The sequence below is a fragment of the Salarias fasciatus genome, chromosome 14 (assembly GCF_902148845.1).
Source record: "Salarias fasciatus chromosome 14, fSalaFa1.1, whole genome shotgun sequence".
NCBI classification, from domain to species: Eukaryota; Metazoa; Chordata; class Actinopteri; order Blenniiformes; family Blenniidae; genus Salarias; species Salarias fasciatus.
This window is the reverse complement of record NC_043758.1, coordinates 37756340-37826092: the sequence shown is the minus strand read 5'-3', so window position 1 is coordinate 37826092 and position 69753 is coordinate 37756340. Positions and strand designations below refer to the sequence as shown.

The 69753-nt window shown below is 47.4% G+C and overlaps 4 protein-coding genes across 7 annotated transcripts; 2 read left to right on the top strand and 2 right to left on the bottom strand.

The window, feature by feature from the left end:
* The first annotated feature begins 437 nt into the window (after window positions 1-437).
* Window positions 438-14004, top strand: LOC115399951 (zinc finger protein OZF-like). 2 transcript variants are annotated; one of them, XM_030107612.1, is made up of 3 exons: window positions 438-708; window positions 4267-4563; window positions 12437-14004. In XM_030107612.1, the coding sequence occupies exons 1-3, from the start codon at window positions 537-539 to the stop codon at window positions 13867-13869; spliced, it is 1902 nt and encodes a 633-aa protein (XP_029963472.1). In that variant the 5' UTR covers window positions 438-536; the 3' UTR covers window positions 13870-14004. The 2 variants fall into 2 exon arrangements, with proteins under 2 accessions (XP_029963472.1, XP_029963473.1); XM_030107613.1 differs by lacking the exon at window positions 4267-4563.
* Window positions 14005-24056: 10052 nt separating this feature from the next.
* Window positions 24057-33925, bottom strand: LOC115399956 (integrin-linked protein kinase). The gene is made up of 13 exons (XM_030107621.1): window positions 33798-33925; window positions 32276-32512; window positions 27339-27504; window positions 26912-27007; window positions 26729-26825; window positions 26565-26648; window positions 26318-26403; window positions 26115-26224; window positions 25756-25883; window positions 25450-25571; window positions 25265-25364; window positions 24821-24951; window positions 24057-24726 (listed from the first exon to the last, which is right to left on the bottom strand). Exons 2-13 carry the CDS (start codon window positions 32362-32364, stop codon window positions 24577-24579), a joined length of 1359 nt encoding a protein of 452 aa, XP_029963481.1. The 5' UTR covers window positions 32365-32512; window positions 33798-33925; the 3' UTR covers window positions 24057-24576.
* Window positions 33926-35266: 1341 nt separating this feature from the next.
* On the top strand, window positions 35267-39096 carry rrp8 (ribosomal RNA processing 8). The gene is made up of 8 exons (XM_030107620.1): window positions 35267-35711; window positions 35837-35942; window positions 36132-36381; window positions 36533-37346; window positions 37733-37862; window positions 37939-38045; window positions 38364-38460; window positions 38772-39096. Exons 2-8 carry the CDS (start codon window positions 35850-35852, stop codon window positions 38883-38885), a joined length of 1605 nt encoding a protein of 534 aa, XP_029963480.1. The 5' UTR covers window positions 35267-35711; window positions 35837-35849; the 3' UTR covers window positions 38886-39096.
* Window positions 39097-39540: 444 nt separating this feature from the next.
* LOC115399947 (uncharacterized) lies at window positions 39541-51955 on the bottom strand. Of its 3 annotated transcripts, none has more exons than XM_030107606.1 (14): window positions 51829-51955; window positions 48420-48749; window positions 48030-48338; window positions 45787-46062; window positions 45542-45695; window positions 44416-44585; window positions 44041-44322; window positions 43634-43930; window positions 43266-43550; window positions 43018-43180; window positions 42286-42446; window positions 41657-41732; window positions 39978-40011; window positions 39541-39872 (listed from the first exon to the last, which is right to left on the bottom strand). In XM_030107606.1, exons 1-14 carry the CDS (start codon window positions 51938-51940, stop codon window positions 39729-39731), a joined length of 2793 nt encoding a protein of 930 aa, XP_029963466.1. In that variant the 5' UTR covers window positions 51941-51955; the 3' UTR covers window positions 39541-39728. The 3 variants fall into 3 exon arrangements, with proteins under 3 accessions (XP_029963466.1, XP_029963467.1, XP_029963468.1); XM_030107607.1 differs by having other exon boundaries at window positions 39978-40008; XM_030107608.1 differs by lacking the exon at window positions 51829-51955 and adding an exon at window positions 50997-51324.
* Window positions 51956-69753: the final 17798 nt, after the last annotated feature.

Genomic DNA, 69753 nt, shown 5'->3' with positions numbered 1-69753 from the left:
CGTCAAACTGACAAGGCTTAGGCAAGGGCACTGTGGATTAGCTAGTGGGTTGGTGTTAGGAGGGAAACATCCTGATGGGAAATGTGATCACTGTGAATCCTCAGTCAGTGAGTCATGTCATAATGAAATGTCCAGCTTACACAGAACAGAAGAAAATATTGTTTATAAATTTGGAAAAGTTGGGACTAAAAACATATTCACTTACAACAATACTGGGTGAGGAACTGAGTGAGAGGGAGATTGCACGGGGAGTAGTTCACTTTCTTTTGACAACGGGTCTGTACAGCAGGATAGTAGGCCCCAGCAGATGAAGCTGCAATAGCGCAAAACCGCCTGTGTGTGGCAGCAATGCACCGAGTTGTGCCTAGTCTGCCGGAAAAAGAAGAAGAGGAAGTTGCTCTGAACTGGATCAGTTCTTCTCCTCCTGATGAGGTTTGACGAGTCCGTGAGTTCACAAGTCCAGAGAAGGAGGAGTGTCGAGAAACGGCCTGAGTGTTTGTGTCTCCAGAGGAAACATTTCATCTCCTGCAGGAACAATGACTCCAGTTGAGGCTTTGAGAGAGTTTATTCAGCAGCGACTCACTGCTGCTGCTGGAGAAATCTTCACCGCGTTTCAACAAACTCTCCTCCACTACGAGAAGGAGATGAATGTTCAGGACAGACTGCTGGAAATCACAGGAGAACTTCCAGTCCCGTTCTCCAGAGCAGGTATGTTAAAGTGTGGATGAACACTGAGTCTGACTGCTGGAGGCTCGTTCCATTTCTTCTGAAGCAGCAGACAGAAATGAGGCTGCAGCTGCTCTTCTTGACTGCTGTAAAGCCATCCCTCTGTGGAAAAAAAAAGTAAGTGCTGCGATGCGCACTTTATAGTAGGCGTTACGGTAACAGCGCGGGCAAGCACATGTCACTGTATAAAGGACTTATATCTTATATATATATATATATATATATATATATATATATATATATATATATATATATATATATATATATATATATGTATGTATATATATATATATATGTATGTATTTATATATATATATATATATATATATATATATATATATATATATATATATAAAACAAAAATCCCTCTGATATCCACAGACCATTTCACCTCAGCATGACAGTAGACCATCCCAGAGTGTCACTCAGCTAATCTCAGACCAATCTGATGTGGCATTTCAAAATAAGACCCCTCCGAAAATAGAATTTCTTGGATTATATTTACCCTAAATTAAAAAAAATATATATTTATAAAAAAATCCCTGTAATATCCACAAACCATTTCACTTTCAGCTGATGGTAGGCCAGCCCAGGATGCCACTCACAAATTTTCAGAACAATCTGATGTGGCATTTCAAAATGAGAGCCCCATAAATAACATAACTTTTGATGTGTTGTCAACACAACTTCAAATTTTAAAATGTGTCAAACAAAAGAAAAGTCAAAGTCTCCCACGCTAACTGCGTAGGGCGGCACCTATCTCCGAGTCGTAACCCCAGGCCACACAGCTACTGTGAGTAGTAGTGGAAGCTACAGTGGGGGGGTTAGACCTCTGGTAGCTCTGCGTGTTCGACTCCCATTCTATATATGCTGAGCACCTGGCTAGAAGGCAGTAGGTACCATTTTTAAGGTTTTTGGTATGACCTCCCGGTTGTGAGGCGGATGCTCTACCACTAGGCCATCACTCCGGTACAAATACCAAACCGATTTTACATTTCAGGTCCACATCCTTTGGAGGTCCTTCAGGCACGTCAAGCAGCAATCACACAAAAGCAGGAGAGATAGGATGGATGGATGGATGGAGAACCACCACAAAACCTTTTGTACTGCAGCTAACACTGAGTGTAAAACATATAAAACAGTAACTTTATCTGAAACACAGAATATTACAAAAGTAATCATAAAAATTGTAGCGTTGCCAGGTGATTGCAACAATGCATCCTGATTCAAGAGCACAAGAGGCATTTCCACTGCTGTGTCCTGGCTTTTTGCAGCTGCCCTCTGTGCACTGTTCACAGAACCATGTCCCTTTATACATTTTCTTTCTTTTGCCATACAGATCGAATGGGACACCAGTGACAGATGGTTCCGCTACAATTTTTATGATTACTTTTGTAATCTTCTGTGTTTCAGATAAAGTTACTGTTTGTTTACTGGTGTTTGACACATGTTAAAATTTGAAGTTGTGTTGACAACACATCAAAAGTTATGTTATTTATGGGGCTCTCATTTTGAAATGCCACATCAGATTGTTCTGAAAATTTGTGAGTGGCATCCTGGGCTGGCCTACCATCAGCTGAAAGTGAAATGGTTTGTGGATATCAGAGGAATTTTTTTATATATATTTTTTTAAATTTAGGGTAAATATAATCCAAGAAATTCTATTTTTGGAGGGCTCTTATTTTGAAATGCCACATCAGATTGGTCTGAGATTAGCTGAGTGACATCCTGGGATGGCCTACTGTCAGGCTGAGTTGAAATGGTTTGTGGATATCAGGGATTTTTTTATATATAAGTCCTTTATACATGTGGTTGTCTGCGCTGTTACCGTAATGCCTAGTATAAGCGCACACTGTGGCACTTAGTTTTTGTCACAGGAGTGATTTTAGCTTCAGCGTCAAACAACATGTGTATCAGAAACGCTGTTTGCAAACAGAAGCAGTGATTTATTGAGCCTCAGTCTGAGCTAACATGCTAACTTGACTGTGGTTTCTGCAGCTTTTACGGTGAATGTTTAGAATAGAGACATTAGCAGGTCTGCCGATGGGGGACAGACCGCTGGAGAAGGTGAGGTCTGGGATTTAGCCTGCTCCAGACCAGGATCAGGTCCAGGATTTAGCCTGCTCCAGACCAGGATCAGGTCCAGGATTTAGCCTGCTCCAGACCAGGATCAGGTCCAGGATTTAGCCTGCTCCAGACCAGGATCAGGTCCAGGATTTAGCCTGCTCCAGACCAGGATCAGGTCCAGGATTTATTCAGTCTCATCCCTTTTTCCAGTCAGAAGTTCCCACAAGCAGAAACCAATTTTCATTCTGTTGCTCTCTACACATTGTTATCACATTCAAACATTCAGCAAGATCCACTGCCAGTATTTAAACTTTCGTGATATCAGTAAATTCAGTCATTTTAGATTATGATCTTTTCCTTAGATAAGTCATATGCAGACTCTCTCTCTCTCTCTCTCTCTCTCTCTCTCTCTCTCTCTCTCTCTCTCTCTCTCTCTCTCTCTCTCTCTCTCTTTCTCTCTTTCTCTCTCTCGTGTGTGTGTGTGTGTGTCAGTCAATATGAGATATTGCTTGCTGGTAACCAGACTGTAGTTAATTAATAAATACATCAATCAAAATTTGATGAATGAATTGGGTTTTTTTTTATTTTGACTTAAAACCAGTGTGTTGTGAGTCAGCCTATAGGTGAAGGTCATACAGTGACCTTTGAACTTCCCACTTCTTTCTGCTGACTGCTTCACTGACTGACAGTCATAAAACAGGGAGGCTTTTTGACCAAATGTCCACATATTGGAACTGACTGAAGCCTTTGGTTAACAGAGGAAACCAGAGGAACAGGAGAGGTGGGGGTGGGGGGTCGTTAGTCGGGGGAGGGGTGCGGTGAGGGGTTGGGGCTGGATCTTCAGAGGAGACTGGAGAGGTCCAGCCTCCTCTAATGCTTCCATGAGAACTCAGAATCAACCGATCATCAACCAGGCTGATCATCGGGCCGATATTCTGCATTTGGTGCGTTGGTTTTGGCCCTGAGAAAACCACATGGGTCTATCTGTCATGAGAGCTTCCTGTTCCGGTGGAGAGAAGGACGCCACTCTGGTTGTTGTGATGATTCTGTGTGTTCTCATCCTGGCTCGGTCTTTTGTGCAGCCAAATCAGCCTGAAGCCTCTTGTTTTGGACTGGATGAGCCTGGATCAGTCCTGTGCCTCAGTAAAGCTTTCAGCTGGCCTGGACATTACAGTAACTCTGACAGAATAATGATGTGTTCAGGTGTTGCTGGGAAAAAAAAAACATTTCTGAACCAGATCAAACTGTAAACTTCCCACTAACGTTTGAGAGCTGAGAGAAGCCAATGTAGCATCCAGACAGCTTCCTCATTTCTTCTTCAAACCTCACAGCTGCTGTCAGGTTTCTATAAAGGAGCAGTTTAATTAGTTTTAAATGTCTCTGTTTTAAGTGCAGCCTGTCCTGTCTCATCCATCCCTCACTGTAAAACATTCACATCCGTCTCATCAGGGACTTTGTCTTGTTTCCCTCCAGAGAGTCCACAGCAACACATTAGTAACCAGAAGACCAGTTCCAGTGGTGAGCAGGAGGAACATGAAGCTCCACACATTAAAGAGGAGGAGGATCTTGTTGAGATGAGCGTTACTGATGGTGGAAGTGAGGATTCCCACCACTCTGTGAGAGACTCCACCACCCGGAGACTCACTGCTGCTGCTGTGGAAATCTTCAACCTGTTTCAACAAACTATTGTCCAGTACCAGGAGAAGATTGATCGCCGACACAGACTGCTGGACGTCATCTTCCAGCCTGAAATCAAGTTACACAGAATCGGTATGTTAAAGTGAGAATGAACAATGAGTGTGACTGCTGGAGGATCTCCACTGTTGTGGCTCTTTGGTTGTTGATCTGACCACAAAAAAGTCACTGTTAACTCGCCCCACACCACAGGAACATGGGACACAGTGTTATTTCCACACATCCGACAACTGGGTCTTTGCTGGCTTTCATCTTCAGGGGAGACTGGGGCCAAATTTGGCCTGATCATCCTGTAGTAGCCTTTAAAGGTGCTTTAAGGAGTTTGCACATTTTATGCGAAACAGCGCCCCCTGCAGGCCGTGGGCGTAATGCAGCTTAGTGAAAAACTCGTCCCTGTGGCTCGCGTGCACGGAAGAGGGGGACTCCGTCTTCGCTCGTTTAGTAGCGCTCAAGTAAGATTTAAAGGGGCTGTATCATGCAAAACTCACTTTTTGTATGTTGTTATATAGTTATGTACTCACCAAAAACACCCCCAAAGCATTTTTTTCCTTCGTGCCTGTATGTTTGAGCTTTCCTCGTTGTTGTGCTGCTCAGAGAGGCAGCCCCTCCCGCACCCGTGAAAACGCTCTGTTTTCCCACGCTCACGTCACATGGAGAAGATGGCTCCCCTGAGCCCCCCTCCCACAGGCCCTCGGCTATCAGCGTTGCTGCTTTTTTCTAACTCTGATTACGGAGATAAACTTTAACCATCGTCTGAAAGCAACAGTCAAGCAAGAGCAAGAGTCTGAAGGGTCTGCGCTTGGTGAGTTTCTAACAGGAAAAGACGTTTTCGCTTGTATTTCCGTGTAGAGAAGCTAGAGCTAAAGAGCTAAAGCTAACCCTTAGAGACGCTAACGAAGCGCTGATTGGCTGAAGTACGCTGTCAGTCAAAGTCCACAGGGGGAGAGGCGGGATTTCCAGTGAAACAGAGCGTTTTCTCTTCCGGGTTTCAGAATTAGCCCCAGAAAATCTTTTATTTCACACAAAATGACTTCTTCTTTGCGCCAAAAATAAACTATTACCATGTTAATGCCATTTCTAGGGTTTGGACTAGCTAAAAAAGCATGATACAGCCCCTTTAAGTTTCTTTTACCTGGTGGGGTCTGTGCTGGAGCTGTGGCAGTGCTAGAAGCCAGTCTTTTCTTACTTTCTGGAAGATCCTGCTCAGTTGTTGCTCACTAAGCATCTGGCAGAGTAATGGCGGACAAAACGAAACCTAACCAGCTGGAGCGTTCATTATGTCATTCCTTTCAAATTCTCCCCAAAAAAATGCTGGAGCCGGACCGGCACTGCAACTTTCAAGTGACAATTTAGCGCTGTTAGAGGTACTTGTAATGAATATGTCAGGGCACATTGTACACATCATTAAAAATGTGTAACATATTTATGGTGGAAAATAAGTATTTTTAAGGCTGTAAAACTCCTTAATGCACCTTTAAGCACACTTTGGTGTGGAAGTGTAATAACAGCAGCAGCACCGTATTCCACTTTAGGAAACAAATGCAGTGCACAGTGCAGTGAACCCAAAGTAGTAATGAGTTGCTGCGGGACGGTTTAAGCTCCCATTAATCCACTTCCATCCACATTAGATTTTTTTATTACAGTTTTTCTCTGTTGGTTTGGCTCATTTCTTGAAACAGAAATTTCATCCTCAAAGCAACATGGACAAACCTCCAAAGTCCTCTGCAACTGCTCACAACAGAACAGCTTTTCCCATCCGTTTCATCCAGTTGCTGATGTGTTCGTACATGTCTCAGTGTCTCAGAACATCTTAAAGTAAGGATAGATTTAGCTCCATTTCCAAATGAATAGACATAAACTGATGGATTGATTCTCAGTTTAATGGTTGTTGGTGAGGAGGGGGAATAGGAGGGTGAGGAGGGCTACATGTGGCGAGCGGAAAAAGGACGCTTCCCTGCAACACTTAAATCTCTCTGCATTGACCTTATTTTGCTCACCTCTGTTTTAGTGAGAACAATGAGTCTGTGTCTTTGATGCACACAGGCGGTTGATGCGGGGCTGCACTGTGGAAAGGAATAAACGCAAATCATCCTCTACCTGCAGCCGTGACCGGTACTTGTTTTTAATCATTGTCAATGCGGAAAACCCGCACTCACACAAGTATGTGGAGGTGCAGGGGATGAGCGCATTCACAGCCTCTTTGGTGAGGTGGGGGAACTCGGTCTCCACAGACAGCCAGAAGTGTGCAAGTGACACCATGCTCATCTTTTGTTTCAAGTCCATATTAGAGTTCAGCTCGACAAGGGCCTCCTCCTCTTGCATGGTCAGTCCGTCACGGGGTGTCACTGGGAAAGAAAACGGATTTCTCACCCACTGATTTGCCAAGGTCTCCTCTCCAAAATAGTCTCCAAACTGCTCACGCAACCCCTTCAAATGTGCAATGACCACTTGTTTCACACAGTCCAGTTGCAGTCCTGTCTTCTTCACAACATCCTCCAAGGTTGGGAACATTTTCACCGAACCCCTTTCAATACGAGCACACCACAGATCTAACTTTTTTCTGTATGCAGACTTTATCATTTGTAAAAATATACGACACTCGTTGCCTCGCAGGTGTTCAGTGTGTTTATCCGGTCGAAGATATCAGACAGATATGCCAGCATTGCAACCCACTTACCATCCTCCATATGCTTCACCAGTGGGGAGTTGATTTCGGCGAGGAACATGAGGACTTCCTCGCGCAGATCACACAAGTGGGTGAGGACCTTGCCCCGCGACAGCCACCGGACCTCGGAGTGCAGGAGCAGCTGATGGAATTGAGCGCCCATCTCATTGCAGCAGGCGGAGAAGAGACGGGCATTCATGGCACGTGATTTAATTAGGTTGGCAATTTTTACTGCCTCATCCAGGACCGCGCACAGCTCTTCGGGCATCTTCTTGGTCGCCAAAGCCTGGCGATGAATGATGCAGTGTGACCAAACAGCGGCGGGCGCCACCGCCTACACCTGTTTCACCAGACCGCTGTGGCGGCCTGTCATTGCCCTCGCACCATCGGTACATATTCCACAACAGCGGATCCAATCAATATGATTTTCCTGCATGAAGTGATTCAAAGCCTTGAAAATTTCTGCAGCTGTAGCTGTAGTTGGCAGAGGATGGCAAAATAAAAACTCCTGGACATCGAGCTCTTCAATAAAGCGTACGTACACCATGAGCTGGGCACAGTTAGCAACATCAGTGGACTCGTCCAGTTGAATGGAGAAGAAAGGGCTCTCAGAGCATCCAGCACCTGTAGCTTCACATCAGCTGCCATGTCAGAGATGCGGCGCTGGATGGTGTTGTAAGACAACGGGATGGAATCCAGCTTGGCAGCAGCAGCTTCACCCGTGAGCACCGAACACATATCTTTGGCAGCAGGGAGGAGCAATGTCTCGCCAATGTTGTGGGGTTTCCCCGCTTTTGCAACGCGCAACGCTACGCGGTGTGATCCGCGATGCTTCCGTTGCCTTGGTATTCACAGTGTCAAACGCTTCAATTACTTTCTTCTGTGACCGCAATTCATTAAGTTTCCTATCAAAAAACTCGCGGCTTGGTGGTTAAAGTTTGATGCTTCGTTTCAATGTGACGCCGGAGTTTACATGGCCGTATGCTGTCATTAGCTAGCACCTCCTTGCAGATGACACACTGCGGCAGTGGAACATCATCAGAACCAATATATGAAAAGCCAAACTTTAAATAATCAGGGTCATACTTCTTCCTTTTTCTGCTCGTCCCAGACTCTGTGCCCTCTCTCCCTTTCACTTGAGTACCTAAAAATTGATCCGTCTTGCCTTTTGTCGCTTGACACTTTTTTCTTCTTCTCAGTTTTATTTTATCTCTGGCCGCGCCTCCCCTGAAGCCCTCTGGCGCCCCCCAGGGGAGGCGCGCCTCACACTTTGAAAACCGCTAGTCTAGAAGAGTCCATTTGATCTTTTTTACCTGGTGGAGGCCCAGCATGGCCACAATCCAGCAGTCTTGTGAAGAGAATGTACTGACTCTGCTTGGCAGGGTAGAGGATTAGATTGCTCTTTTTTCGAGGGCATGTCAAACTCAGGAGAAGATAGACAGATATAAAGATCGCAAACAAACATGTTGATGGCCAAATCTGAGGTCTTTTGATGTTTTCAGAAAGCTTTTGGGGCAAACCATGGACTGTATATAGAAGTGGACGGGACATGTGGCTGAAAACATGAAGTCTACCCGGAAGTGTCAAAAACTTGCAATATCACAGTGTCCACCAGGGGCTGGCTCCAAAAAGGCTGTGACTCCATAGACTCCCATTCAAAATGAAACATCAATGAAACTGGATCGGCTGAGTTTCTATAGTTCAGAATTGTTTTTCATTGCATTTCATCATCTGGAAAAGAGATCAGCTGGTCCATCTGAAAATATATAATTACTGAATTTTATATAGAGCGTTCAAGTTTTCATAGTGAGGGGGCGTGGCTACTTGATTGACAGGTCTGCTCTGGAATGCTTGACAGATCCTTCTAGCGGCTTTCAGCAGGTTTATGTTAAGGAGTCTGACATTAAGATTATGTTCTCATCTAATTATTATTTTCCACAGTGACTCAGTTTGTTGACTAGTTTTAGTTAGTTGTTCATTCATTGTAACCAGGACTAGTTCCTGGATTAACTACTCAAAAAGACCCTCAAAGCGTTCATAGCGGCCAAGCGTTCATAGTGACGTCGCTTTTTGATCCTTCGATGTCGGCTCTTCCTATCATTGTGAAGCAGAATTCACCAAGCGTTGGATTGTTCACCCACTAATATGGAACGTGCGCTGGGATTAGACCGTCGTGTGACAGGTTAGTTTTACCCTACTGATGATGTGTTGTTGCAATAGTAATCCTAGTAACTAGCAATAGTAATTACTATTGCGGCAAACACACAGGACCTGCCAAACAGTGTGTCTGCTCCTCAGCGGCCATCTTAGACGTGTCTAGGCGGTAGTGTGACGAGAGCTACGGAAGCCGCAGTGGTATAGTGTGTGTGTTTTTTCGACTGACGATGCTCAATGCTAATGCTGCATTTGCCAAAGAGAAAAATCATTCAAAGTTATCGTCCACAACATCTTCATCCGACAGATATTTGTCCATTTTACACTACACTGGGGAAAAAAAGCACCGTGTGTAGCCTCAGGTTGCCCCGGAAACAATGAGCCGTACTGCACATGCGTGCGGCAGCCGTAAACAAAGCTTTCAGTTCAGAGGTCAACAAAACCACCAAAACGTTTATCTCTGTAATATGCTTGATAGGAGTCCAGAGGCGTTTGGCAGCGTGAGGATGTTTATTCCAAGAGCAGGGATCAGAAACATGCGTTAGCATCGACAGTGGGAAAAAAACACACACACAAAACACTGCGGCGTCCGTAGCTCTCGTCACACCACCGCCTAGACATATAGACATAGATATCTAGATGTAGGTGTCTAGATACGGGTGGATACCAAGTAGTAAATTCAAATCGAACATATATCTGCATATATGACACATCTCGTGACACCGGGCTGTCATGGAGGAGAGGCGTGAGCGGGCCATGATGAAATATTGGTGAAACTAATGAGTTTTTAGAGGATTAAAGCCGTTTTGCTAGCAGCGCTATACATGCCCCATCTGCTAACAGTATAGGGATGTGCGCCGCTCGATTTTGGATCTAACTTTCTCCCGAAGCAATGTTGGGATCAGAAAAGCCTTCTGGGTGAGTATATTGTTGTACTTCATTCCATAAACAACGTGAAAACTGTTTAAACCGAACTTATCCTTTAACTTTTCCTTGTATGGTTGGGCTTTGTATTTTTCTACTTTTCTTTCTACGTTTTTTGCTGCTGCGACCCTGCAATTTCCCCATGCGGGACAAATAAAGGACTTTTAATTTAGTTTCCTTCTCCTTTTTCGTCTCCACGTAGTTTTTCTGAATTGTGCAGTCGTGTACGGCAGCTATTTTGTTGGCGGTGAGAACCGCAAAGTCCCACGCATTTTTTCCCAGAGCAAAATTGGTTTAGGTACCAGCTTTGGCGCAGGGGAGCCGCTGCACAATGTGTGGGGCTCGTTTTGTGCGCAGCGAGCTTTATAGGCAAAGCCCCAGAGCTTTTGGAAGTGAACTGTGGCGTTATGCTGAACTGTAAGACTGTTTTGCCAAATGATTTTAGAGTTTTTAAAATTTAATTTCTGTATCACGCAATGAGGAAAAACTGAAACTGAAAAAAAGGGTCCCCAGGCAAACTGTAGGATTTATCCATTCGTACTTGCACTTATGAATGTGTATAAATTTAAGTTCAACTCTGACAAGGCGTTCACACAAAACCTAGTGGTAGAAAAATTAAACTACAAATAGAAACATGAAGAGAGTCACAGCGGCTGCAAACGCAGCATCTGTCTCTGTGTGCTGAAGTTAAAAATACTCCAATATTGAAAATACGAGGGGGGACCCAAAAGAAACAGGTCTGTGGTTATAAAAGAAAACTAAGAATGATTTCAGACTTTTGGCTGTTAGATGTCGCTATAGCATAGCCTGAAGCATAACTGTGACAAATTTCACCTCCCAAAGACACACAGGCAGCTCACACGCAGTGTTTATGTTATTACAGTCCCGCCCCCTTCTTCGAAAAATCCCAAAATGGTCCCGCGCCTCTTAACCACGGAGCAGAAACAGGCTCGCGAGGACATGTGCCAGGAGCTGAAAAGGCAGCTGGAGGACGATGGAGGCTGTTTGGGAAGAAAATCACTGCTGCGGTGCTCCGGGAGGCGGTCAGGCTGAAGCGCCGGCGCTGTGGGAGAGGGGGGACTGTTTTACGCACAGTTCCCGATGAAAAACGGCATGGCCCTGCTGCCCCATCCGCCGGATTCCCTCGATTTAGCCCCGTGCGACTTCTGTCTCTTCCCAAGAATGAACAAGGAACTGAAGGGCGGAGATTTGATGACGTGGAAGAGGTGCAAAAAAAATCAAAGAAAGCTCTTAAAGGGACCATTACACAGGAGCATGCTGACTGCAATGAGCAATGGAAATCCCAGCTGCAGCGCTGGATTCAAGCCGAAGGAGAGGACTTTGAAGGTGACAGTTTTGATTAAATGTGAAAATAAAATAAAAAAATAAGAAGTTATAACCACAGTCCAGTTTTTTTTTTTTTTTTTTGGATCCCCCCTCGTACTTAATTTATAATTTCATCTGAACAGAAACAGACATTTGTTTGTGGCTGTAAAAGAAGCTGTGACAGCTGGTTAAAATGTACGTTCAGTACTCAGGGAAGTTTTCTTGAACAGTGTGGAAGTTTTCACAGTGCAGCTGATCTGTTTGCTGGGAGCTCGGAGCGGCTTCTCAGGAGGTCAGTGCGCTGATCGACTGATTCTGTCTGAGGATTCTACTGGGCTCTGTGGGTTCAATGACACACTGGCAAAACCCTGGTAAGAATCCCAAATTTAGGGCCTGTTCTATGCAAAGATTTATAAATGAGGTCCCAAGTTTCCAAGTCTCTCATGCTGTGGTCTGTTGGATGGGAAGTCCTTCATCCAGCTGCAGAGGTGCATGATGGAACTAAGACGGCTTGGTTCCCTCACTGGCCTGAACAATAAAGTTGTGGACATTGATGTTTATTGAAGAGGCGTTTCCTGAGAACATTTAAAAGCAGGAAGTCTCGTCATCCCTCCGTCTCAGGTAGCGTGGTAAACAGTTAACAGAATGTTGAGTGAACATGAGAAAATGTGAGTGAATACACCACCCAGAAAAAGTTCGTCCATGAAATGATTCATTCAGTAGCTAAAGGTGCTCATCCAGCAATAATATAAGGACTTCATGCTGTTTTTAACATTTGAATTAAAGTTTTCAGTTTTACCACCTCAGTCCCAGTTTTTTTTAAGCTACTGTAGAAGTAATGAAACTAATCTTTTATATTGTCCTTTTTTGTCCCTGCAGAGCTCCAACAGCACCGTGACTGTAGAGAGGAGCAGGAAACAAACTACTGTCTAGAAAAGGAGGAAGCAGAACCTTTAGAGATCAAAGAGGAACCAGAAGAACCAGAACCTCCACAGATCAAAGAGGAACCAGAAGATCCAGGACCTCCACTGATAAAACAAGAACCAGAAGAACCAGGACTTCTACAGTCTCCAGAGGACCAGGAGGAACCAGGGCCTCCAGAGATTGAGGAGCGCGAGGATCTCGGTAGCAGCCAGACTGGAGCGCTTCCTGTTGTGATGTTTGAAAGTGAAACCTTGAAGGTTCCTTCTGTTGAGGAGCAGAGTGGCCTGAGTGAACCAGAAGAAGAACCAGACACTGAGCAGCTCCTCTCTCAGGACTCTGAAGTCCACCATGAGAACAAACTGACTGACTGTCCAGTTTCAGAGAAGCAGGCTGAATGTGAGGAAACATGTGGTGAACCTGTCCGTAAAAAACCAAAACTATGTCAGAAGGTGACAACGGTCACTGATAAGAAGAAAACTTGTGACACATGTGGAAAAAGCTTCAGTCAACAGAGTCATTTGTTGGTCCATATGAGGATCCACACAGGTGAGAAGCCGTATTCTTGTGAAACATGTGGGAAAAGTTTCAGTCGACAGAGCATTTTGTTGAAGCACATGAGAACTCACACAGGTGAGAAGCCTTATTCTTGTGACACGTGTGGAAAAAGCTTCTGTGAGAAGAGTAATCTGTTGCGCCATATGAGGTTTCACACAAATGAGAAGCCGTATTCTTGTGAAACATGTGGGAAAAGTTTCATTTTGCGGTGTACTTTGTTGCGCCACATGAGAGTTCACACAGGTGAGAAACCTTATTCTTGTGACACATGTGGAAAAAGCTTCAGTGAGAAGAGTAATTTGTTGAGCCACATGAGAACTCACACAGGTGAGAAGCCACATTCTTGTGGAACATGTGGAAAAAGTTTCGGTCAACAGAGTAATTTGTTGTGCCACACAAGGATTCACACAGCTGAGAAGCCGTACTCTTGTGAAACATGTGGAAAAAGCTTCAGTGAGAAGAGTAATTTGTTGAGCCACATGAGAACTCACACAGGTGGGAAGCCATATTCTTGTGAAACATGTGGAAAAAGTTTCAGTCAACAGAGTCATTTGTTGTGCCACACAAGGATTCACACAGGTGAGAAGCCATATTCTTGCGGAACATGTGGAAAAAGTTTCAGTCAACAGAGTCATTTGTTAGGCCACACAAGGATTCACACAGGTGAGAAGCCGTATTCCTGTGAAACATGTGGAAAAAGTTTCAGAAATCAGAGTCCTTTGTTGGTCCACATGAGGACTCACACAGGTGAGAAGCCGTATTTTTGTGAAACATGTGGGAAGAGATTTCCTCATCGTAGTTCACTGCTGCACCACCTTAAACGTCACAAATAGATGAAGCCATGAAGGACTCTCTTGTAGAGCTCATTCTGGAAGTTCAACTTGATCCCCGAACCACAAGAGAGCATCCAGTTTAAAGGAAATGTTCCACATTCAAACGCTGTTGAGACCAGATCCACCTTCAGGAATGTTTTTTTTTTTTTTTAATGATATGTCACAAAAATGTGAAATTTTAAGAACGGTAAATAAAATGTTGCTTTATAGTGAACATGGCTGAGTGGTAGAGGTCGACCGATATATCGGGTCGATATTTGGACATTTTTTGCCATCGGCCATCAGCCGTATTTTCTTTTAAAAAGCCGATTTTTGATCTGTTGTATAAAATGATGCAATTTTTGATCAGGCACATGTGCGGGCAGCTAAAGCTGCCCCTCAAGAAAGGACCCCTGTGGCACGCTGCTGCGTTCATTTACGTCAGAGCGGAGTGTGCCCGGTGGAATCCAGGCTGTGGAAAAAGCCTGGTCCTGTTGCATCTGCAATGAATAATGGATTTGTTGAACATTTCAACGTTTTTGTGGCTCTATGGCTCCAGTCTGCAGCGTATCAGTGTTTACTGCAGGAAAAAAGTGTGGCCGGGGAGCGCATGGTGCCGCGGTGCTAACGCTGCTAACGTTGCTAACACTGCTGTGTTCAACTGTTGGAGAATTTTTTTTTTTTCTTCTTTTTCTCCGTTGTCCAGGCGCTGCACAATTTAGCTTGGGCAGGGCACCCAGGCTGAAAAGGTCCGGCGGAAACCCTGCATATTGTTAACTTCAAATGCTACTTTGTGATAAGTTTTAGCAGTAAGAGATTAGCGTGGTCTGAGCTGACTTGACTTGTGCGTGTTCAACCGTGTTGGTGAAAACACATCACTACTGTAGTTAACAACAGAACAAAGTAAATAGGAGGAAATGGCGAGAGTAAAAACAAAAAGTAAATAATCAATCATGGGGCTTTTTCTGAAACATGTATTAGCCACCCGCAAATTCCTCCACATAATGCATGACCAGAGTTGTTTTTATTTGTGTGTATGTTTTTTTTTTTTTTTTTACAGCCTTGTTTCTGACTGCTTTTGTTCAAATTATATTAAAGTTTAAATTTCTTTTTTGACACTTTAAGAAGAGTGTGAATGTTTACTACTGCTTGTTACATTGTGTGTTTACTCAGACAAAATATTTCATTGTTTTGAAAGCTGAATAAATGTTCAGAGGACTGGACACGACTTGTAATAGATTTCTTTTAGTTGCTCAGAAATTGCTGTTTCACAAAAATGTGATATATATACACACACACACACACACACACACACACACACACACACACACATATATATATATATATACATACATACGTTTATTAAAAAATCGGCCTAAATGTCAAATTGGAAAAATCGGCTATGCGTATCGGCATCGGCTGCCCAAATTTGGAAAAAATCGGCATCGGCCCCCAAAAAACCCATATCGGTCTCGACCTCTACTGAGTAGTAATTTAACTTCTTATTTTTTTATGCTTCATGAGGAAAAAAAACCTATTTGCTTCTATGCAACACATGAATGCTCACAAAATATCTCAAAACTTGTGTGGAATGTAATCTGTGCAACAAGTCTTAAAACTGATTACATTCACCATCATATGTCATCCATTTGTCTAAACCAAAGGTTCAGTTGAAACAATCAAGATGTTTTGGTGTTCATCCAACTCTGTAATACTTAAACAGGAGAAGGTTCCAATGAATACACACCAGGATGTCAGTTAACATGATGTCACATCACACATTACTTGTCATCTATTCCTCAAATCCAAATTATTCTGCCAGGAATTTGGTCTAAATCAGCATTAGGATAGCTCCATTCCTGCTGGTGAAAATTATTGCAATGTGTTCCCACAAACACACAAACCCATTTTAATGAGAGTCAAAATTTGTCAAATTGAAATGTTTGAAATTTTATTTGCTGAGACTTTCCATTAAACAATTTTACCATTGTATTGACTCTGATCTAATAAAGCGTTTTCTTGTGGATTTGATGACCCCTTCGAAAATGAGATGGTTTGTCCGCTTGAGAAATAAGTCATTCCAATTCACAGGACATGATGTGAACCTACTGTAGTTCTATTTCATCCCTACTGACCGCCAGAGGTGGTGCTGAAAGCACTGGAATGTTCCCTTTGCGCATGCGTAGTTCGACTATGTATACCAACAATCATCACTTGTGACCCCCGGGTAACCCCGGAACAATATAAATTTTTATTATTATTTTCTTCTCGCTTTGGTTCAAGGCTTGAAGAGTTGGGACGTGCCTTTTTTTGGCATTTTATTGCTTGGTTGCTGGGAGCCTTGAGACCCTGTTGGTCGGAGCTGCGGACGCCCTCCAAAGACTGCAACAGTGCTAACCTGTTCCATCTATGCTGCGGCGACCGCGTCTCCTCGGTGAGGAGGATCTGTGCAATCGCTGTTATGATAAGGTTGCTGTTTCTGTCTTTCTTGACATAAGAGGATATTGGAGGACTAGCTGGAGAGCTCTCCTCTGCCGCGCGCACGCCACTCCCACTCCGTGAGCATGTGGGGCTGTGCTGCGAGTGTCAGGGAGCGGCGCTGAGCGTCACGCCGTGACTGAGTTGTCGGCCGTTGCGGCATGTGTTGCCTGCTTGCTTGGGACACCGGCTCTCTAGCACGGCTGTTTCCGACGGGCAGCGCCGCTGTCGGCAGTGGGAGTGGGTGCCGCGAGGCAGCCGCTTCCCTCTCCCGTGTGTGGTCGGCGAGGCAGTTAGCTTCCCCTGTGTGATTTGCTACTGTTGTGCAGGTCGTGCAGGCGGCATATGCCTCCTTCCCTCGGTTTTCCGCACTGATAGGCACTTGTCAGTTGTGTGTGGCTGTGCAGGTGGTGTATGTCCCCTTCCCTCGGCTGCTGCACTGTTGTTTTTTGACCCGCTTCGTGCGCTCGAGCTGCGCTGCGTTAAAGCCGGGCAGGGCCGCCTGGCTGTTCCCCCCTCTGGCTGGGGGTTTGTGTGCTTCGTGCCTGGTGATCACGGTGGGTTGCGCAGGTGGCGTATGCCCTCTTCTCACAACCCATTGTCTTGCCACGTGGCTTCAGGTGAGGGAAAAGCCGAGTGCCTTGTGATGGATGGCTCTCACCGTTGTGTGGCCTGCGGGGTCCCCCTGCAGGCGGATGATGGCCAGGACCTCTGTCCGCAGTGCCTTGGCCCTGCTCACATCAGGGAGGCACTCGGACAACCCCTGTATGAACTGCATCTACATGCCTTATGCCCAGCGAGCTGCTCGTCTGGCAAAGGTGTCTGCGGCAGCTGGCATAAGCCAGGAGTCCTCCTCGCCGGGGCCACTGCCTGCCCCTCAGCCACGGCGGCCTAAACATCGCGGGGAGACCTCGATGGAGACCCGACCGCCGGGGAAGAGACCGAAGTCCGGGCAGCAGCTAGCCACAGCTGCACTGGGAGTTGGAGGAGATGAGGACTCTCCTGCATGAGCGTGCACCTGAGCGCCTTCTTTAGACGCAGGCGCCCTCCATCTGCGTTCGTGGTCCCGCTCTCTGAGGACTTCCTGAGGGAATTGCACTCCTGCTGGAGGGATAGCATCGCCCCCTCCAGAGTGTCTGTGGATGGTCGAGCCTTGGCGGCCATGCACGACGCGGCGGTGGACGGCTTGGAGCGGATGCCTGATGTTGAGCCGGGCATGGCGGCTCTCATCATGTCGGCAGAGAAGTCCCTCCGGTCTGAGGTGCGGTGCCCCCATCCTCAGTGCCGGATCACGGACGACCTCCTCACAAGGGCCGACAGTGCTGCGCGTGCTGGGCTGATTGGAAATTCCGTGGCCCACCTCATGCTTGCGCTCTCGGCCTTCCTGCAGGGAGGCATCACTGATGCTGCCGCTGTTAGCTTCTCTGATGTGCCGCTGCAGGCTCTACCTTTGGCGCGACGCCAGGTGTGGCTGGCCCAGTCCCGCTTGTCGGAGGCCTCTTGTCTGGCTCTCCGGGGATTGGCAGTGGAGCCCGGAAAGCTCTTTGGCTCAGCCGCCGTGGAGGTGTTGGAGAGGTTGGCACAGGTGCATGAGACCAGGCGACAGTTGGTTTGGCATCAGTAGGGACCGTGCCCCCTGCGGGGCTTCTGGGGGTCTCTCCGGCCATTCCCGTTATCGTCCACCTCCGGGACAGGCATCTCGGCGCACCCGGCGTGTGGGCCCCAGTGGTCACCCCTCTGGCGCCCCTAGGGGCCGGAGGGCCAGGGACTGATGTCCGGGGGCCAGTCGTCTGGACTTTTTCTCATCAGCAGCTTCGCCTCTGGGTGGCTACGGCCGCAGATCCCTGGATGGTGTCCGTCCTGACCCAGGGGTACAAGCTGCAGTTCTGACGCCGGCCCCCCACTTTTCGCCAGGTCACCATGACCTTCATCAGGAACTCAACTCAGGCGCTTGCTTTGGACCAGGAGCTGATCTCCTTCCTGGCCAAAGGGGCAGTCAAGGCTGTGGAGCCCCTGGTGGACCCAGGGGGGTTCTATTCAACGTATTTCCTCGTGCCCAAGAAAACTGGGGGTTTTCGCCCCATATTGGACTTGAGAGGCCTCAACCGCTGCTTATGGGCACTGCCGTTTCGCATGTTGACGTTGAAGGAGATCCTGTGGACCGTCTCTCAGGGGGACTGGTTAACATCAGTTGATCTGCAGGATGCCTACTTTCATTTCCCCATGCACCTCAGCACTGGCGGTTCCTTCGGTTCGCCTTCAGGGGCCGCCACTGGCAGTGTCGGGTGCTTCCTTTCAGGCTTTCCCTCTCGCCTCGGGTTTTTACACGGGTCGTGAAGGCGGCCCTGTTTCCCTTACAGGCACGGACAGGCGTTGCTCCCATACATAGACGACTGGCTGATTTGTGCACAATCGCGGGCGCAGGTGGTTCTGTCCACTGCCCGACTTCTTGCCCACGTGGAGCAGTTGGGCCTCAGGGTCAACCGCTCAAAGTCTGGTCTGGTTCCTGTCCAGAGAATAGTCTTCCTTGGGGTGACTCTGGACGCTACGGTCATGAGGGCTTGGCCGTCCTCTCGCAGGGTGGATGACGTTCTCGGCGTCCTCGGCCTGTTCCGGAGGTGTGTCGTCATGCGTTACGACACCTCTCTGTGGCTGCTGGGGAAGCTGACTTCCCTCACGACAGTTGTCCCTCTGGGCCTGCTGTCATTGCGCCCCCTGCAGAGGTGGTTGAACGGCGTCCACCTAGACGCCCGGTGGCATTGCCACCGGAGGCTCAGGGTGTTGTGGCGCCTTGTCGCCCTGGCCCCGTGGAGAGACAGGGCTTGGTTGTCACGGGGCGTCCCGCTGGACCCGGCCCCTGCCAGCCACGAGACCGTCACCTCAGATGCCAGTCTCATGGAATGGGTTGCGGTCTGGCACCACAGGACGGTGCGAGGTTGGTGATCTGCCCGGGATGGCGTGGACCACATCAACGTGCTGGAGCTGCGAGCTGTACACCTGGCCCTCAGGCACTTCCTGCCCTACCTGAGGGGGCGGCACGAGGTTGTGTGGTCTGACAACACCTCGGCGGCGTTCTACATCAACCACCAGGGCGGGACCAGGTCTGCCCACCTGCTAGAGGTTTCTCTGTGGCTGCTCTGCTAGGTGGCCCCCTGCCCAGCCTGCGGGCGGTGTACCTAGCAATCAGCTGGCGGACCCTCTCTCTCCCACTCTGGAAGCATTTTGGCAGGGACGAGGTCGATCTCTTTGCCTCCACAGAGGCGTTCCACAGAGGCGTTCCATTGCCCACTTTGGTTCTCCTGGGGAGAGCCCCCCGGGCCCCTGGACCAGAATGCTCTGGCGCACTCTTGGCCGCGGGCCCTGCTATATGCTTTTCCACCGTTCCCCTTAATCTGGTCTACACTCCTCAGGGTGCTGCGGGAGGGACACATGCTGCTCCTGGTGGCCCCCTTCTGGCCGGGCCGGACTTGGTTCCCCCTGCTCCACAGGCTGTCCCGCAGCGACCCATGGCGCCTTCCCTACATCTTTACATTCCCTACGTCTCTGCCTTTGTGCTTGGCTTCTGTGGGGGCCGAGCCGCTGCTGAGCGGCTGTTCAGGACTGGTCTGGCGCACCATTCTCAATGCTAGGGCACCGTCTACCCGGCTGCTGTATGGCAGCAGGTGGCGGTTGTTTGCACTGTGATGTAACAGCCGGGGGGAGGACCCGGTACTTTTCCCGGTCCTGGTGGTTCTGGACTTTCTAATGTCCCTCTTGGACAGAGCCACTCCCCGTCCACCCTGAGGGTGTATGTGGCAGCGATTTCTGCTGCCCGTGCACCGGTCTCAGGCAGCACGGTTGGGGGCCACACTCTGGTGTCGGCCTTCCTCCGGGGGGCTTTGCAGCTTCGGCCCCCTAGAGCCCCATGAGCACCAGCCCGGGAGCTACATCTGGTGCTGGAGTCTTTGTGCCTGCCTCCCTTTGAGCCTTTGGCAACGGCGGAGCTGCAGTGGGTGTCCCGCAAGCAGGCACGTGCCGTGAGCTCCAGGGTTAGGTAGGCAGACAGTCGCACATTGCGACGGACACACCAATGACAATTTACATGTGTAGGCAGGTAAGTGCCAGCTTACTCTAACAAAATCAAGATCGTATAACACCATTAAAAAAGCTTAAACAATGACTTAAAGCTCGTGTCCGGAGTTTTGAAAGAGAGAGGTTTTTTCCGCCCTCCCTCGGCTTTCATGAGCGACCAAGCCACGCCCCTTTAATAATGTATGTGCATTATCCGTCAGGTGAAAATGAGAGCCTCCGAGTCCTCCAGCATCCTCCATGTTTAGCTGTTTACGGTGGATGTTCAGCAGAACAGTGGATATATCCGAGGTAAGCGCGGCGGCTGCTGCGTAGCCAACTCCTCTGCCTGGGCGAGCGGCCGTGCTCTCTGGCTGCGTGCACATGTTGAGTGACAGCATGACAAAGCGGAAGCTCGAAATCTATTGGCTGAAGCTGACCGGCGCTTTTTCAGATAACATGGGGGTCTATGAGACGAAGGCGGAGCTCATAAATAAATTTTTATATTGCTTTATGCTAATATTGTATTTTAGTATCGAACCAGACTGACACATTGAAGCTCTGTTAAAAAATGATACATACATTGGAAACAAACGGAAACTCCGGACACGAGCTTTAATAGCAGTCCCAAGACTCTCCCAATTAACTTTATATCTCATGACCACACAGCGCATTCCTTGTTTGTGATCGAGATGCAAAATGAGTGAGAAAATGACAATCCGGACGCGGAGCTGTCTGCGGTGCTGAAACGTCTCTCTCTCTACAGGGCCCACACCCCAACATACATTTAATGAAAGAACACCTGAAAGCGACAACCAAAAACAACAAATAGGCTGCAAAAAGCTCAACTGCACATATGTGTCGCTCCTCTTGCCCCTAATTCATGCCATTCACACAGTTATCACAGTTAACAGATTTAGCATGAAGTGATTCTCCACTGCCCTCCTCCGCTGACTGGATTCCACAAGTGAATTTGGTTCGCAGCAGGGTGAAGCTAGTTCGCAGGTGCGCTAACCGTTAGCGGCTAACGTAACTTCATTCAGAGAGAAACCACATTTTCAGTAACATTGCTTAAAAAAAAATAAACTCGCTTACTTGCCTTTATGAAAATGTCGAGAGCAAACAACCATGTTGGCAGATGGCAGTAGAAAGTGATGCTCTTTCATGTCACGCTGCGACCCCCGCCGTCTGACGCCTCTTCCTTATTTCCTCAGTCTGCTCCCCGTAATTTCTTCTCCAGGTGGGAAACTGGAAAAAACGGAGCTTGCCTTCTGTCCTGCTCCCATTCCGTCGATGCGACTTATTATGGCAGCCTATCACGCGACACGATCGTCCCATTTCTGAGAAATAATGCCGCACTCAAAGACGTGAATGACAGAGTGAGACCGTGGCCTGGGAAATGGCGATTCAATCCCACAATGCAACAGAGTGACGTCACCTGAAAAGGACCGATTCACTAATTCTCCGTGAACGTACGTAGAGCATTGGCATAGCAGAGTAACGTAAAAAAGGCAGCGTAGCGGTCTGCCTTTTTGCGTACATGATTTTTAGATGGTGAAACTGACTGCGCCTGCGCGAACACAAAATCATTGCGACAATATGACAGATAAAGGCAGAGCAGCGCTGTGCCTTCAGGAGAGGGCGTGGCCTTCACTGTAATACAGCGCAAGGGGAACTTACTTGTGCAGCTTCTCTGCTTGGCCAGGAGGAGTCTGTGTTGAGTCATTTTTACTGAGCTGTGAAAAGCACTAAATGCTGTCACTTTCAAACCGAAAGGTACTATATATAGTACTATATCAGAAATTAAAATTTGAAAAATTATATATAAAATAATAATAATAAAGCAATTGAAAAAAATTTGAAAAACTAATTATACTGCCCGCAAGATGGTGTTTCTGCTGGCCATTGCTACAGCGAAGCGTGTGGGGGAGCTGCACTGTCTGTCCACACGACGTGCCTCAGGTGGGACCCGGATGGGGCGGGTGTCACGCTTTGGCCAAACGCCACCTTCCTACCTAAGGTGTTGTCAAGACGAGCCGGCCAGCCCATTTGGTTTGCTCGATACGACCTCCCCTCGGACGATCCGGGGGGTCGGTCGGAACTCCTATGCCCAGTCAGGGCATAGCAGCGATGCTATATGGCAGCTACGGCGGAGGTGTGGACGTCAGACCAGTTGTTTGTCTGCTACGGTGGCCGTCTTAAGGGCTCTGCGCTGTCCAACCAGCGCCTGTCCACTGGGTGGTGGACACCATACGTCACGCTTATCAGGCCGCGGGCCGGCCTGTGCCCCAGGGGGTGCGCTGCCACTCCACCAGGGCAGTGTCTACATCGTGGGCCGCCCTGAACGGGGTGCCCCTGGAGGAACTGTGTGCTGCCGCATCCATGACGACCCCTTGCACCTTCTCAAGGTTTTACAGGCTGGATGTTGTGCCGCCACATCCGCTGCGAGTGGTGCTGGACCAAGCAGAGGCGTCTCAGTAAGGTGGGTGCCTGGCTTCCTCGTGACTGAGTTGGCATTCGTCATTCCAGTGCTTTCAGCACCACCTCTGGCGGTCAAAAGGGATGAAATAGAACGAGAGTTACATATGTAACTACGGTTCTATGAATCCTGGATGACCGCCAGAGCGCTCTGTCACTCGGAATCCTCGTAGTGCGCGAGAAGATTCCGTAGGAGCCGAATCCGGGTCAAAAACCGGAATTTATTCGGTTCCGGGGTTACCCGGGGGTCACGAGTACCGATTGTTAGTATACATACTCGAACGACGCATGTGCGAAGGGAGCATTCCAATGCTTTCAGCACCGCCTCTGACGGTCATCCGGGATTCATAGAACCGTAGTTACATACGTAACTCATTTTCTCCGCCAAGATGATACAGCCAAACTGCACAAATGTGGCACCAAATGAATCTGGACTTTGTCGTGAAGCATGTTGCTATAAAAAAAAATATAATTGTAACGTTTTATTTCCATATTCTGACGTCTCACGAGTTATTTTTGATCACAGTTTAACTACAATAATACTATTATAACTAATATAGTTGAGGTAGCACAGACATCCCCGCCCCCCAAATAAAATCTACACATTCAAGTTGTCCATATGTTTCATTTTTAATATACTTATATATAAATACATTTGTATAAGTCATTCTTGATTTGGGCTTCAACCTGTGATTGGGCACAAGCAAATAAGCTGGTGGAGGCACAAGTAATGCAGGTTAAAGAAACAACCCATGAAATAGAGAAATCCAAAATAAATGAGACAGAACCCCAAAACAACTAGTTAAAACTGTACCTGTGATTTTAAAAAATAAAATAAATTACAGTGTGAGCTGCAGTATTCTTTCCTGGAACTACAAGGACAACAAGAATTCACATTCAAACATCTTCATGGAGAATGATTACGCTCTCAGCACAGCTTCCAGGACTGAAGTGTCTTTTAAACTGGAGGGACAGTATTGAAAAGGACATTAAATGCACCCACCTGAGCTCACTGCATTAACACAGGTAACAGGAGACATGACAGTCTTCAAACACAGCTTTCAAAAAAACGGCACCAAGACTGAGGCTTCCTGCATTAATAAAAGGCTTGTTTGGACAGTTTTAATTAAAACACCAACTAAAAAGAAAGTCAGGGACCACAGACAATCAGGGTACCACTCCTTTGAATTTTCTTGAGTCATGTGTCATGCTTATCCAGTTGCCAAGAGTTTGTTGCTTCAACAAACAAGCTGTGTGTGTTTTTTTTTTTGCATGACAAGCTTCGTCAAATGTCAAAGAGTGATTTGAACTGATGAGCCCGCTGAAATAAGTCTTGGCGCCCTGAAAGAAGGCAGCAGACTGTCATGCTGTTTGTTTTGTACCTCGTCCACATGATTACAGCTCAGAAGGTGAGGAGTCAAGACTCAGCTCCAGCAGATGAGCAGCGCACACAGCAACAGACCGTAACAAAGACATGATATCACATGGAGAAAACCGTAAAAAAAAAAGAAAGACTGCTGCTGGACTCTGATCTCAGAAGCAGACGTTACAGTGGCGTTTAATGCGGCGGTACAGTGAAGAGTTTAAGGCAATACTGGTAAGCACCACACCACCATATCAGAGTCCTATTTGGGGCAAAATATCCAGGCATTCATCAGTTCAATAGAAAAAATAAAAGAGCAGAAGGTGGTTGTTGGGTTTTTTTGTGGATTTTTTTTGTTTTTTTCACTTGTCCTGCATTTTTTCTAGAATTGGCACAATCATGTCAAACTTGGGCCTTTTGGCCGGGTCTTCGTTCATGCAGATCTTCATGAGTTTGCAAATATGGGGTGAGATGCCAGGGGGGATAGTGGGCCTCAGACCCTCCAGGGCGATCTGAAATGAAAACACAAATCATAATCAGTGCTGTTTGTGTATCTCAACAATCACAAGCTTTCATTCCAGGCTTGCATTCAGCATTCAGCCGAACCTTCATGCCGATCTCCATGTTGGAAAGGTCTGCAAACGGCACCTCTCTGGTCACCAGCTCCCACAGCAGGATGGCAAAGCTCCACATGTCTGCGGAGCGACGGTTGATCTCCTCTGGCTTCTTCTGGAGGGCTGCAGAATGAACACACACACACACACATCCAGTGAAGGTGAGGCGGTCGGATTCACAGACAGACCAGCCGTGGATGCAGAGTAGCTGCTTTTCCTGAGTGTGCTCCATTCCACTGCTCACCGCCCACTGCTCATGGATAACCACTATGGACTTAGTTTCCATGGTAACTGCTGGTGATAGATCCCATGCTTAAGTACTGCATCGTCATTTCTCGGCGGGTTACAGCTCCGCCTCGCTGCGTCTCCAGAGGAAGTCAGGTGAGGAGTACATTTGGCCGGGGGACGGACTGCGGATCACATGAGCGATACCTACCCTCCGGCGCTACCCACGCAGGCGAGTACATCCTCCCAGGACACTGGAAGGAGAACTTGACGTCTGCCATGCTGATCCTCGCCGTCATGTCCTCATCGATCTGTGGGGGAAGAGGAGCGATGGAGACGTCACTGGAACATCTCTCTTTCTCCTCTCGGCCAAAAGTTAAATCACGTTTCTCTTACCATTACACTCTTGCTGTTCAAATAGTGGCGGGGGATCATCGGTTCCAGTGTGTGTAAGAAGGCCATTCCACAGGCAATGTCTAGAGCGAACTTGACTGCCTGCGTCTGGTCCACCACAAAGTCTAGAAGGAAGGGGAACAAGTGACAGTTCCATTTTTCATTTCACCAAAGCGTGAAGCTGCTGCAGCAGACAGAAGTGACGGAAACACAACGGCAGGTGTGCGGTGCAGTAAAGCCACAAATTCCTGCAGATGGCCAGGGCTGGGTGGCGGGTTTGGACTCTGCGCCCAGAGCAAAAGTACTCACTGGTGCCTTCATGCAGCACGTTGTAGAGGGAGCCATAAGGCATCCAGTGTGTGATGATGATGGGGTGACGGGAGGGAGGAGACTGACATGCTCCCAACATGGGCAGGACATTCGGGTGGGAAAATATCCTGGGATGAAGCCCAAGAGGGAGGGACAGTGGAGAGAGAGACAGACAGACAGACGGAGAGAGGCAAACCCACAACAGATTTGACATGAACAGACGCCTTGTGTGAGATGTAACACACTGTTTAAAGTAAAACATTACACAAAGACTGGCTCCACGTGATGCAAACAGACAAATGTGAGACCACGAAACTGAAAACCAGAGAGGCTGTGAAAAGGTGGGAGAGAATAATAACCTGAGTTTGGGATACTCCTCATTGAAGTCTCTGCTTTTCCTTGTGGTCCAGTCACGGACTTTTAACACCTTCACAACTATTTCGTTCCCTTGCCAACGACCCTGCCAAAGCTGTGGATGAGAAGCAAAAACAACAACGTGAGCGTCCAGCGTCCACTGGCCTCATGAACACCGAGCAGGCGATGACAGGAAAAGATGGAATACCTCTCCTGACTGGTTTTCATTTATCTTAGCAAGAAGGGAAAGCTGTTTGTAGTCGATTCCTGCGTGTTTGTTCAACGTTCCGTTACCTAAAGACACAAAATAGAGACAAACCCAAGTCACAAAACCTCTGCTATTAATGTGGATTTGTGTGGAAAACACAGAAGGAAAGGAGTTGTGGATTTTTCCATTCAAAGCAGCACATTAACTGGAGGGCCGCTGAACTGGCTCACATGTCGGTGGTACTCACGAGGTCGGGTTCTGGTGGTGCCTTTCCAAAATGTGTCCTTGAAGGGAATTTTAGCCAGGTTCTGTCCCAGTTTCTCAGCTTTTTCTGGACGGTGGAGGAAAAAGAAGGTGAGCACCCAGAAACGGTCAGCGGGTCACGGTGAGGTTCATGAGCAGCGGCGCTACCTCTGAGGAATTCCCGGAGATGAGGTTTGGCTTTGTCCAGCGGAGTCTCCCCGTATTTGTTACAGATGCTCACCTGAGCCCCGTTCGTCACGAGATCCTGAGGAAATGACACTCGGCCTGAAAACACTTGAATCCAAGCGGAGAGAAAATGTCAGGCTGACTCCACCAGGGGGACGCACTCACCTCAGCCACTTGGTCCTGGCCCCAGAAGCAGGCGTAATGCAGAGGCGTGTTCCCGTGCTCATTGGCTGCGTTGGTGTCTGCTTTGCACTGGATCAGCTGAGAGAAGCAGAGACAAAGTGAAGCTGCTGCAGACCAGTGTGGACGCATGCCAGAGGGACTGAGACATGCCTAATATTAAACATCATGGCCGCCCTGCAGCTATTCTGAACCAGACAGCCTGCAGCAGAGGCTTCAGTGTGGTAACAGGACAGTGGACGACACTGATGTCCGCATCGCCGTTACGTTTCTGGAGAACAGGAACACACTTCAACACCAGCCGTCCCTTCTTTTTTCTTTTGTGCGACATGAACTTGCTGCTGACTCACTGTAGATTTGTTTTATTAATTTAGAAAACGAACAGACGCCCAGGAGTCATCCTTTACTGTACCTTTCCCACGATTTCCCGGTGCCCGTGGCTGGCGGCCAGATGCAGAGGCGTGTCGTCTCCCCGGTTCATGACGTTGATGCGAGCTCCTCTCATGATGAGCATGTCCACCACGCTGGAGCGGCCCTCCCGGCAAGCCCAGTGCAGCGGGCTGAAGCCATGGTCGTCCCTTTAGTGGCAGACAGAACACACCCGCCGTCAGCAAAAGGTTTACAAAAAACATCCGCCATCCACACCGCTGCACCTCCTCATCCAGAAAGAGAAGCACAATGTGGCCGGTGAACTGGTCGCTGTCGTTACGCTGCAGGAACTGAAGTAAGAGTAGCTGTTCCACATTCACCAGCTGCAAACAGATGAACGCAAACTGTCCAAAACACAACTTTTGCTTTGATGGCGTCAATATAATCATGCATCAGCTTCACTGGAAAAAAACAAAAAACAAACAAAGCCCCAGGGCAAATGTAATAAGTTTGAATCTACTCAGAGAACAATCACTTTCAAAAGCACGACTGCCAGAATACAGGAGTTTCCCACATTAAGCCCCCGACTGCCAGTAAATCTGAAGGCACACCGCTAACCACTGTGGGTCTTTATGGGTAAGCTGCACGATTCCACTGACAGCTTCACAAAACGGAGGAAAAGACCCGTCAGTACAACTAAACATGAACTGAAGAATGAAAGCGTTCATGCACATATTTCCAGTCAACAGCAGCTTGGAGTGAAGTGCTTTAGTCCAGGCAGTGTGTTGCTGTTGAGGGAGTAAATAATGAGGAATGTGCTTGTTTTGTCATTTCCGCTCTTTAAAAAAAACAGAAGTTGGTGGAGCCTCTGGTGCTCATCACTCCTCTGAGTTCTGCTGACAGCCACACATGCAGGACAGTGTCGTCAGTGACGTGACGGAGACACGGGGGAAAAAATAGATAAGAGAAGGAGAGAGAAGAGCTGAGTGACTGAAAGTCAATCAGGAAAAGGTTGAGTAAAAAACAAACAAACAGCAGGCAGCGGTGAGGACAGTCCTTATAAGGCCCAGAGAGACTTCCTCGAGCAGCTCACCAACGCCAGCTGCTGAGAGCGATTGTGTCATTCTTCATTTCTCTGCTGTCCTCCCCCCTCCTCCCCCCTCCTGTGAGCCCCTCTGTTTGGACCACAGTCCTCCGGTTAATAAAGTTACGCACTCGTAGGCAGACGGCAGAATAATGGGCTGTGAGGACTGAGAGAGCGTTGTGCGCCACGCTGAAGTCCTCCTCATCAATGCAACGGCACCGGCGGCCCCACAGAGACCCTCAGTCCAGCGACACACACATCTATCTGTGTGGCGAGCCGCTTCCAGACCAGACCCACTCCGGAGTGCAATTTCCTCCCAGACCAAAAGGCCAAACCCCAGAACTAATTAGCTTAAGTTTATGAGCGCAAAACTCCCCACAGAGTCACTTTTATGATCTGACTGGCTTTCAGCTGTCTGTGGGAGGGAGCAAGTCTATCATATAAAGTTCATATTTATTCTCCTAGAAAGCCAAGGAGACATCTGGTTTGGTCTTGCGGCGGTAGCTGTGTTCACACATGCAGCTATCCAACACCGAGAGCTGCAAACAAATCATCAAATCACAGATCATGAAAGCAATTTCACAGGGAGCCAAATGAAAAGCTGAAGCAGTTCAGTGCAGACGGCTGGTTCTGCCAGGGCAAAAGAAGGATCGCAGTAACACAGCTCGCTGATTCGATTACCGTCTGAGAACAAAACAAAACAACCAGCTGAGAGCTTCTCTGTCAACTGTTACACACATCAAAAATGCAGTTTAACTGTTTCTACAGACAATTCAGCAGCTGCCAGTCAGCAGACGAAAATGAGGTTAGTGCCACGACGGCAGCTCTAAAGAGCGTCACAGTACAACCGACCAATCACAGGGCAGATCTAAACGCATGTCAGGAGGTTTTCAGGAAGAGCCTCTAAGCACCATTAAAAACAGCAACACTGGAGAATTGGGGAGTTATCTTAGAAAAGCAGAAGACTCCTGATCACCCATACAGAGAGTCCAGTCAGTCTGCTGATAAAAGGGTCAAAAGATGTTTATTTCCCCCTTGTGCATAATTTTATCTTAAAAATAAAAAATAAAAAATGAAACTTAACACAAAACTGGCGGTCTTTAAAAGATCACGTCATTAAATGGTAATGATCTAATATTCATTAGTTAAAAAAATTTCAACTCAAAAAGCCTCCAATCCAGATCAAACTGTGGTAAATGTGCGTTGAGGCCGCCTGAGCCGAGGCGCCGCGCGCCGCTGTCACTGTGGATTCCTATTCCAGGCTACTTTTTATAGGATGGATGGATTTTCCCTTTAAGACAACTTCATCCACCAAACCCAGAGGCACTCGAGTGCCAGGTTTTCTCCCCCACCCCTCGCTCTGACTGTGGTCATTTATTTCAGGCTCTTCCACCTGCCAACAGAGCTCAGTGTGGCAGACTGAAGAGCCGGAGGAAGAGCTCCTGTCTGCACCCCGACTTCCCCGACAGGAGCTTCAGCTGAGGCTCCCACACACATCAGAGGGAAAATATGGTTCAACTGCTGTTTTTACTAGGAAAAACCCCCCCAGTCAGTCATATAATGGAAATATTAGGAAACAAATATCACGAGAGCACATGAGAGGACCAGAGCTGCTACAGCCGAGTGGAGTTTAGTGGAAATATCACCCACCTGTACACTGACAAAAATGATGATCAGTATTATTCTAACAACAACAACAACAACAAAAAAAAAAAAAAGAGAGTAAAGTTAATGAATGAATAAATGAGTTCCAAAATGTTGAAGGAAGTGCTGATGGGAAATGAGTGGAACTATCTGATACCGCTAAGACCGGCATACCGGAAACTACTGAGTGGAGTGGAGTGTGTGTGTGTGTGTGTGTGTGTGTGTGTGTGTGTGTGTGTGTGTGTGTGTGTGTGTGTGTGGGGGGGGGGGGGGGGGGGGGGGGGGGTGCCTTGGTTTAGCTGTGCATTCCTCTTTTGAAAAATTCACTACACACACACAAAGATTGGCTGTGTCTTCCAGCCCTGCCTCGTCCCCCGGGTGGGAGACACGTCCCTCGAGGCCTCCCATGCCTTGCTCCCTGTGAGGACGCTCGGCATTCCTCGGCCATTCTTCGTCTGCCAGCGACATCAGTGTAAACACACCGTCATTCGCTGAGCACAGGAAATATTCATGAGACCATCTGATAAACCGGGGAGGAGCCCAGAGAGGGGAGAAGTTCCGCAGCGAGAGCCGAGCAGGAATAAAAGCACTTCACCCACCGGGGGACGTTTATCAAGCGGAAAAGGGAACTTGACATATAATTAGCTAATGGGCGGGTCACATGTGGGCGCAAGTATCCACAGAGGCTCAGAGCAATCACAGCCTCACGAGGAGACGTTTTCAACAAATGCAAGAAAGAAAAAAAGCTTCCGTTGCTATGGCTGTCATAAATCACAAATATTTCTTCTTCTACAGAACAAAGTCATCTGAATCTGACCGTTAAAAAGGAACTCAACCAACCATGTGGTATTGATCCAATGTTACGACGCAGTCTGTCTACTGACGGATTGTGATTGTCTGCCTGAAGTGCAGCGCTACCGGCCCGCTCGGTCCCACAAATATCTTTAAATGTCGATAAGCGCCGGCCTCGGCTCCTGAAGACGGGACAGCGAGCTGCTTCTCTCTTACCCTGCTTCTTAAAGTGGTAGAAAAGAAAGGCCGGCGGCACGCCGCCGAGGAGCGCAACGCTGCTGCCGTTCATCTGCATCATGTCCACAGATTTACCTGCACTCAAACAAAACTGACCAGTGACTGCTCCAAAAAAAGACACCGCGGTTTAAAGGTAGAATAATTCCAGTTGTTTGTGACCCGGTACACTGTCCCACACAAAGTTCTCCAACTCCAGTGAATTTAAAGCGCTGCACGTGACCAAGGGAAACAATCTGTCACCAATCTAATACTTTGACGATAATTACAGGGAAAGTTGAATCACAGCTACTAAGAAAAGCTTTCATGATGATGTCTAGAAGCCTAAAAACAAACCGGGGTCTGTTTTTCTATGGTGGTTAAACTGGAAAGGGGCCAAATTCGCAACAGAATTTAACAGTAAATCAAAACAGAAAACTATCACTGTGTTAACTGTCCCTATAAAATCTGTGTGGATGTCAGCGTGTTTAACCTTCTCACCAGAAAAGCACCAAAACACAGAGGGAAGCGAGCTGCTCCAAGCTCAACAGTCAGTATCATTAGAAGAAATTAATTCCGTCTTTCCGTGTTTGCTCTGAAAACAAATTCCGGTAGTATGAATCTGGGACAGAAACAGACAGAAAAGACACGATTCGTGGGTGGCCCTGAAAGACTGGACCAGCGAGCTCTGCCAAGTCGGCTGATAGAAGAAGAAACTGCTGAAGATTTCCAACCACTACATCAGAATCTGTATAAATGTGTGTGTTATATCTTGCAACTACATCCCACATGACAATCCACAGTCATGACATTCAGCAGGACACACTGCACCACCGCAGCACACTTCCTGTCCAACACTACGCTCCCGAATTGTTTGGTTGGCATTCTGGACGTAAACACTCGCCCACACGGAAATGAGTTCAATCTGGGGCCAGCGCCGCTCCGGGGAGGGCCGGGGCGGCGTGGCAGCCCGCACCGCTGAGGGGCTTCAGGAGCGCAACCCTTAAAGGAAGCTGTACAACTTCTTCAAGATTCTGATCTCCGCTCTCTGGCATCACAGGCTCGTGCTGAGGCACGCCTGGAGCTTCAGGGAATCTCTGGCTAGATAAGTGAAGGCAGGAGGGAGAATCCCCTTCATGTCACAAATATAAGAACACACGGACTTTTGAAACCACGAACCACAGCGATTTGTACAATAAAGAAAATGACAACATTCAATTCACAAACACCAGCAAACTGGGGCTCACCCTTGATTGAGGTCGTTCTCCGTGTTGTCCAGCCACAGGCGCACGGCCACGGCGTTGCCTTCCCGGCACTGCGTGAAGATGTCGTCCATTTCGGCTGGAGTGCTGATTCTTCCTCAAGGCGCACTCCTGGGAGCTAATGCAGAGCTAACGTATGAGAGAACGGAGAGGCGACCCACAGGGATCCGGCGAGTCCTGGCCAGCATCGGTCCCTCGTCTGGGACGGAATGGCACTCAACCCTGGGACAGAAAAAGTCACAGAAAGGGAAGCTGCAGTGTAAAAGCCTGCTCTGTATATTCCATTCAGTCCTGTGATGAAAATAAGAGAGTAGGAACGAGGAAGCCTGGTGTTGAGTAATCTCGTCTATCTTAGTAACACTGGGTGGGAAGGCCATTTACAGCACTGTGACTCACAACACCCGGCTCTGACTGTTACTCTGGAGGATCAACAGCTCGATCCAGTGTCACAAAACACTGTACTTAATGTATTACTGAGCAGAATACAGATTAAACACAAAAATGTGTGTGGATGATGTAAGTGCACATACTTGTCTTTAAGTCTTTAAGTTTCTTGTTTGGCTCATGTAGTAACTTTCCATGAATTCAAACATCTTCTGAATTTGAGATTTTCTTTCCCATGCATCATTTCTTGACTAAACACCAGGCTAATTCAGGAGCCATGCAATGATACTGTGTAAGTTTATGAAGTGCAGATATCTGAAATAACGCCGACAGCTGTTGAAACGGGCACACCTCTGAAAGCATACTTCAGTATAGTGATCGTGAATTATTAATAAAGTATTACTTAGAGTAACTGTAAATACCTGGCTCCAGTTTTCAGCCTCTGCTCCTCTCTTTGCACCGTCACACTATACAGTATTCATGTTTTGAGGAATCAAACATAATCCTGTTACTCAAGAACCTCCATGAGCAATAACCACATCCTTACCACTGGTCGTGAGTGTGATCTGCAGTAACAGACTGCCTCTTAAGAGACACTATGGAGAACATGCAACAAGAAGGAGCATATTTACAACCAAGTTCTGTCAAAGAGTAACCACAAGCTATGAATGACAGCAGACTGACACAAGCCTGGCAGATGTGGAATCAACTGACTACAGGACCACACGAAGAGGAGGATATATCGCGTCCTAGCTGACGACGGCAGCTCTCCTGATACCCTCCAAAAGATTGGAGAGGTTCGTGTCCAGATTAACACCAGCAGCTGCCTGACGAGCTGCTCCGGCGGAAAACCCTCAGACTCAGTCAGCCGGCTGCTCCTTCCACTCCCCCAACCACCCAGGCTGCTTTCACGCCTCTCGATAAAACCCGTGAGGTGAGTTTCAGTAGAAACCAACATCCTGCGGCTAGCTAAACGAGCTGAGGGTAGACCTCCTGCTAACAAGCTAACTGCTGCCGCCGCCGCGGGCTGCGTCCGCCTCCCTCCGTCTCTCTCACCGCAGACTCAAAGCCCCCGCGCTGCACGCGGGACTGGTGGGAGCTAAAGTTAGCTGGATTGACCTACCTGTTGTTTGCGGGCCTGCTGCGGGGGAGCGTGGAGAAAGAGCCGGAGTTTGTGGCCTCGTAACGTTATCTACCGCCGCGGACGTCCACACCCTCCGAGCGCCGCCGCCGCCGCCTCACACTACGTGGAGGAGCGGCGAGGAGAGCGCCCCCTGGGGGCCGCCGCGGGAACTGCAGCAGGGAGAGGAAAGCACCGCCCCGGGTCATGTTTTTTATTCTGACCGCTGGTTTGTTATTGTTTTCCATTGATACATTATTAGGACTGGCTTCAAGTGAATAGACAGCCATTTCTTACAGGATGATTCTCAAAAATAAAATGTATAATTTCTACCTTTTCATTTGATGCGTTTTAGTGAAAATGGAATAATCAATAAACACAAATAAGACACCAGTAAATTACAGTTTCTTCATGTTTTACAGCAAAAGAAAAGAGAGATGTGAATCAAATCTCAAAACGTGCAGTAAATTCATATTTTTACATAAAAGTCAAATAAAAAACCCAATAATCCCCACGTTATACAAAACTTTAAATACAAATAAAAATTCGTAATAATTAAATAATATTTTTTCTTTGAATTTTCCTGGTGCTTGTGCAATGAATTTTTTTCCCTTTACGTTGCTGTGAATACCTGTGTTTCTCTTTAAGTGTGCTCTCTTTCTCTCCGGAAATGTTTCTTTCTTTTAAGAGGGAGTTTTGTAAACAAAAAACAATGCCACTTTAAAACCGATACATTGCTGCTAACTTGTCAGTCAGGAAAATTTTGGTTGAGTAATTGATTGAAAGCTTTCTTTCAAACATGTAAAAAAAATTGAACAATCCAAAAAAGAAGGAAAAAACAGTGATCTAATTGGACAACATGAAAACGTTCTTCATGACATTATCATTTAATTTGCATAGTTGCTTATTTGTATATCTAGGTCAAAGTAGATGATGATATCATTTAAAACTGAAACATTGTTGCCAACTCCTCAGTTAGGAAAGTTGTAAATGACGTCATCATATGGAAAGAACCAACCCAGATGAGCCAAGAGCATCATGTGACGTGATAGAGATACAGCCAGAACCCTGGTCATTCAAAGGCAGCTTTTAAATGAAGTATCCATCTATCTCTCCATTGAAATGCATCTATTGTGTTATACTATTGTTTTATAAATGTAGAAAATCAAATCAAATCAAATGTGATTGGTGTCTTGTCTTTTATTATCACACAGCAACAATTGAATAATTTTGATTAGCATTTTACTGTTTAGAATGTATTCTGTCAAGTGCCCATTTTTTTCATCAATCATATTTTCGATTTTGTAATAAATAATTGAACATGCATCTTAAAAGTCCCATTACATATCGAATACATATTATAGGATTAAAACTTTAATAAGACAGAAATGATAAAATTAGTAACCTACTAAACTCAAGATGTTTTAAGGCCTGATTTAAAAGAAACGAGTGTGTCAGCAGTCCTCAGGTGTTCAGGAAGTTTGTTGGTGAGGAACATGGGAGCAAAAAGCTGCTTCACCTTGTTTGTTCTAAATGTGGGACCTTCAGAGGTCTGGATGTTTCATATTCCATTAGTAAAGCTGAGATATATGTAGACCCAGGGCTATTCAAAGCTTTTGAGATAAGAAACAAGATTTTGAAATTGATCCTTTTGACCCACAGGTGCCAGCACTATTATTATTATTATTATTAGTAGTAGTAGTAGTAGTAGTAGTATGAGCTATTGTTACGTTTGTGGAAAAAAAAACTACATTTCCCAGAAACCTTGTCTTTTGCTACGTCATCACCACGCGCCTGTAGTCCTGTTTTGCTTCCTGTGCGCACATGTCACATGAACCAACGTGGCTTTGGTTTGTAAAAGGCTTCTCTGCGTCTATTATAACTATTTTATTACGATATTGAAGAACGCGAGAGCAGGTGAGCTTTGTTTTTATCGACAGAACCGTTTTCAGTGGGACTGTTTCGGGTTAAATCAGCAGGTTGTTCTCAGCCTGGTTTTCTCCGCCGCGGTGGTTTAAGTTGTTGTCTCTCGTCTCTTTCAGTTCTCGGTGAAACATGTTTAATGAGGAGGCAGACTGGAGTGATGGAGAGGACGCTCCGGTAACGAGTCCCCCCGCCCTGACGACGAACAGCAGCAGGAAAGTGAAGGTAGCCCCCCCCGCTGCTGCTGCTCTCTCCTACTGAACGAGTCTGGAGTTTGCATGTTCTCCCCATGTGTGCTTGGGTTTCACCAGGGAGAGCCGTCCCTGGAGATGATGAGTTGATGTGCATCTGCATGGTCTCTCGTTGAAGAACTCGTCACAGAAACTATTTAATCTTCTCTGGATCTGTCCCAAGGTCGTGGGTAAGAAGAGTTTGCTGCGGACGCTGCAGACGCTGGGATCAGTCCCGGCGTGGGAGAGCGAGGAGCGGGTGCAGACCAGCGACAGTGAGGGTGAAGCCAGGCCGCCGCCCGGCAAGAAGAAGAAAAAGAGAAAGAAGAAGAGGAGGCGTGCAGGAACCTCTGGAGAGCAGCAGGAGAATGGAGAGGAATCCGCCAAAGAGGAGAAACCTGCCATCAAAAAGATGAAGGAAGGTAGAAATTCTGGTGAGTTTAGCCGTTTTAATTAATTTAATCAAATAAGTTCAATCATTCATCTTTTAGACAGATTTATTGGAATCAGTTGAAAGTGGTGTGGATGTGCTCTGACTTCACTGCCTCTGAAATGTGACTTAAACCACCGTCTGTCTTCCTGAAGGGGCTTCGAAGGCGGAACGTTTACCTGCAAAGGAGGCAAAGGGTGAAAACCTCACAGAGTCCGACCAGCCGGATGCAAAGCAGCCACAGAACTCAGACCGGCTGAACAGGCAACAGTGGAAAAACAAAATGAAGAACAAGAGGAAATGTAAAAACAAGTACCGCCAGGATAAGCCAGAGGACGGAGCAAATCCAGCTGCAGACACTCAGGAGCTGAAGAAAGCAGTGGAAATGGATCCAAACAGCAATAGTTTGAAAACTGTTGAGGCAACGACCCGAAAGACGAGAAGGAAAGAACTCCAACAACAGAAACGAGACAAGGCCGAGAAGCAGCTGCTTGTAAAAGAGGACAAAACACAAAGCAAAGTGGGAAAAAGTCAGAGTGAAATCCGTGCTGCTGAAACCGACCAGAACGAGTCCAAGGTGGAGAACGCCGACGTCGACAAGCAGAACACTCTGAGCCCCCAGCAGAGGAGGGAGCAGAGCGCCAGACGAGAGAGGCTGAGGAAGCTCCTTCAGAGCCAGACGGCGGACCGACCCCAGAGTCCCGTGGCAGAGCCGCGAGACGAGCCGGCGGAGCCCGAGGCGGCGCCGAGCCCGGCCGACGCCTTCAGGTCCCGCATGGAGCAGCGGCTGGAGTCGGCCCGCTTCCGCTACATCAACGAAGTCCTGTACAGCACGACCAGCGGCGAGGCCAGGCGCATGTTCAGCCAGGACCCACAGGCCTTCTGGGTCTACCACAAAGGATACACGGCGCAGGTGCAGCGGTGGCCCGCCAACCCCGTGGACGGCATCATCGCCTACATCAAGAGACAGTGAGCAGCCGTCCACACCGGTCCACACGTGCATGATTAGATGTTTTTTAAATGCATGAAATGTAGAACTCGGTTACGTATTTAATCAAAACAAGACGTGGAGCAACGTGCTGCAGGTGTCTGCTGAGTAGCTCCGTGTTTGGCCACAAGGTGGCGCAGTGAGGGACTTCAGTAGGTCTGGACACTCTCAGACTGCATTGGGAATCTCACAACTGTGAAGCAGGTCTCTGCTGAGGCTTCCTGACAGCCGGGCCGACGATGCTGCACTGCGGGTGTTAAATGAGGCTCCTGCCGCTCCAGCTTGTTTACATCTGCCGGTTGTAGAAGGAGGAGCAGCTGTTTTCTCCCCTTTAAGGTCCATTGTGGGACGGCTGTGTCTGTTTCAGGTCTCCCTCTCTGGTGGTTGCAGACTTCGGTTGCGGTGACTGTAAAATCGCGCGGAGCGTGAAGAACAGAGTGCACAGCTTCGACCTGGCGGCGACCTGCGAGCTGGTCACCGTCTGCGACATGGCGCACGTGAGCGTTTCTCCGCCCGGACATCAGAGCCCGTGCTCTTTACCACTGCGGTGACGTCCTCGTTCTGTCCGAACAGGTCCCGCTGGAGGACGGCTCTGTGGACATCGCCGTCTTCTGTCTCTCTCTCATGGGCACCAACCTGGCCGAGTTTGTGGCGGAGGCCAACCGGGTCTTAAAGATGGGGTAAACGGCGTTTTAATGATCCACAACAGGCCACATGCGGCTCCAGAGCCATTCTCAGAAAGGACTCTTTAACTCTTGACAGAATGAAGGTTGAAGAAGCCGTATAAGTACAATAAGAAGAAATGGGAGAAAAATGATAAGAGTTTAACTGCCAAACTAATTAAAAAGAACCAAAATGGTTCAGCTAAAATGTCAAAAGTGTCTCGAAACCCTCAGAAAAGTCCCTCTTGGCCATAAAGGTTGTCCAGCTCTGTTACAGAAAATGCGTTTTGAGGATGAATCTTACGCCTCATGTCAAACTCTTCTGTGTTGCTGCAGCGGCGTCCTTAAGGTCGCGGAGGTGGCGAGTCGATTCGACAACGTGCGCAGCTTCCTCACTGCGCTGTCGCGTCTGGGATTCAAGATGCAGTCAAAGGTGAGGGAGCAGCCGGAACGCCCCGCCGGCGCTAAAGGTTAATTGTGTTTGTGTCGCCTGCTGGGCTCTGAATGAAGCACAACTCGGACTTTCACTGCAGATGTCATTATCGCTCATCGAGGCTTGTTTCCTCACATTGCACGTCATATGTGTCTCTTTCATAACTTCTACAACATGCTGCATGCAGGAAACCACTGTTGGGTCAGTGTGCTGGTTAATTGAGTGTATTCAAGGTTCAGCTGCTCAGGAGTTCAGTGTTTCTGTCTGAGCGGTGATACTGACGAGCGCCTGTCCCTCCTTTGATTCTGCAGAACACAGAAAACACTCATTTCTACTCGTTTGACTTTGAGAAGACGGGAAACGTTCCAGAAAACGTGAAGAAAGTTGGCCTGCAGTTGAAGCCTTGTTTGTACAAGAAGAGATGAAGACGTTCGTGTCCTTCAGTACATCGCTGGGCTGATTTTGAAGATGGACACAGAAAGATCGTTGCAGTTTTATTTTCCGTGTTGATGCAGCGTTTTCACGTGTCGTTATCAGAATCCAGCTGTGCAGTCATTGATATGAAATGTAAATGATGCCGTGTTGTTCTTGATAAATGCAATAGAAAGCCTTTATGAAGATAAAAGTTGTTTTTTAAATCAAGCTCTGTCATGTTCATGTTTTTATATTATTGCTAGCCTTCAGATTTGTTCATACTAGAACTTAAAAACTGCTGGTAAACCAAAATAAATTGCATCTCTGTTTTTGCTGGTTGTGCGACCAAAGGAGCTGAAAGAAAAGTTTGGCATTTTGCAGAAGATTGAAACCGATGCCGCTCAGCTGGATATAAGTTATTTTCCACATGAGGTGTAGCTGCTGCACCGAGCTGCATGCAGATGAGCCGCAGTTTGCTCTCCCCATACCGGGGTTATATACTGTATGTGAATTTATTCATAGCTTTTCTGCTGCAGTCACGACAGATGGTCCCCACTAATTCAACTGAGCAAAGACAATACAAGGGCAGCTGGGATGTAAAGTCGCTTCATCAGAAAAAATATGTTCCCGCTTTTATATGAAGATGTACACACTGGAAAACTAAAGCGAAGTTATAAAGAAATGACTTTATTGAAGACAAAAAAGGTATGAGCGATTCAGATTCAGACAAGGGAGAAAGTGCTTTTAGCATCATTAATGCTGGTTTCTTTAAAGCTTCTGTCAGTTTCTCTTAAAAGTCACAGTCACATAAAAATGCAATTTGAACGGCTTTGCAGTAAAACACTCTTTAGTCTTTACACCCTGCTCTTGACGTCGATGACGATGGAGTAGCTGATCAGATGAGCCTGCTCGTTGCCGTCCTTTCCCGCCGCTGCCGGTTTCTTCACCTCTGGAGAGCCGGGTTCATGCATCAGACACGCAAAAGCTGAGAGAGACTCCTGAGTCACAGAGATGAGTGGGACGAATGTCAAGAAGGATGGAGGACAGGCAGGAAGAGGCCTCCCAGGTTGAGTTTTTAATGAGATTAACAGATTAAAGTGTACCTTTCGCTGTGAGTGTTTTCTGCTGCTCCTTCTGCTGTGGAAAAACAAAAACAAAGGGTTTAATTTAGCGAGTCTCTATCCTTTTCTATCAGGTAGGCCCGACAATCCTCCGGTAACAGCTGCACTTTATACCGACGATACATTACAGTTCAGGTGTGAGGTTATGTGTGCACCGTTATGTGGTTTTACTGTGAATCAAAGTTGAATGCACAGTGAAGTGATTCTGAGAACAACATGATCCGTATCACAAAAGACAGGAAAACAAATGTAACTGATGTATGTAGATAACAAATGAAATGTTATTCTTTATGATGTTATGTCAGAAAAGAGACACATTTTTACTGAAACTGACCACAAGTCTTTACACATGTATCAGACGTCCCTGTGCTTCTGCCACCTGTCCTTTCCAGTGTTTTTTTTTTTTTTTGCAGTACTGAATATGGACACCAGATGGCACTGTGACATAGGACAGTGAATGCTCTGGTCAGGTCAAAGCCTTGTCCACCTCAGGAGTGTGTGTTGGCCGGGTCATCGATCCCGGCTGGGTGTGTACCGTGTTCCAGCAGGCTCCCAGAATAACTCCGTCCCCGGGGAGCTGAGACGTCCACGGGGGGGGGGACTGACCTTCCCGAAGTAGCCCGGCAGGACGTCCCCACCACAGAACTCCTGGCCAAAAGACTTTGAGGGGAGGTTTAACCGACCTGAAGACCAGTTTCTCTCACACTGGGGCTGATCTGATCCTGCCAGGTCAGACCAGGTGGGAGTCAGTTCACCGAACCAGGTGGATTTCTTTCCCCATATTTTAAAAAGCCACATCAGAGTTTGGAATTCCCTTTCAGGTCGGGATTTGTCAGTTGCACTCTGTGTTGAGTTTGCACAGCCTGGCGGGAATCAAACCGGGAGTTTTATCACTGTGAGTCAGAAGTGCAAACCACTCATCAGGAGCAGGAACGATTTTTAGCTGTTGTTTCCATCAGTCCAGTCCTCCACAGTAACAGCTCGTCCCTTATCTTCTCATCACATCGTCTGTTCTTCCCGTTCACACTTTCCCAAACATCCGGGGCCTCAGTTTTCTTCCTCTGCGTTAAAACAAGGCAGCGATCATCGATACGCTGACAGAGCTGAGAAGACGTTAGACTGAGACTTCTTTAAGAAATATCTGGCACACCGTGTGGAAACTGGAACCTTCAGCAGACGCAGGCACTCAGACGCCCCACGACAGTTGTAAAAGAAGACTTTTCTCCAACAGAAACAAGAATGGAAGGTGAAGTCTGAACTGCAACTTGAATTTCATTATCTATAAAAACTTCGGAAACGCGCGGACTGCCTGAACCGTCGTCCGGCTCTTCTGGCAGTGGTGATGAAGGAGCGGCGCTCAGCGGCAGACTGCAGGACCTGCCAGAAGCAACACCGCTGAAAGCCCGAGCAGGAAGCCGGAGGAGAAATCTGTTTTTCTCTCCGACTACAGATGTGTACCTGCCGGCGCTCGGGGCTGCGGTGGCAGCGGCACCTGTCTGTCTGCCTCAGCCGCCGCGCTTCCTGTTTGTGAATATCTGGTGGCACTTTGGGTTCCGGGGAGCCGAGGAAACGATCTGCACTTCCTGTTTGTGTCGCCTGCCGCTGGCAGCGGTGCCCTCGTTTGCCCGCCGGGCTGCAACCTGTGGAAGTGCTGAACTCACCGGCACACGCAGAGGACGACCGCCAGGACGAGGACGAGGGCCGAGGCCGACGAGATGCAGATCAGGGTCAGCAGAACTGCGGCAGGCAGAGAGCGTCCACACAGTCATCAGACAAGCAATTCATGTGTTTCCTGAACTCAGCTGGTCTCCTGCTGCTTCTCCTCAGTGTCGTCCATTCTGTAATTCTCCCTGAAGAACAGGTGCTGTGAATGACGGCAGTAAACGGCTCTTCCCCGGTGGAGTGTGTGTGGTGGAGTGTGTGCAGTGGAACGCTCAGCGTTAATACAGACAGGTTAACTCAACAGGACCATGTGACTGAAAACTTATTGACGTTACTTCAGCTGCATTTAATGAGAAACTCTGCCATCGACACGGAGCCGACGGCTCAGCTAGAGCATCAATATAGAAACACAGCTGTGTGTTCATGGTCACGCATCTTGAATGAGATGATTTCCTTCATTTCAAGAAAACGGGTTTTTATTGAAATGGTACATTTTCCAGCAGTGATGCAGAATCTGGAGTCACGCCTGCTTTTTAAACCATAATTAGGCCGCTGAGTGTTTCTCGGCCGTGTTGTGAGCGAGTAATCCTGACTCTGAGAGGGAACCAGCCGGGTGGCAGACACTCACACAGCTCTTCGTCCTCTCTCCGGACCTCCACCTCGATGCTGACGCTGGCGCTGTGGTGGTAGAAGGAGGCCGAGCAGGTGTACAGCACGGCGCGCTCTCCTGCGGGCTTCCACTGGAGGATCATGGCCGTCCCGTCCACTGGGACGAGGGAGCCGTCACTCCTGAAACACGAGAGACACAAACCGGGATTAGCATGGTGGAGCCAGTGGTTCAGAAAGTTGGGCAACCTGAAGCTGAGGAGTCTGTCTCAATCAGGAACGGGTTGGTCTTTCACTTCCAGAGACTCCCAGGCCCTGAGGAGCGTTTCACACTGCAGTCCTGACAACACGCAGTTCTCACCCAGCAATGTGTCGTTTTTACCATATTCACAAAGTTTTATCAATTCATTATGAAACACGTTAGCTGTTTCGGATGCTTTCAGTTTTGCCTTTCTTTGGGTTTTTAAAGTAATTTCAAGCATCTCCGTCTTCATCTCCATTAAGATTAAGAGAATATCTTAATGTCTGATGGGTAAATGGGGTTTTTGTTATATTTCCAGCATGTTTTCGTTGCTTTCAGTCTTTGTGTTAATCCATCAGTCTCCTGCCTGTTATTTAACTACCTAGTGCTGTGTAAAAATACTGTGCAAACAATTCAACTAACATTTTCTGGGTTGCACTTCTTCGCCGAGTCCCTTCTAATGGCACAAACAGACTTTTCAGGTACTCATATTCATCAGTTCGGTTCCGTCACCTCGCACATGCCAGCTGGTACTCGGGCACGTTTCCCTCGACCTGCAGCAGTATCTTCTGGTTGTGGTGGTTGTCCTGGAGGGACAGTCTGTGGAGGAGCGGTTCACCGCCGTACCGGCTCTGCAGAGGAGTGGTGCGGTTCAGGACTCTCACGTAGGAAATATCTGCAGAGGGAAGGAGTTGATGGACTCTTCAGGTGTTCAGCTGTGGATATCTGAGTGTTTTCACAAGATGAAACTTGTTTCTTACAGTATTTGGGGACATGAACCGTCTTCTGTAGCGTGACCACATCTTCCAGCTGGTACACACAGGTCAGGTTCTGCCCCTCGTGCAGGGCCAGAGGAAACTCATACGTCCGTCTGGCTTTCAGGACGTTCCCGTCGGACTCTACGGACAGGGACGTGTGACTTTTGGCGTTTTCGGGCAGGACCCAGGTGAGGTTTGAGCCAGTGCCTTCACCGCTGCAGTCACACACTGCCAGCCAGAGAGGCGAGTGCTGCTGTGGCTCCACCGACACGCTCAGCAGGGGGGCTTCTGAGGAGGAGAACAGGGACGGCATGAAGGAGATCTGACTTTGTGCCGAAGTGAGAGACATTAGTGGAGAAGCAGCAGCGTACTCTGCACCGGGACGTGAACGGATCTTTTCTCTGGTGCCTCCCGGCTCGGATGCTTCACCACGCATGTCAGGTTCCGACCAGCGTACAGAGAGGACAGGAAGTGCACAGAGCTACGGGCCCGAACCAGACCGTCGGCCCGGACTTCACTCTCCAGCTGTCGGCCGATCACACCGCTGTTCCCGGCATGCCAGCTGATCTCTGCTGCAGGAGCGCCGCTGTCGGCCGAGCAGTCCGCCGTCAAGTACCTGCGGCCGTCGCTCCACTCGGTGCTGAGGGCGACGGAGATGTTCGGTCGAGCTGCGTGGGAAAGAGCAGAAATAAGGAAGTGAGAAAAAGATCAAATCTGTGCAGGGCTTTCAGTCTGCCAAGCACTGAAAATCATGCATGGGTTGATTTGCTGAACATACTGCAAAGAGGGAGGGTCACGCTTCTGTTTTCTGGTTCCTCAAAGGCCGGGTGATTTATCACACACTCTGCAGTGAGCTGCCGAGGCGAGCAGGCCGGGAGCAGCAAGACTCCCCTGACGGAGAAGCTTCCATTATGAGAAGTGGAATTGAACCAGACGTCGCGGGACACACCCTCTGGCGGGAGCCAGGACATGTTGGCTGCAGGAACGGCATCAGCTGCTGAGCATTCAATCACCCAGCGTCCGTCCTCGCGCCGCAAACCAACGTGTATGGTGGGGGGAGCTGAGAGGGAGCGAACGGAGAGGAGAAACTAATCCCACTGTAATATCTGAGAGTTCTAAATCTCTGACTTAAAAATATAAAACGCCCACTCACCAAGCTGCGTGGCGATTGGTTGAACAGAGACCAGAATGTGCAGCGTTGCGTTGAGGTGGTGGTACGAGGCGGAGCACTGATACAGCCCAGCATGCTCTGCTTCCACAGGACCCTGGACTATCAAGCTTCTGCCAACCAGCTCCACACTGCCAGGCAAAGGGCCGCCGTCCCTGCAGCGCAAATAACACACCGCGCTTTGCTTCTCATTCAGGATTCCCACAGTACGACATTATCACAGGCTGAAAAGGATTCTTGAAAAAAAAAGCAAAGACTCAACATGAGCTCAGGAAAGGTGTGTGAATCTGGTTCCTGCTGTCTGTCTCGTGTGATTCGGTGCCACAGAAAGTTTCACCACATCCTCCATGTGACACGATGGTTGTTTCAGTCCTCATGTTCAGAAGAAAACCGCAGAATATTGTGTTTTTCTCTCAGTATCAATGCCCTAAATTGTGATTTTTTTTTTTGTATTCTAGACAAAAACAGCACAGATGAATGAAAAGTTTGAAGATGATTTCAGTTGAAATGATATTAGATGAAATCTCTTTACACACAGAATCGAAACAACCAGGATGAAAGCATCTTTTATTTCTAATAGTATGAGAAATTATTAAATGCCACCATTTATACTTTTTTCTTTGTTGGGACATGAATAATAATGCATTTCCTGTTAGTTTGTGGTTCAAGAACGTCAACCATGGATGTAATCTAATAAATCACACAAACTAGTAGGAGGAGGCGTATCGGACAACTGTGCAACATGCAATGTGATTTATTACCTATTTAAAACCTTAGAATATTTATTATTGTTTCTGTTTCTGCTGCATGGAAGAAGGAGGTGCAAAGTGCTCCAGGATTCATCGCATACTTCTGTAATTTCCTTTTTTAAAAAAAAAAAAAAAAAAATTCTAAACTGTGTCATTATCAAATTAAAAAGTTCTCAAGGTTCCATAAACGTGGAAAAAAGACCATTCTCAGCATTTAACAGAATGTGGACAGAAGAGGAAGTGGAAATGACCAAGTCATCTTCTACAAATATTCTCAAAAAGCTTCTCTTTGAAGTTTAAAGAGAGGTTTGTGTGCTTCATCTAATTCATGGAGAGTCCCTTTCAGAGTGAATCCCTCTTACTTGTTGCAGATAACAGTGTAGCGGGGCACATTCCCTGCGAGCTGGAGGCTGATAACAGCGCCGGTCTGTCCTTCCTGCAGCTCTACAAAGTCACCGTCTGCAAAGTCTTCAGCGCCGCTTCTTCCCTCTGACTGTATCTGAGCTCCAGACAAGTCTGGAGGAAAAAAAAACACAAAAACACAAACATGTCTGGTTCCTGTCAGGTTGACCTGCAGGTTGAAGCCTCAGATGTCGACTGGACTCACACAGAGGCGGCAGCGTGACGGCCCGGGACTCCCGCTGTGTGAACTTGGGGTGGTCGAACACGCAGGTGACGTTGTGACCTTCGTACTCTGTTAACGGGAGATAGACCGAGACCCTCTGCAGGTCCGAGGCCGCCTCGGTTTCTCTCTCTAATGTTGCATTCAAAGCCAGGGAGATGCTAGCGTCGGGTCTCCCTCCGGACGAGATGCAAGAGACCACCCAGAAATCGCTTCCTCCGACTTGAACCATCTCCGCTTCGACGGTCACATTTGGCCTGGCTGTGGAGCAAGAAGAAAGGCGAGAAGAGTTATCCTTTCACAAGCTCTAATGTTTTTTCCAGAAAATTATAAAGTCAGATATCAAGCAGAGGCTTCAGTTGTTTTGGTTAAAGAGGAAGCCGGGGCCGGATGAGTCCACAGTTAGCTAAACATAAGGGGGCTTCTGCTTTGGGTTTTGGAGAGCGCTGACTCGGGCTTATCACCTGTCCCATCTGCTGGCGGAGCTGCTGCTGAGAGCAGATGTCTGGAACAGCTGCCGTCCGACCGGAGCTGAGAGAACCGCGGGCTTTAATACAGATCAGAGTCTGTTATCGAATACATAAAGGCTGAGGTGTCATGTAATATCCAGACATCCTTAATGAGTCATAGACGTGTGCTAACGCCTCGTTTTAGCAGCAGAGCTGTCAGTCAGTTAATGCACTTTGGCTTTAAAGCGTCCATCTGCCAACACCCGGAGTTCTGTGTGGATTTGACCACTGATTCAGAAAATGACCCGAGCTGCTCTCCTTCCCGGGGTGTGAATGGACAAATGGCTGGCCTGGCTGCTGCTCATGGGACGGTTACTGTTCAGTCTACCACATAAACATTTATTGTATCTATGCAGGGATCTGGATCATCTCCACTGTCTGGAGTCTGGATCCAAAGAACAATTCAAGGACAGAAACTAATCAACTGCAAAGAGCTGCAAGTCTGATTGATGAGGGTTTGAATTTATACACAGCTCCAGGAGCCTCGCATCGCCGGGAGCAGGTGTCGCAGTTATTATTCTCTTTTTATACTTCGCAAATGTAAATTAAACTGAACACCTCATTTTGACATTTTGCTAATAAATTTTAATGGTTCTTGTTACTCAAAAGGCTGCAGATGCATGTAATGTAATTCGATCGGCTGTAAACTAATGCAGACACACACACACAATCCAACACATGCAATGTTTGCATGTCTGTACGGTGGATCATTTTCTGTCCTGAAGTTCAGCTGGAGTACGGTCACTGCACTGTACCCTGAAATGCAGAATAAGCTGCACAAACCAGCTCTTCAGTAAAACAGACTCATAAACCAACGACAGTCACAAAACATACTTACTACTATACATACATACTAACAACTTAGATAAACTTAGTGAAGAATAAAAAACTGCACAACAGGTAAACCGACCCAGTGAGCTGAAACTGAATGGAGCTGAGATACATCACTGAATAAAGACGTCTGTCAATAAAGACACTGATGCTGCTTGTAGACGCTTTAATTTCACAGATCGAGCTGATAGAATCTAGTGAAGCAGCCTGTACAGAGGAGAACTGACCTCACAATGAAATAGAAAAATCCCAGATTTGAAGGCTGGTTTGGGATTCTTCCTGTGTGGAGTTTTCATGTTCCTCTCCATGCACACATGTGGGCTTCGCACGATCAAATAAACAACTAAAACATGAATTTAAGGCTTATCGTGGATTTTAAATTGCTCGATATGTCATGAAGTGGGACCCCCCGTCTTCCTCCAGCAGTCTCAGATGAGTGGAAGCATATGGAACAAAATCAAAACATCTTTGCTGGATATTTTCTGCATTTGAGCCTGAATTGTTTGTTCTCATGGATCTCCTACATCTTATCGTGTGCACAACCTTGAAATTGGGAGAGAATGTTTGGTCAACAGGTGAACACGGCTGTCTGTTCTGAATGCTCTCTGCACTGCGGTGCGATATTAATTTGTGGCTTTTTTCTGTTCCGTAGCCTTCCTTTCAGTGGGAGAGTGCAGATTGATGGTGTGTCAGTGTGTGTGTGTGTGTGTGTGTGTGTGTGTGTGTGTGTGTGTGTGTGTGGAACAGAGTGAGAAGGAACAGGCAGTGTGAGGATTCAGTTATTGTGCTGTGAGATGCTGAGTCATGATCCATGATCACAAATGTCTGACTGGTGACGCGGCGCAGTGTGTCGCCTCCTGGAAACACACAAACACAGCGGGAGCTTACCGAAGGTTTCCACCCTGACCGCGGCGAGCTGTGGCTGGGCGAGCGCCGGGTGATGGACCAGGCACAGCAGGCTGTCCTGGTCCTGCAGGTGGGTGGGGAAGGTGAGGGCGCTGCTCAGGGTGGAGGTGCCGTCCGACTGCGGCGCTTCACTCGTGTTGACGGCGAACAGGTGATCCGAGGGAGGGAGGCCGCCCACCAGCCAGCTGATCCGAGCCGTGGGCCGGCCGCCGACCGCCGAGCAGCGCGCCGTCTGGTAGTGAGTGTTGTTCACGGTCTCCGCCTGAACCAGGGTCTGGACCTCGGGCCGGGCTGTGGGTCAGGCATCACGCGTTGAGAGACGCCACATCGGTGGTTTAACTTCGACTCACAGAGAGGAGTAGCGTGATTTACCCACTACGGTGACAAACACACTCTCGAAGAAATCCTCCTCCTCGGACTGGAACTCGCAGACGTATTCTCCCTCCGCCGCCACGCTGGACACCTTCATCTGGACGGTGAGGTTGGTCAGGGAGCTGGGCGGGGAGAAGTCGTCCCTGCTGAACGCCTTCCCGTTGGAAAACCCGGCCAGCCTCTTGGCTTTGCTCCTGGAGCTCACCCTGCGTTTCCACTGGGCGCTCAGGATCTCGCTCTGGCCGCGGTACCGGCAGCTCAGGTACACTCCCCCCCCCAGCGGCGCCGTGAGGTTGGGGGAGACCTCCAGCACCGACTCCGGACTCCAACCTGAGACCAGAGAAGCACAGCGTTGAGTCTTGAGGAGAGGGCAGCAGTTCAGCCCAACACTCCAGATGCTGCAGGGAGGAAATGTCGAATTAAAACAGCAGATGTTGACGTTTGACCATCCTCACCACCACGTGCACACGCTCATCTGTAAAAACAAACTTCTTCATTAGTCGTGAATCTCCAGCAGATCCTGAACACCTCTCGTTTAAACCATGACCTGCTTGTGAAGCGCCTGCCGATAACTCTGGCATCAGCCTCCTTTAACGTCCTCTTTAGTTTTCCAGACTGAATCAAAGCAGACGACCCAAAATTTCCGTCTTCAGAAGGGCAGGAGCATCAATCTGTGGAGGTCGTGTTGGTTCTGGAAATCCCACTTGGTGTTTTGTTAACTCAGCTGTGCAGCTCACAGATGTTCTGCATCGTTTCATTTCATTATTTGATCATTTTCTGTCACTCGATTGTTCATTAACATGAAATTCTTCGCCCCGTATTGTTTTTGAGCAGCGCTTCTTGTCCATGCTTCCTTGTTTCGGTTGGTTGATATCTTTGCAGACAATCTGTCTGTAGCATCTCATTCTGTGTTGAGCCTTTTTCTAGGGGAATATTAGTTTGATCCCTCATTAGAGTCCTGCTCCCAGGCCCGGCAGTCAGGCAGAAATGTGGAAATAAAACTGAGTGATGGTCTGTGAAAGACACTGATGTGCAAAAGCAAGCATATATTCTTACCTAAAATATGAAAATAATGGGCAGAGTCCTGCTTTTTAACACTGAACCCTGAGTTATGAGCACTCAGCGTCAATGGGAGACGTGAAATGTGAGCGAGGGAAACCTACTCGCAGTGATATGTTGTCGTAAACTTCATAGCTTTTGCTGTAAATTAGGTTTTTTGTTTTTTTTTTTTTTTTTATGAAACATCAGGAAATATTTCATTTGTGCATTCTTTCTTAAAAATCCACGCAGGCCGAGGGCGCCATGCATGCGTCCGTGGAGCGCTCCTGTGTTAAAGTTAAAGTTCCTGTACAGCATTGTGATTCTGAATAAGGGGTGCAGACAGCAGCGGGACTTTGTGGCTCATTCAGACTGACGTCTGATAAATCTGGCTCCGTCCCCTCGCTGTATGTTTAATAGAAGAGTCCATTATGTTAATGAAATGAAAGAAGCCGAGCCTGGATCCAAACGCCGCCGGCAGCAGCGTCTCCCTCCAAACAGCTGCAGCGACACGAGGAGAGGGCATTAATAGAGGCTGACAGGCGTTCGCACCGGCAGTCCGGACAGTGTGCAGACTCCAGCGCATACCAAGTCGCTTCGCTCTGCTTCCTGCCGGCTCCATCACGGTGCAGGTGAGGACGGCGGAACTCTCATTCAGACACACAGTGGGTGACATGATGCTGCAGACGCCGTGAAGCTCCGCTGCTGCTGGTTCGAAGACACATCTCAGCAAATGGAAACAGTGGAGGAGCTCCAAAGTCTTTTATAAGGGATGGATATTTCAGTTCCATTATGTCTACTGGGCTCACAATTCATCTGCCCTTGCAGGCTATTGCCAAAATAAATGTCAGCCAAAAAACGGAAAGGCACACCTTAAGGATACAGACTAGCTAATAACTTGAGAGAGAGAGAAAGAAAATGCACTCATTCATGCACTGCATCATATTTCCTCAGCCTGGGGGCTTTTTTTCTTTTCTTTTTTTTTAAACAAAGAGAAACTCTTCCTCTGCAGGCTGCATGTGGTAAACAAATAAGACTTTCAACTTTAGCTTTTTCACACATTCTCGCTTTTATCTGCATGCAGCTGGAAGCCCTGAATGTGTTAGGGTTAGAATGACTCGGCAGAAACAAAGGAAGCTCTGAGCCCAGCAGATTTCCAGATCAGCACAGCTTGTTGAGGGTTTTCCCGTTTCTACGAAGAGAGAAAAAAACGCCTCCACAGCTCCTTGTATATTAGTTTAAAAAGGCCGTAAAGAAACGACTGTGGCTTTAAGGGACGTAGCTGATCGATGCTAATGAAGAGCCTGCTGTGTGACAGTGCAGACATGCCATCAGCGGTAGATCTGCAGGGAGAGTGATTACTCGGTGCATCCAGCATGTGGTTTTATTGTGCATTCATAATTGGACTAATCTCATAGGTAAACCCCAGCAGGACTGTTGGGTGCAAATGCCACAGGTTAAAAAAGACCTGAAGGAGCCGTAAAAGAGAACCCATAAACAGCTGACAGTCACAGATGGATTGTAACTCTGCACACTTACCGGGAGTTTCCAAGCAATGAGCAACGTTCAGGACGAGACCCAAAACCAACAGCGGCGAGCATCCCATGGCGGTGTCGCTGAGAGGAGCCCCGTCGGACGAACCGGGGCTGTGCGAGGCACTGGGGTATTTACAGACTGTGTTTTCTGTGGTTTATGGTTAGAGGAACACACCCTCTACAGCTGACACCGACGCTTCTGCCTGTGTGTGTTGCCACTCGTGCACCCAGGAACTACAGTGCATGTGTGCAGGATTTCTGTCCGTTAAACTTATTCTCTGGCCTTTTGTTGATCACGTTTTGCATCGCTCTCCCACTAAGTGTGTGTGTGTGTGTGTGTGTGTGTGTGTGTGTGTGTGTGCAGGATGTGTCTGTTGAGTTACTCAGCCGCGGTGGAGCCATGCATCATTCATGCCGTCCCGTCGCTGCCGAGGCCCTCAGAGACCGGCTGTCTGCAGCGCAGCTCGCCGCTGCTCGCTGCTTTATGGCATAATGCTCCCACTAATTCACTCTGAGCGTGTGTGTGTGTGTGTGTATGTGTGTGTGTGTGCATTATTGTTTCTTATATGAAGTTATTGTTGCCTCTCTGTGAGCAACAGTCCAAACAAAAGGCGACGAGGAAAGTGGAGAAGAGTTCACATTGTCTGTAGTTCATCCTGAAAATTAACATTGAAATATATATATTATACAATAAAGCAGGAATTTGTCATGTTTAACCCTTTGTGACCACAATTATTACCCACAGATCAGTATCTACTTCATATATGAAAGCCAACATCAACATTTTAACAGAAGTTTGAGCTCTGACCGACGAGCGGCAGATGGTCTGGACTCACCTTTACTTTCATTTTTGCGTCTTGTATTGTTTCGTCTTTCCCCATGGACACATCTGCAGCAGTTTACTGAGCCTAAGTTGAAAATTGAAATGCTTTGTGAGACGCCCTTCATCAGTGCTACTGTTTTGCGGTGTTGTTGACTCCTGTTGGTTGTGTTTTATTGTGTTGAGGAAACTGTGAAGAGCATGCTGTGATTCTATCATGAGGGTGAAGCCTTCACATTGTTTACCTTCACGAGAGAATCAGGACAGAATATCCTACTTTCCTGAAGCAGCGTGACATGCCATCTGTAGCTGCGCTGCAGATTGTCGTGCAGCGGCTTGGCAGAGGCGACTGTTGCTCCCGTACGAGTCGACGGTCTCCAGTTCTGAGTCACCGGACACCACAGACGGATGACGGTGAATGAAACGACCTGGCAAAAACAAAACGGTGCCAACACGTCTTGCTCTTGTGGTTCCTGTCAGGTTTTTGAATCATCTGTTCCGAAACTGGATGTTGCTGTGAGAACTTTTGTAGGCTGAGAAAATGTCTTCTGCTGCAAGGCGAACGCCGGACGTCCCTTCCGCCTCCAGTCGCCCCACCACCGTCCTGTTTCCGCCTCTTCAGGGGAACTGGCATAAACCAACTGCTGCTTCTTCAACACTCCATTCAAAGAATGGAGAGATTCACTCGATACGACGTCTGTCCCCAAAACTGCTCCCCACAATGTGAATCACAGAGTGATATCAGCACATCAGGGGAAAACAGCCAACAGGAGCATTTAAATGCTTCTGAACTGCAGAATATAAACTTTAAATCTCAATCAGGTCTTTTGCTGCAGCCTAAGAAAGCAGGAAACTTAAACACACACTGTATTCAGAGTGAAGGAGCGTGAACAACAGCCACAGACGACTTTCTGCGTTTGACCTTTATTTCATTTACATGCCACCTCCTTTCAGAGCTTTTTAATCAAACAGCCTCCGTGTCTCCTTATGTTCTTTCGTCTTTATTAAAACCAACTGAAAACACGAGTGTTTGAAGTGGCGAGTGATATCATCCGTCTGCACAGATATCAGACGGAGGTTTCTCCGGAACGATCCAGGCCAAATTAAAGCCTTCATTCCTCCCGGCCTTTCCGCCCGCCTGGAGTCTGACTGCAGAGGAGCCGGTTCCCGGGAGGTCAAGCGGTCTCGTGCACCGGCTGACTGGTGTGGTTGGAGTCGCTCGCCGGACGAGAACCTGGACGCAGCGCTTCCTGCTAATTAAATGATCTGAAGTGGTTATTCCCTAAAGGTGGGCGGAAGTTTGGAGCCGGAGTGTGGAAAACCTTCGGTGGTTTCCGGGTGTGTGCCCCGCGCTGTCTGCGCGCCGAGGCCTTTTACCGACGACGAATTGTTAACATCCCTGCCTGTATTTATAGCTTTCACAGACGCAGCGCTGGCATCCTCCCCGCGCCGCTGTCTTTCTCTTTATCGCTCTCTCCACGAACGCAGAGATGGAAACTCTACCGGATGAGGCAGATGCATGCATGTGCTCGTCCGTGTGTGTGTGTGTGTGTGTGTGGAAACTTACTTAACCAGAGGAACATTATCATCATTTACTTTGGAGGAACAGAATCACTGATCATCTGCGCCATCTCCTCCTGCTGGTATTCATTTCTAACTGAACTGTCACCAAACCACCCAACCCACACACACACACACACACACACACACACACACACACACACACACACACACACACACACACACACACTCAGATAGCGCCCTGACGCTGACCCTGATTGATTCCCTCCTATCTCTGGCCTGTGACTCTGCAGGCATTTGTGCACAAAGTGAAAACAAATGTGTGTCGGTTCCATCAGAACTCACCGATACTCCGATGAACATGACGTTTCCAGAGACGTGTGTGGTCTGCTCGGATTGAGAGGATAATGTGATTCAGCTGAATTCTTCTTAATATGAGACTGTTGGTGAGGAGTTTTGGACTTTTACACTTCAACAAGCTGAAACGTCCCAACATAAACTCGAACGCGTCTGTTTCTTATTATTTCAGTGTTTTTGTGGAACTCTGTCGTAGCTGGAGAAACTGAATTATTATCGAGAAAATCAGCTCAAAAGAAAAGACTGACACTTGCTAAACATGCATTTTCACTTTTCTCCTGCCAGGAGTCGGATGAATAACGCCACGGTCGTTTATTTCATCTCATTCCCAGTCAGTGACTTCCACAAGAGAAAGTTACACATAAACTACAGTGTTCATTTACAGTGTGTTTAACAGAAGATAACACAGAGAATAAGGAGTGGACGACAATGTAAAGTATAATATTTACAAGCTCTATGCCTACTTTGTCATTATTTCAGAAAAACCTGGCCCCTTGGATTTCCCATAATATCCACATGTTTACTCGATTACAATGATTTTGTCCAATAAATAAACAGATCCTGTGAAATACAAACGGTCTGTTCAAGCTTCTTTAAATAGATTTTCAAAATGAAAGTTTCTGTACAACATATCTGAGAGATCACAACATTCAAAGTGGTTTTTATTAAGAGTCATGATGGAAGTGAAGAACAGAAAAGAGAAAACACACACACACACACACACACACACACACACACACAGAAACATGAAAACAGACAAGAAGTTATGACAGAAAAGAAATTCAGCTTAAATTTAAAGGTCCAGATGCAGTCTGTCACTGCATCTTTAAATCAGAGTCGGCCCATCAGAGAAACCGATCACCTCCCTCACACACACACACACACACACACACACACACACACACACACACACACACACACACACACTGCAGCGTTAGAATAATAATTCCTTTAACGACAGCCAGCAGCAGGCAGGCAGGTTTTTATCCTTAGAGTCCAGAAACACTCAGCATTGGAAAAACAATCACAGCCACGTCTTCCTGGAAACATCTGTGGAATCTTTATTACACTCTAATGTATGTTTTACTGTCTTTATCGTACATAACAAAGCATGAATGTTACTGTAATTCTTGTAGTATCAACAATTAAATAGTTTTTAAGTTGAAAAGAAAACAACATATATGTACTGTAACATTGATTTGAAGGAGACCAAACAGGCCACATGGCTGTGTAGTGATTATCTGGAGCATATATGAGAAACTGCATGTTCTCTCCATGCGTACATTTGTTTTGGTGAAGGTACAGGATCCTGCCACTGTCCAAAACCTGCTTTTATTACTTCATTAGCAGGATCAGGAGCAGCACCGCCCCACAGCAATATAGAAATGGATGGACAGACGGTGGAGAAACAGTAAATTACCATCATTTTACAGACTATTTGAGTATCGATGAAGTTTGCACACACCTGAAAGTGAGCATTTTAATTTTCTAGTCATGAAGCCAATTAGAAAGTGTCCATCGGGAGGCAGCCAGCGATGTGAGGAGGATGTGAATGAGGAGGAGAAGAGGGAAGAAACACCGATTCTGTGTGCAAATGAAGGTTAGCTCAGCATAAAAATGTTAGAACAACAAACTGTGCTCCGTCCGAAGGAAGCACAGGCTGCCAGCCAGCACTAACACACACACACACACACACACACACACACACACACACACACACACACAGCAGCGGTGAACTCACACATCTGGACTCCTCAGTCCGCCCAGAATTAGAGGAGTTGGCCAGCTGCCTGTAGGCTCATACAGTTAGCTTAGCAACTCTAAATTTAGCTCCAGCATTACATTTACTGCAAACATATATCATCTTTCTGCTGGCTAGAAGTCAGCTCTGGCTGACCTTAAAGTTAAATAAGGAAAAGGACACGGAGGGAGCGGCCTCACACCTGGAACTCCACTTTCTCACGCTAAATGTGATCAAGCAGCGTGTGTGTGCATCCATCTGTGTAGCTAATAATTTCCTGTTGTGTTCAAAGGGTTCGTCGAAGCCTTTCCTCAGCAGGTCGCGTCGTCTCGACTGAAAAAAAAATCCCTCCTGTAAGTTTTTGAAAGGCCTGCTGCATGAACCCTGCGTGCGCCTCCACAGTGCTGCAGCGTATCATGAATAGGTGAGACATTAGGTCATGAAGGGAGAACGCTTCTATTTATTTTTTTTATTTCAGAACAAAACGGTTCATTTGTTTCAGTCGGCATCACCGCTCTCGAGCAGGAGATCAGACTCAGTGTCTGCCGGTGAGCTGACAGGTGAAGCTGGTTTGGGAGCCCAGCTTTGGCGAATGGCGGCCTGCAGCTGAAGGGGACGTTTAGTGACGGTGGCCAAGCCGAAATGTGGGAGAGTTCTCGCTCTTTTTCCCAGTCGTGGAACCTTTGGATCACACCTCTTCACGAGGAGAGATTTATTGGAGAACTTCTAGCTCTGGTACCGCACTGCTCCCCCATGTACAGCTGCTTTGTTGAATTTACAGCAGTGTGTTAGATTTTATGAAAGGAAATTTATGTGGTATTACGTTTGCCTGGAATTGGTCTAATTTACGTCGCGCGCTGAGTGTGAGCTCCGACATGCGAACGCTGGGCGGTGAGCGTTCCCTCCGCTGAAGACGAGCATCCTGCAGCCGGGGAGGAGCCCGCCACAAAAACAGCTGCACATTTATAACCACCAAACAATAAACGCCTGTAATGCAGAGCGAGCAGCCAGCAGCGCCGCAGCTCCTTCACAAATCTTCTGCACTTTAAACCGTATATCTCTGAACAGACAGTCCCGCCTCACCTTTTCCTACGAAACACCCTGACCTTCGTTTTAAGAGCACATAATGGCCACCGGGGCGTTTTATCTGCTCCCATAAAACATTAGGATGCAATAATGAATCATAATCTCCCATGAATGTTTATGAGTTGTTGTCCGACAACCTTCTGAAGTCACAACTCTCGATGCTTCGTGAAGCCATCGCTCAGCAGGGCAAGAGAGACAGAAGCAGAAACGTTTCTGTTTCTATCAGAGCGTCATGAAGTCAAACGTCAAATCAAACAGCTTGAAAAAGGACTTTACTGTAGAATAGGCAGACCATAGCTTGAGCGGCCTTCAGAGGCTTGAGGAATTGACTTATAATTGTAATCAGTTCAGAGTGTGGCTGAAACAATTCAGTTTTAAAACAACATAAAACCTCTTCAGAATCAAACACACACTGAGGAAACTCAGTGTGCTCTAATACTGCTGGAATCGTTCCTCTTTGACAATCAGAGATTCCGAACAGAGCAGTGAAATGAAATAATAACAGAAAATATCAATCTTCTATTTGTGAACTGCTCAACAACCCTGAACTGAAAACAGCCGGAACTATAGAAGAAGGATGGAAAATAACAAATCTCTTTTCAAGTCCTACTGTGCAAATAAATAAGATAATATAAAAAAAAAGTTCTTCTTTGAAAGTCAGAACTCGTCCTTATTTTTTTAAACTAAGTTTCAGTGACTCCGCCCATTCCCACTCTCAAACGCAGTGAACTGGACATGACGGGCGATCAGAAGAGGACTACACTCTAAATAAGTATCTACGTTTAATGCAGTGGTGAAATCTTTCCTGACTGGAAGCTTCCAGATGAGGAAAACATCTTAAGCAGCCGCTCCGTACGTTTCTCGGTCCCGGTCGTAACTTCTGTGATGGCCCAGAGAGCCTCGGCGCTCTCTGAGTGCTTAATGCTTGTTTAGTTGGTGGGAATTACTCAAGCAGTGACGCGGCGTTTCTGAAGATGATGCATCTAATGGGGAGGTCATGAGCCATTTCTGTACTCCAGCAGCTGAGGCCGGCCCGCTGAGTGCCTAATGGTTATTTAGTTGATGGAAATGAGTGGAACGCACCCCGGACGGGCGGGAGACGTGGAGCAGCTCGTTACGGTAAGTGGTGAACGATGCTGCTTTCTAATACTTGTCGAGGAAGTGGAGCCCGGTGGAGGAGGAGCTCCGAAACTGAACAGAACCCAAAATACAAACTGCTTTAACTAATGACAAACCCTGAATCAATCAAACAGGCTCATGGATTTATTTCATGTTTGTCGTCTTAAGCTACGCAGACCACAGGACTGCTGCTGCTGCAGAGCCAAGGCGACACGCCTCGCTAACCACTTCCTGCGGTGGCCGTGTGAAAAGGCCAGTCAGCGGTTGCTCTGCAGGGTTTCTGAAGAACTCAAAGTCAAATCCAGAGTTCAACAACTTCAAATAGACCCATCCGGCCAAATGCAATCCCTTGTTTCTGCACTCGCACAACAGATCGTTAAGAGAAATGCACAGCGGCACAACTTCACGCAGCGAAGAAAGTTTTCTCAGAAAGCGAAGTGTTGATTAGGTACAGAGACCCAAAGCTTATTGATTAAAAGAAAGGAAGGTGCTGCATTTTGATGAGAAACCTGAGTGGCCTCCTGATCTCCCTCCACTGCGCCTCTGGTTCACATCAGGCGGGAAACCTTTGTTGTGTTTGACTCGACTCTCGTTGTGTTTCTGACGCTGATTACAGGCAAACAGAAAACCGTTAATAAATCTGACTGAAACATTACCAGGGTAACTCATTCTGCACGATGTAAACGCAGTCAGTCATGTTTAATAAGACAGAACTAGAGAGTTTTAGGGTGTTTCTGTTTTGCTGACATCTTCCAGTGCATTCAAATGTGGTTGTGCTTTTTTCACTCATTAAAACCTTTAATAAGTGAAAATCAAGGAGAAAACTTTGTTAATATGAGCTTGCTGAAGGTTAAAAAACACTCTTCACATCCTAGTTCTCGTTATTAAAGAAGAGCACATGACATTAAGGCTGTTTTCACACTCAACGCCTCGGTGATGTTTTGCCGAATAAAAAAGGCGGCGGCTCTTCAGTCAGTGTTGATCAAACGTGATCGGGAGTCGACCGCTCTGCAGATCACCTCAAAGCGGTGCTGCAAGGTGAGCTGTGATTCTAACACTCAGGAAGATGAATTTAATGCTTTGTGCTTTTCTTGGACGTCTCCCATGGAACAGTGCTCTTTCTCTTGCCTCTAATTTCCACTGTAACTCTGCTGTGTTTCCTTTTCCATCATCTTTGCATCAGTCGTTCCCACCAACAGCATTTCATCCAGCAGTTTGTTTACCTGGTTTTGTTGTTGTTGCTTCTTCCCTGTGAAAATTGTGAATCAATTAAAATGTTCTAATGACATGTTTGTACAATTTCTGAGAATTGATTTCCTTCTTTCTTAGATATTTAAAATGATATAATTTGGAATTTGCAGAGGATGATTGCACAGTTCATGGAAACATAGTTTATTAATAAATCCACATGTACATTATGTTGATCATGCTGATTTTAAGATAAACTGGTGTTGTACTGTAAACCTGTGGCTTTGATGTGCTGAACAAAGCAGCTACTGAGGGAAACTCAGGTCTCTGCTCTGCAGCTGACGAGACGTTATGTTCTGCCAGATGGTGACACCTTTAGACCAGAGAGGAAACAGTAGTCATGTACCCGCATTTCATTCTACGTCAGACATGTGTCTCTTCTCTGGCATGAAAAACACTCTGACTAGTCCAGTGGACCCAAAAGTGGCATCAGGGAGACCCTGAGGGGGCGCCAGAGGTCACAGAGGGGTCAACTCAAGGTCATACCAGCTCTGAAACAATCAAAGTTGGAGACTGAATCTCGAAGAAAAGCAAGACACTTTAAGAATCTGGAGCAGGAAACTAAATGAAGCTTGTCTTAGAAGTCAAAACATGCTTGTTTTATGAGCTTGATCAATGTCAGACACACATCTGCCTTTTACTGTTTTAGGCTGATAAGATACAAGCAGACACTTTGGCTTTCAACATTAAAAATGCTGCATCGAATGTTTTCAGTGTTCCCCGATTGTCTCTATCTCAGGATCTGAACGTCTTTATCCTTCGTTCACTGACGTATTAATGAGCTTCAGATGTGTTTGTGACAGAGTAACACATTCTACTGTGCAGGATAAAATATCGCCTCTCGCGGTTTGGAGATGCCTCCTAATAAACGACTTAAAGATGTTGCTTTCATTGACAGCGAGCTCGTAATTAAAGCAGCGTGGGATAATGAGAGTTCACCCCCGCTCAGGCACGCTCTGCACTAAACTCAGCTGACACAACAGAAAATTCACATGCAACCTTAGACCTGGGGGACAAATTACTCTGGCTCCGGCCAGGCAGGGACTGTGCAGGAAGGCGAGCAGCAAATCGATGGACTTTTATAGACCTGAATCACGCCGAGATGCTCCCTCCGAGCTCTGCCGCTTCCATTCATCTTTCTGCCTCCGGAGAGGAGAATAGCTGATTCTCAAACACACACTGAGACGGGCCGTGATGGACATCCTGATGCTTCCTCTCCCTGTTATGAAACGTGACGTTTCTATTCTCCCTGCTGCGCCTGGTTTTACACTTGATAAGAGAGCAGACCACACTGAGGAGGGTCGGCTTACAAATGTATAAAACAAAACCTTATGGAGAGTTTGTGCAATACTTCTGCTGAGCTGAACTCAAAGCTGCCACCTATAGGCAGACGTGATCAAAACGCTGAATCACTGCCAGTGAATAAGCATACATTTAGATATAAAACATCTGGAATGAATGAAAAGGCTTCGCTGGATTCTTTTCATATTGGCTCAAATCAATACAAATTACTCACCGATACATCTTCTGCACTGCTCTATTTGGCTGAGATTCCCAGATTCCACCTCACTGTGTGTCAACAATGTGCAGCATGTGCAACAAAACATGTTGCGTCTCTTCCAGCAGACACCTCCACGACGCAAACAAACCTCCCTCACATGGATGTATTGATCTTAAGGGAGCTGATAGAAATGATTTAGCAATGGAAGAGTCCAATGAAAAGCCACAAAGCTGCAGTGAAAGCCCAGCGGCTCTCTGTCATCCCCAATAATCCCCAGAATGTCAGGTTTCCAGTGTGATTCTTTCCCACGAGGCGCGCGGCGCTTCGTCATGCCGGCTGTGGACGCAGGTGGACGGCCGACTTCCTCAAACTTTCACTGGGACACCAGTGAATGGCAGGCCTCCAAAGAACACATCACCCAGTGACTCACACACACACACACACACACACACACACACACACACACACACACACACACACACACTCATACAAAACAGCACAGAAAAAAAAAAACCTGTTTGCAGCTGCAGAAGCAACAGGTTCATAACTCATTCATGCACCAATAGCTACATTGATCTGTTATCAATCATGACTCACTGGAGAGATGCAACATGGACCTGAAGGTGGAATTCACCAAATACAGAGCAAAGAATACCGTGCTCCGCAAATTTCAGCTTTAATTTGAGCTTCATTGAGTTTCTCAAACAGCTTTCTTTAAATGTTTAATCTGAACCAAACCTTCCAGGAAATTCACAAAGGAGCTAAAATAAAAAAGGCTTTCGGATGCACACATGTAAACACACAGGCATACTTTCACATTCATGTGCGCGCACACACACACACACACACACACACACACACACTCGCTCACTCTGGGACTCTCAGAAATCCCTGTGGCGCCTCTTGTGTACGCGGTGAGCGCTCAACCAGTGCATTCCTGCAGCACACTGCACCGCGGCTCCGCCCATGGTAACACGGGCCGGAGCAGCATCTGGAGCGGCGCTCCCGCATGCCGCCATGTCTGCCGTCCTTATCGGCTTCATCAGCAGACACAGCTCCGGCCCGGAGGTGTCCCTGAGTGACCGCTCCGTCACACAGCCCGACCTTCGTCCCGCCTGTGCTGACTCGCCGCTTTCTGCCGGGCGTTAAAGTGATCACGCCTCCGGTGAAAGACATCCGTCCACAATCGGTCGAGCATCTCCCTCACCTCACTTAAAAGCCTGGAAAGCTCAAGGCCATAAATTCAAACTCTGTGGACACAGTTAGACAGATGCTAATGAAGCCTTGAAGCCATCAGGGTCTTCAGCCACAACATCTGCATCCTGATCCCGTCAGGCTCAGACGAAACACACACATGTTTCAGATGCCGGCCTCGTCTTCAGGACCTGCAGTCTTCCACATGAAGCACCGGCTGTTTCAACTCATTTGAGGAACGACGCCAAATTGAATTTTACTCCATGATGATATGAGGGCAAGCCAAGATCATTTCCTCGACCCAAGCAGGTCTTAATCAAACTCAGCTTGAGCCAGAAGGAGGGAAATGTTCAGTAATCTGGAGGTTAAACAGGTTTATGTTCATTAACAGGACACACACGGGACGACTGAGCTCCCTGCAGTCCGAGTGAAAATATCCCCCGATCCGTCCAGGTTGGGTGGGCCGGTTTCTGCTGCGTCTGCATGTTCTGTGTGTGTGTGTGTGTGTGTGTGTGTGTGTGTGTGTGTTGGGGTGTGGATCTTGGGGGCTCCAATTTCCTCCCACAGTCCAAAATATTGTGTTTGTGGCTAAGCGGTGACTCTAAATTGTGTGTGTGTGTGTTGTTTACCCTGCGATGGACGATCAAGCCGAACTACGATGCATCCTTCCTTCACACATTGCCTCTCCAGTGCCCCCCCCCCCCCCCCCCCCCAAGCCACAATGAAGATCAAATAAATTCATGAACTGGTGACAAGAAGAAGCAGAAACGTCCAGGATAAACTACAAACATGCAGACGCCTCATGAAGCTCTTATCTGAGCTAATCTTAATATCTGGAAGATTAAACTGAGGAGGCTTAGCTCCTTCTTGAACAGTTTTCATGTCCTTCACTTAATAAAACAAACAACCGTCGCTCCGACTTTCCGACGTTCCAGACGCTCACCGCTGGCTTGTTTGCTCGTCCCATCATCTGTGAGCAGCCGGTGATCACGGCCTCCTTCTCGCTGATCTCAAGCTGCACAGTTTCAGACGGGAACCGTGCCTGGAAAGAATCGAGAGGAAACCAAACACAGACAAAACAATGTAGGCAGCGATGGTTTTTTTTTTTTTTTTTTTTTTTGCTTTGTTTTCAACTGCAAACACATGCCTACAAGCTGCGCTGTGCAGGGACAACCTCGGATTTGAATGAACCGTGTGGGAAGGACACAAACAGGAAACAAAGCCAAGATGGCGGGCGCGTAGTCGGAGGAGCTGATTGAGAAATTGGGAGCAGGTGAGGCGAGGGGAGGACTTCTCAAGGAAGGGCATGGAGGATGGAAACAGAGCTGAGGACAGCCGAGTCCCTGTGGATCGATAAGCGCATCCAATGAACGTCTGCTGTCACTCATTATTACAGTCGGTGCATTCTGAGCTCGCATGGAGACGGAGTGTGTGATCGGAGGTGAGGTTCACACACGGCGGCTCCAGGCTGCTCTCCATGAAATGGATCTGTGTCGAGGAAACCAAGGTCATCAATAGGTTGAAAGCATTTTCTCTATCGAGTGGCAGCAGCGGACTGGGAGACAGTCTGCCTCCGCTGCAGCGATCAAAACAGGGATCCAGGCTTTGCTTGAAGTTTTTACAGTGATTGTTGTTATCCTGCTCGCACACAGGAAGAAACATTCAGATGATCCACTGTCCACAGTCTGAGAAACAGAGACAAAATACCCTTTAAATTTAAAACACATCTTTGTTGTGGCTCAAAGTATAAGTGATCAAAATGTTGACATTTTCCAAAAAAAAAAAAAAAAATAATTACTGTTGAAAATGATTTTTTACAATTTCAACATAAGGGCCAATTTTAAAGGAAGCCTCTGGTGTAAAATACAGTAAAATGTCCAAAAACCCTCTTTAAATCATTACATTAAGCATGTCTATCCTGTCTCTCTGGCTTTGAGGCTAATTCACCAGAAATGTGTTCAAAATTCTTTGAAATTTTCCTAATCTGCTTGGATTGGAGCCTCTTGAAGGCCAGTTTTGGGCCCACAGGCCTTATGTTTGACACTCCTGCTGTACAGCAGGAAGTTTGCATGTTCTCCCTGTGCTTGCATGCTTCTCCCCTCCCACAGCAGAGCCGTGAAGCGGTCTCTCTGTGCTGGATCTGCTCTCTGACCTGCTGAGGGAGCAGCTTCCTGGTTCCCCGGCTCGGATCTCCGGGATGAGCGGCGTCTCGCTGCGCCTGCAGCGGTTCTCCTCTGCTTTCCACTCTGTAAATGTGTCTGACCTCCAGGACGTCCCAGCAGGAATCTCCTGACCCTCCAGAGCACTCTGACAAGACGGCATGACATTTAGATCTTCCCCTCCGAGAGCTTATTGTTAACGCCGCGTCTTGATGAGCTGACATGTGGGACAGCGGAGGACAGAGCAGAAGCCACTTGTTTGTTTAGGAAAAGTTGACCAAAACCAGATGTGAGCTAATGTCTCAACCCGGAGAGACGCGGAGCTGCAGCTCCTCCACCAACATAAACAGATCCCGACCGCACGGCGGTGACCTCCGGCCGAGACGCGCTCCTTCATTACGGCACATCTCGCTGCTCTGTCTGCCATCGGCCTCTCGCCCGGCCAGTGGCTGTGTGAGAGACGACATTTAAGAGGAAGGAGGGCTTCTGAATTCCTGTTTTAAGATTTACATTCCATCTAATAACGCCGAGAGGGGGCTGGGACATTTTTGTGAGTCAGGTTGGTCCGGCTGGAGCCAGACGCAGGGCCCAGACGGTTTTATTGCATTGTGGGATTACGAGCTGGCTGAAATGAAAGTGTATCGTCACGGCTGCAAGCCTGCCTTTTACCCAGGAGCAGACGCGATGCGGCGGCCAGAGGAGGAATTACCTCCCGGTGTTAGCTGTGCTGATTTCGCCACAGGAGATGAACACATATCCAGCTAATTAGGAAGGAGCCGAGCTCTGGCTGAGCAGAGTTCAGACCAGGTGAGCAGCTTTCACCTTCCTGTTCAGTCAAATGAAACAGCGTTCTGTCCTCTCCCTCGTCTAGTCAACACATGGACAGCAACACGGTGAATATTCCACAGATAGAAGCAGAAACTGTGCGGAGGATGGAGGATCAGCGCCGGGCCTCTGGGCTCAGACACTCTCCTACTGAGAGGAAAGACCCCCTGCTGACAGAGCTGCAACCTGCACAAAGCAACCGGCTTTTTATTGGTGCTGCAGTTGAGTGCATCCTGTTAGGGCCCTTTCCAACGCCTCTCCTCATGTCTATGTATTTCTTTGTAGCTAATTTGGATACTGTCTTCCCTTTGAGGCTACTGTGTCTCCTCGCTGTCCCTTTGCGTTTGTTTATGACTGCTGGTGGTTGTTTTGGAGAAGCTCTGGTTCAGGATGTGGAGCAACTCGTCCGCTAATCACAGGGTTGGTTGGCCCTCTCGGCTCGTCGCCGGCTCGTCCCGTCCACTAAACCAAAGTGCCTTTAGGCTAAACGTGAAGCCAAACAGAACCAGCGCCAGCAGAAGCAGTGATGAAACATGGTTGATTGTCTCTTTATGGTTATTTCTACACTATTGTCTCCAGCTGGTGAGACGGATGAGTCTCAGGTTACTTTGGAGACACTGAGTAAGCCGAGGTCATGACCTCAGGTCCATTAATCCGTCCGAACGTCTGTCCTTCATCCATGTTTTTGCTTAATATGATGATTTATTCATGAGAAATGACTACGAAACTCAAGTCAACTCAGTGATTTTCTTCTGAAATGCTGATGTTGAGAACTGAAGATGTTCATGTGGTTTATAAAAAAAAGAAGGTCAGAAGAGACTCGGAGGCTTCTGGTCAAGAAAAGGTTCAAGACACCAACATCATATAAAAGTCATGGTTTATCACAGTTATATTGTAATATGACTCATATTTGACATGTTTTCATGGATTTTCTCTCCACAGTGAACCTGCTGAAGCAGCCGAGAAGCATCTGAAGCCTGGCAAGCAGAGGTCAAAGGTCATTCTGTACACCGTACAGCCTTGCTCTGCAGATTGACTCGCAGCGTCTGGCCAGCTCTGGTCCTTCCTCCCCCGAGCGCCGGCCTCCCCGTGTCCATCAGAAACACGGACAGAAACACGTGATTGGCCGGCGGGGAGCAGGCCGGGATCGTTACCACCAATCAGCCCGGCCGCCGTGACGAGCGGCGCTCGGCCCGGGCCGAACGCGGAGACGGAACGCTGGAGTAATTTGCTGGAAATCCATCTCATCCTGACAGCCGGCGGAGAACAGGACGAGGCCTCGGCCGCTTTTATCTAACAATCCAGAAACATAATTAAGTTTAAGCAGCCTTCATTCTCCCCTCCCTCCTGCTGACAGGAGCAGAGAAAACGTTCTGTTCGGTCTTCAGTGCTCAGTCCTCCGTCCTTGATCTGAAGCCGCAGCCTCCAACTCCTGACCGCCGCAGCGTGAGTCCGGCAGCGGCCGGAGGAAAGTCTCAGTAATTAAGACGTCACGCTGTTCGACTCTCAAAGCTCCTGAACGGGCCTCCCGCCCGGCCCGGCTCTCCCTGCTCAGAGGCAGTTATTGGTTTTGACGTGAGTTGAGCTTCGCCTCATCCTCGCCTCTTCCCGAACACACGCCCGTGTTGTGGCCGAACAATGGACTTCTTCTCCTCCCTTTGTCTCTATTTGCTTTTGTCTTTCCCGCTTTTGTACGCGATCGCGGCTGTGTTTAATCAAGTCAGGAGCGAGTCCATTTAAAGCAGAGCGCAGATGATTAGAAAGTCAAGTGGTCAATGAAGAGCGGCTGTGAAAGAGGTCAAACGCAAAGAGGGACGGGAGGAATCAATACAAGACTTTCATTCCCCAGTTTATTTGGGAAAAACCAAGAACAGAAGTGTAGATGGAGAAGTGGAAACTAAACCGTGGCAAATATCTACATATCAAACCTCACTGTGTCTGATATCTTCAGTTGATACACAAGGCTCGTCAGGCTACCTCTTTAAAGGCCGTTTAATCCAGAGAGCTGAGGGTCTGGACTTGTCATTAATACGATGAGGCTCTGAAACCCTGCTGGACGCCGCGGTGGCCGAAGGAACGGCGAACCGACCAAGTCATTCAGCAAAACCTGAAGTCCACTTCAGGCATGTGGGCGAAGGTCTGTTTCAAATCCAGGACATTTCTTGGACGAGATAGAGCGATCACTTTTGTTTGAACTGGAGGGAGAATCTCTTGGTGGAAGGATTTGCAGGAATTTCACTTCTTATGAAATCAAGTCTTTCTTCATGTGAAGATATGACCTGCTTTCAGCAGAGGACATATTGGAGGGAAACAAACTTTCCTACTGTGACTGAAGTAGTTTTTTCAGTCTGAGCTGTTTGTGTAACTGCAGGTTGAAGGACTGTCAGGAAGTGAAATTATGAACTATGTCCACATTTTCCTCCTACTTTCACACTAAACCGATGCTTAAGTTACTAAAATGCTCAATTCATCTTTCATTTTGATTTTTTTTTTTTTTTAACCAGAGGACACTGAGGCCTCGCTCAGATAAAGCACAGGATAATATAATATTTGAATACTGAAGTGCATCGAATGGTAAAGAGATTTCACTGATTCAGCTCCTCACAGAGTGTTTCTCACCTTGGAATTCACATTATGGAACCACAGATGGCCCAGAAACGACCAAACCTGAACCCCTGGCTGGTTTTCCAGTAGGAGTGGAGACAAAAGAGGCTCCTGCAGGTCCAGTAGATCTGAAGGAGGAACTATTGACGCTCATTCAACAGAAACGTTGCAGTTTCCTGTTGAAACTCAGCTGTTTGTGTGAATTATCTGACACATGAGGAGGCTTCTGGCCTGGAGAACACAGGACTGCAGCACCGTTTTGTACTGATTCCATTTATCAGGCAGTGAACTTGCAGCCTTTAGACTAATCGTGGCTAATCGTTTGGGCCGTCTGAACTTCCCCGGTATGTAATCCATCTTTTAAAATATGATTATTACAGGTGTGCTTAACCATCTACCCCTCTAATGATGATAAATGATTACCAATATAAAGGTGCTTGCAGTGGCCAAACAGCAGGAGAATTAAGCCGATGTTCAGAGAAAATGACTCGAGAAAATGCCACATATATAAATACAGATAAGAGCAACCTTCTTGAGGGTTTCTGATCTTAGCCTCCTTATAAGGGGAAAACAGCTGAACCTGTTCCCGTGTCTGCACGCTGTTATTGCTCTAACAGTGGACGTACACATGTGGACAAAATTGTTGGTAACTTTTGTTTAATGAAAGAAAACGTCCTTCCAAAGATGTTCCACAGGATTTAGGACCCATGAGCTGTGACTGAGACCAAGCTTTCTGACACTGGCAGCACGTTTCTCTCTACAATCCCTTGATAGTCTTGAGATTTCATTGGACCCTGCACAGATTCCAGACCCCCTGTGCCAGATGCAGAACCTAACAGAGCCTCCTCCATGTCTCACAGCAGGGACAGTCTTCTTTTCTTCATATGCTTCATTTTTCTTTCTGTGAACGTAGAGCTGATGTGCCTTGGTGAAAACTTCCATTTGTGTCTCATCTGTCCAGAGGACATTCTCCCAGAAGCCTTGTGGCTTGTCAACATGTAGTTTGGCAAATTCCACTCTGGCTTTTTTCTGATTTGTTTTTAACAGTGGTGTCCTCCTTGGTCGTCTCCCATGAAGTCCACTTTGGTTGAAACAGCGACGGACGCTGCGATCTGACACCGATGTTCCTTGAGCTTGAAGCTCACCTTTAATCTCTTTATAAGTTTTTCTGGGCTCTTTTGTTACCATTCGTATTATCCGTGTCTTTGATTTGTCATCAGTTTTCCTCCTGCAGCCACGTCCAGGAAGGCTGGCTACGGTCCCATTAATCTTGAATTTCTGAATAGTTTGAGCAGCTGGAACATCAAACTGCTGGAGAGGGTCTTATAGCCTTTACCTTTAAGATGCTTGTCTATAATTTTCTTTCTAATCTCCTGAGACGACTCTTTCCTTTGCTTCCTCTGGCCCATGTTGAGTGTGGTCCACTTCCTGTGACTCCCTGTCGCCCTCTGTATGAGCCACTGACTGATTACTAGACTGTTGACACCTGTGAGGCTAATCAGTGGACACACCGTGGACAGACGTGTCCCTTTGGTCACATCACGTTCAGTATTTTGTCCAGGCCTGTTTCTTCAGTTTATTTTTTTAAGTAATTCTGTTGAAGCCTGGTTGAAAAGCAATGTCTGACTTTCATTAGTTAATTTTCACAGAATTATTTTTATTATTACTTTCGTCAGAGTGAAGTTGTTTCTCTGACCACTGTGAATTTTTCTTTCATTAAACGAAGCGTACCAACAATTTTGTCCTCGTGTGTACGTCTGGGTGTGCTGTTCAGTCACAGTGTTCGCAGTTATTCCTGAGATAACATCAGTGGAAAGTGTTGAATCGGCAGTGACTTGGCTCCTGTGTTTGTTTGTGCGAGAGGACAGAGCGGCCGGAGCACCAACAGTAACCCAGATCAATTCAGACTAAACCGGACTCCAAAACATTCAAGCGACCAGAATAACAGGTGCGTCAAACAAACAGGATTTTCTGATTCATTGGGCCTGTTTAGACGCCGCCGCCTTTCAAGATGATGCTTTCAGCTTTTTTCACTCCGCCGAACATGAGACTCATTTCATAGTTCAAGACAGTGCAGCAAGTATTTAAAAAAAAAAAATTCTTTAATTTTTTACCATAACTGAAACTGCTGCTGTTGATTTACTGCAACTTTACATGTCTTGTTGGCTGAATTAGTCTGTACTGATGGGAGATTAGCTTCCATAATCCATAATCCAAATGCACATTTCGCAGAAGTCACTCAAGAAATACATTTCTTTCCACTTCATGCCTCATGACAGGAAAATACAGCCAACAGAAGACCGGTGTAATATTTTATCCTCATGAAATTTTCTGCCAATACCTAGTAAATGAAGCAATAAAGCAACTTTTCCATCGTGAATCCAGGTGGAGAGCAGCTGCCGCTTGGCTCCGGATGTTTAAAGGCAACGCTCCGGTCTTAAAAAAATTCAGATTTGACAGGAAAAATATAGTTTACTGACTATTGCTCTTTTTGACCTCACAAAACAGTAAAATACATGAAAAAAAGTAATTATTTCAAGATTGTATTGACAATAAAATGCTGACACATTTTACCAAACAACCACA

Bases quoted from the DNA above. Each gene is read 5' to 3' on its own strand.
- LOC115399947 (XM_030107606.1), bottom strand. From the start codon at position 51,940: ATGAAGGGCGTCTCACAAAGCATTTCAATTTTCAACTTAGGCTCAGTA. The intron at 44,323-44,415 runs GTGAGTGGGCGT...GCTCCCTCTCAG, and splicing joins ACCAATCGCCACGCAGCTTG to CTCCCCCCACCATACACGTT. The intron at 41,733-42,285 runs GTGAGTGTCTGC...TGCCTGCCGCAG, and splicing joins GAGAGAGGACGAAGAGCTGT to TTCTGCTGACCCTGATCTGC.
- LOC115399951 (XM_030107612.1), top strand. From the start codon at position 537: ATGACTCCAGTTGAGGCTTTGAGAGAGTTTATTCAGCAGCGACTCACT. The intron at 709-4,266 runs GTATGTTAAAGT...GTTTCCCTCCAG, and splicing joins AGTCCCGTTCTCCAGAGCAG to AGAGTCCACAGCAACACATT. The intron at 4,564-12,436 runs GTATGTTAAAGT...TTGTCCCTGCAG, and splicing joins AATCAAGTTACACAGAATCG to AGCTCCAACAGCACCGTGAC.
- rrp8 (XM_030107620.1), top strand. From the start codon at position 35,850: ATGTTTAATGAGGAGGCAGACTGGAGTGATGGAGAGGACGCTCCGGTA. The intron at 36,382-36,532 runs GTGAGTTTAGCC...GTCTTCCTGAAG, and splicing joins GAAGGAAGGTAGAAATTCTG to GGGCTTCGAAGGCGGAACGT. The intron at 38,046-38,363 runs GTAAACGGCGTT...GTGTTGCTGCAG, and splicing joins AACCGGGTCTTAAAGATGGG to CGGCGTCCTTAAGGTCGCGG.
- LOC115399956 (XM_030107621.1), bottom strand. From the start codon at position 32,364: ATGGACGACATCTTCACGCAGTGCCGGGAAGGCAACGCCGTGGCCGTG. The intron at 27,505-32,275 runs GTGAGCCCCAGT...CTGCCACTAAAG, and splicing joins GAGAACGACCTCAATCAAGG to GGACGACCATGGCTTCAGCC. The intron at 26,649-26,728 runs GTAGCGCCGCTG...TCCACCGTCCAG, and splicing joins TCTCCGGGAATTCCTCAGAG to AAAAAGCTGAGAAACTGGGA.